The sequence below is a fragment of the Hypanus sabinus genome, chromosome 1 (genome assembly GCF_030144855.1).
Source record: "Hypanus sabinus isolate sHypSab1 chromosome 1, sHypSab1.hap1, whole genome shotgun sequence".
NCBI classification, from domain to species: Eukaryota; Metazoa; Chordata; class Chondrichthyes; order Myliobatiformes; family Dasyatidae; genus Hypanus; species Hypanus sabinus.
In genome coordinates this window covers 22,557,076-22,628,747 of record NC_082706.1, presented here as the reverse complement: position 1 = coordinate 22,628,747, position 71,672 = coordinate 22,557,076, and the positions used below count along the sequence as shown (strand labels likewise).

Below are 71,672 nucleotides of genomic sequence, written 5' to 3'. Positions count from 1 at the left end.
GCTCTGAGTCAAGAGTCAGGTTACCGTTCAATGCTGTCCAAGCCTTGTGTTCATTTACTCGCAGCCGGATTCCGACAGCAGTGCAGCGAGCAGCAGCAGAGCGATGACAGAGTGAAAGGTTCATGACTGAAATACATCTGGGTCACCGGCGAAACATTCCCGTGTGTATTTCTTGTCGTTGGAGTATGCAAACTTCAGTCCCGGTTGGCAAATGGAGAATCGCATACCTTTATTCAGTAATGTGCAACAAATTTTTTTCTTGTTCACATTCGTACTTTGTTTGGAAGCATTACCCTGCTCCCATCAGTCAGATTGTTCACATAGATTGTGACGTTCTGGAACTCAACCATACTTCCCCGTGGGATCCCACGAATCACAAGTCGATCCATGTATTCCTATTGATTGCTTTGTACTGGTAAAGCAAGCAGGCTTGAGGGAATAGATAGAAAGATTGTCGGAATTTTGGACAGGGTTGCTGCGAGGGGTGGGGTGGAATTGGCCTTTAAGCACAGAGCTCAACATATCTGCCTGACAGAATATTACATTGGCTATTCGTACAGTTAGGGGAAGCAATGGTAATCCCAAACACAGGTAGGTTAATGTGAAGTTGTGTCGTGTTTCCTTCGCCTACCCCTCTAAAAGAAAAATTAACCTTATGACTAGCTCACACCTAACTTCGATACACCCCATCAGTAATCTGATCAAAAATTGACGAGTTACCGACTCAATATATCCTCCAGATATAGAGTCACGAAACACTGCAGCACAGAAGGCGGCCCTTTCGTTCAGCCAAACCGCCCAGAACTGTTATTCTGTCCCATCGACCCGCTTCCGGACCATAACTCTCCATAACTCACCCATCCATATAACCATATAACAAGTACAACACGGAAACAGGCCATCTCGGCCCTTCTAGTCTGTGCCGAACGCTTACTCTCACCTAGTCCCTCTGACTTGCACTCAGCCCATAACCCTCCATTCCTTTCCTGTCCATATACCTATTCAATTTTTTTTAATTACAAAATTGAACCTGCCCCTACCACTTCTACTGGAAGCTCATTCCACACAGCTACCACTCTCCAAATAAAGAAGATCCCCCTAGTGTAACCCCTTAAACTTTTGCCACTTAACTCTCAACTCATGTCCTCTTGTTTGAATCTCCCCTACTCTCAATGGAAAAGGCCTATCCACATCAACTCTATCTATCCCCCTCATAATTTGAAATACTTCTAACAAGTCCCCCCTCACCAACCTTCTATGCTCCAAAGAATAAAGACCCAACTTGTTCAACCTTTCTCTGTAACTTAGGTGCTGAAACCCAGGTAACATTCTAGTAAATTTCCTCTGTCCTCTCTCTATTTTATTGACATCTTTCCTATAATTCGGTGACCAGAACTGTATACAATACTCCAAATTTCGCCTGACCAATGTCTTGTACAATTTTAACATTACATCCCAACTACTATACTCAATGCTCTGATTTATAAAGACAAGCATACCAAAAACTTTCATCACAACCCTATCCACATGTGATTCCACCTTCAGGCAACTATGCACCATTATTCCTAGATCACTCTGTTCTTCTGCATTTCTCAGTGCCCTACCATTTACCATGTATGTCCTACTTTGATTAGTCCTCCCAAAATGTAGCACCTCACGCTTATCAGCATTAAACTCCATCTGCCATTTTTCAGCCCACTCTTCTAACTAACTTGGCTCTCGGCAAGCTTTGAAAACCTACTGCATTGTCCACAATGCCACCTATCTTAGTATCATCTGCATATTTACTAATCCAATTTACCAACCCATCCTCCAGATCAATAACGTATATAACAAATATCATTGGACCCAGTACACATCCCTGAGGCACATCACTAGTCACCAGCCTCCGAACTGACAAACTGTTATCCACCACTACTCTCTTACATTTCCCATCCAGCCACTGTTGAATCCATTTCACTACTTCAATATTAAGACCTAACGATTCAACGTTCCACACTAACCTCCGTGCGGTATCTTGTCAAAGGCCTTACTGAACTCCATTTGTATTCTTACTGAAGTCCATTTATATTCTTCAAATACTCCAGTACTTCCTCACTTTATTCATCATAGTTTCCATAAATACCCTACTTGTTTCCCTTACCTTAAACAATTCGATATCCTTCTCCTTAGTAAATACCGAAGCAAAGAATTTGTTCAAAATCTCCCTCATCTCTTTTGGCTCAACACTTAGCTGTCCACTTTGATTCTGTAAGGGACCAATTTTATCCCTCACTATCCCTTTGCTATTAATATAACTGAAGAAACCCTTTGGGTTTATTTTCAACTTACTTGCCAAAGCAACCTCATATCTTCTTTTAGCTTTTCTAATTTAAGATTCTTTTTACATTCTTTATATTCCTTGAGCATCTCACTTGCTCCATGCTGCCTATATTTATTGTAGATCTCTCTCTTCTTCCGAACCAAGTTTCCAATATCCCTTGAAAACCATGGCTCTCTCAAACTTTTAACCGTTCCTTTCAACCTAACAGGAACATAAAGATTCTGTACCCTCAAAATTTCACCTTTAAATGACATCCATTTCTCTATTACATCCTTCCCATAAAACAAATTTTCCCAATCCACTCCTTCTAAATCTTTTCACATCTCCTCAAAGTTAGCCCTTCTCCTATCAAAAATCTCAACCCTGGGTCCATAGAACCATAGAACACTACAGCACAGTACAGGCCCTTTAGTCCTCCATGTTGTGCCGACCCATATAATCCTTTAAAAAAAAGTACTAAACCCACACTTCCCCATAACCCTCTATTTTGTTTTCATCCATGAGCCTGTCCAAAAATCTCTTAAATACCCCTAATGTTTTAGCCTCCACCAGCATCCCTGGCAAGTCATTCCAGGCACTCACAACCCTCTGGTAAAAAACTTAACCCTAATGTCTCCCCTAAACTTCCCTCCCTTAATTTTGTATGTATGCCCTCTGGTGTTTGCTATTGGTGCCTTGGGAAACAGGTACTGACTATCCACCCTATCTATGGCTCTCATAATCTTGTAGACCTCTATCAAGTCCCATCTCATTCTTCTATGATCCAAAGAGAAAAGTCCCAGCTCTGCTAAACTTGCTTCATATGACTTCTTCTCCAAACCAGGCAACATCCTGGTAAATCTCCTTTGCACCCTCTCCATACCTTCCACATCCTTCCTACAAAGTATAATGTGACCAGAATTGAATACAATACTCTAAGTGCAGTCTCACCAGAGATTTGTAGAGTTGCAATATGACCTCTCTACTCTTGAACTCAATCCCTCTGTTAATGAAGCCTATCATCACACAGGCCTTCTTAACTACCCTATCAGCCTGCGCAGCGACCTTGAGGGATGTATGGATTTGAACCCTAAGGTCCCTTTGTTCATCCACACTCTTAAGGAACTGACCATTAATCCTGTATTCAGTCTTCTGGTTTGTCCTTCCACAATGTATCACCTCACAGTTGTCAGGATTGAAATCCATCTGCCATTTTTCTGCCCAACTCTGCAGCCTGCCTATATCCTCTTGTAACCTTCGACAACCTGCAGCTCAATCCACAACTCCTCCAATCTTCGTGTCATCCGCAAACATATTCACGCAGCCTTCCATCTCTACATCAGGCCATTTATAAAAATCACAAATAGCAGGGGTCCCAGGACAGATCCCTGTGGCATTCCACTAGTCACTGCCCTCCAGGCAGAATACTTTCCTTCCACAACTACCGTCTGCTTTCCTTTAAGCCAATTTTTTTATCCAAACAGCCAAGTTTCCACTTATCCCATGCCTCATGACTTTCTGGATGAGTCTCTCATGAGGGACCTTGTCAAATGCTTTGCTAAAGTCCATGTAGACCACTTCCACAGCCCTACCCTCATCAACTTCTTTTGTAACCTCTTCAAAAAGCTCAATCAGGCTCGTGTGGCATGATCTTCCCTTCACAAAGCCATGTTGACTATCCAAGAGTAGGCTGTACTTCTCCAAATGCTTGTAGATCCTATCCTTAAGAATCCTTTGCAGTCGTTTGCATACCACCAACATAACACTCACCGGTCTGTAATTCCCAGGTTTCTCCCTATTACCTTTTATAAATAAGGGAACAACATTTCCATTCTCCAGCACTCCAGCACTTCCCCAGCAGCCAAAGAAGATTCAAAGATCATAGCTAATGCTCCTGCGATCTCTTCTCTCAGTTTCCACAACAACCTGGGGTGTACCATATCCGGCCCTGGGGATTTCTCAATCTTAATGTTTTTAAGAAGATCCAGCACTCCTTCTTCCTTAATCTCCACATTTTCCAGCACACAGGCCCACTCTACTTCGACCTCATTCTGATCAAGATCCTTTTCACTTGTGAGTATTGAAGCAAAGTATTCATTTAGGGCCTCCCCAACCTCCTCCACCTCCAGACACATATTGCCCTCTTTATCCTTTAGCGGTCCCACCTTTGTTCTCGTCATCCATCTGTTCTTCACTTATGCAGAGAACGCCTTGGGGTTCTCATTAATCCTACATGCCAAAGCCTTCTCATGCCCCCTTCAAGCTCTACTAAGTCCTTTCTTTACCTACTTCCTGGCTACCCTATATTTCTCATAAGCCCCTCCTACTTCCTGTTTCTTCTATCTAACATATGCTTCCTTTTTCCTCTTGACGAGTTGCCTCACGTGCTTCGTCAGCCACGGTTCCCATTTCCTTTCATTTTTTCCTTCCCGCAGTGGTACAAACCTATCCTGAACCCAGCTCAAGTGGTCCCTAAACTTCGCCCACATTACTTCTCTGTTTTCCCCTTTGAACATTTGTTTGCAATTTACTCTTACTTTACTCTTCCTGCCTCATCCCTTCAAAGTTAGCCCTTCCCCAGTTAAGCACTTTACTATTTCGTCTGATTTAATCCCTTTCCATAGCTATGCAGAAGCTAAGGGAGTTGCGGTCACTCTCACCAAAATGCTCCTTCACCAAGAGGTCTGTTACCTGACCAGGTTCATTACCCAGAACTTGATCCAGTACGGCCTTTTCTCTCGTTGGCCAGTCCACTTACTGTGTCAGGAATCTTTCTTGAACACACCTGACAAATTCAGCCCCATCTATCCCCCTTACCCGCAGGAGGTGCTAGTCAATATGAGGGAAGTTGAAATCACCCATAACTACTACCCTGTATTTCCTGCACCATTCTAATATCTGCCTGTTTATCTGCTCCTCAGTGTCCCAAGGGCTATTTGGGGGCCTATAGACTACTCCCAGCACAATGATTGATCCCTTCCTACTTCTTACTTCCACCCAGACAGACTCCGTGGAAACGCCTTCTGCAGTGTCCTCCCCTTCTGTAGCCGTGATACCACTCGCCCCCTTTTCTACCTTCCATCCTATTCCTTTTAAAACACCTGAACCCCAGGACCTGCATCATCCAATCCTGCCCTTCCTCCAACCAAGTTTCAGTAACGGCCACAACATCATAGTTCCACGTAATTATCCATGTTCTAAGTTCATCCTCCTTGTTCCTAATACTCACAGCATTCAACCCCTTTAACTGTTAAATTATGTTCTGTCCCCTGCCTGTCCTTCCTCATCAACTCAGAACTCTTAGCATCATGACCTTGTCCTTCTACCTTAATCCCTGCACTCACATTCTAATTCCCACCCCCAAGCCAAACTAGTTTAAACCCTCCCCAATAGCTCAATCAAACCTGCCCGCCAGGATATTGGTCCCCCTGGGATTCAAGTGCAACCTGTCCTTTTTCTACAGGTCACACCACCCCAAAAGAGATCCCAATGACCCAGAAATCTGAATCCCTGCCCCCTGCTCCAATTCCTCATTCACACATTTATCCTCCACCTCATTCTATTCCTATTCTCAAACTTGTGTGGCACTGGCAGTAATCACGAGATTACTACCTTTAAAGTCCTGCTTTTCAACTTCCTTCCTAACTCCCTGTCATCTTCTTTCAGGACCTCCTCCCTTTTCCTACTTATGTCACTGGTACCAATATGTACCACGACCTCTGGCTGTTCTCCCTCCCACTGCAGGATACCGTGGACATGATCAGAAACATCCCCGACCCTGTCACCTGGAGGCAAACTACCATCCAAGTTTCTTTCCTGTGTTCACCGAATCGCCTGTCTGAACTCCTGACTATTGAGTCCCCTATTACTACTGCCTTTCTCTTCCTTTCCCTAAGCTCTGTGCCAGAGGCACGGCCACGGTCGCTTCTCCCAGGTAGGCTGTTTCACTCCTGCCCCCAACAGTACTCAAACAGGAGTACTTATTATCAAAGGGCACAGCCACAGGGGTACTGTTTAGTACCTGACACTTCCCCTTCTCTCTCCTGACTATGACCCATTTCTCTGTCCCCCGTGGCCCCAGAGTGACCAGCTGTCTGTAACTCCTCTCTATCACCTCCTCACTCTTCCTGACCAGACGAAGGTCATCGAGCTGCAGTTCCAATTCCCTAACATGGTGCCTTAGGAGTTACATCTCAATGCACCGGGTGCAGATGTGGCCATCCGGGATGCCGGGAGACTCCAGGACCTCCCACATCTGACACCAACCACAGAAAACTGACCTCACACACATACTACCTCCTTTTGCAATCAACAACTGCCTCACCTCATCCAGTTACCGCCGAAGCCAGTTGAGCCAAAGCCCTTTCACTCTGCTGCCCGCTGCCAACGCTGCCCACTGCAGATGACTGCCTTCTTTTTAAACTGTGTGCGCTCAACAGTCAGACGTCGTGCACCTGCACATCTGGACTCTCTCTTCCCCCGAGAACTCAAAAAGTCTTCCCGCTGGAAATCCTTAGGTGCTCTCCCACTGCCTTCTTGTTCCGAATCCAGTCCTATCCTTCTCCATAATTATAGTCAAATTAATGGTATTGTGATCACTGCAACGGAAGTGCTCCCCAACATGTACCTCCGTCACCTGACCTATCTCATTCCCTAAAAGCAGATTCAACCCTGCCCCTTCTCCAGTTGGTACCTCTATGTATTGCTGCAAAACACTATCCTGCACACATTTTACAAACTCCAAACCATCCGGCCTTTTTACAGAATGCGCTTCCCCGTCTATTAGTGGAAAATTAAAATCTCCCACAATCACAACCCTGTTTTTATTACAAATATTTGCTATCTCCTTACAAATTTGCTCCTCCAACTCTCACTCCCCTTTAGGTGGTCTATAATACACCCCTATAAGTGTTACTACACCTTTCCTATTCCTCAATTCCACCCAAATAGGCTCCCTGTCTACGCTGTCTACGTGCATTTCATCTCACTTCCTTTCTCGTGTCTACCACAGAGACACGAGGAAGGAACACCATCTCTCAAGGAACACCATCCATATAACCATATAACACCATTCAAGCCCTGGTAAATGCATATACCTGCACCCCGTAATTAACACTCACACCTCTGCTGATGAACACATTCTTAGATCCGTTACTTTCACTCATTCCAATCAAAGGCTTCTCACACATTTAACTTGTCAAATCCGTCAGACACTTTCTCAGACTCTTCACTCTCTCAGCCATTTGCTAATAAATGATAGACAAGATATTGATTGGAAATTAATGGATGAATATATTTATCATGAAGCAGACATGATATCCTTTATCAAATTGATGATTTCGTCTCGACTGGAAGGGAGCTGACTGAGCACTCCAGCTCATTTTCCAACAGCTCCGCTGAATTCACATTCAATAGCCGGGTTGTCCTTCCGGTAGACTCGATACCGACACTCTCGGCAATTGAACTTTGCCTCACAATCTTCGGAGTAGCCAACTGGTCTGACGTACCTGGAGAACAGATCAACAATCCAATCATCAATATATCAGATCTTCAGAATCACAGGATGGATAGATAGGGAAGGAGGGTATGTTGCCGTGCAAACATAAATTTATGATCCCGAACAAACTAATGGAATCAGTTGGAGGATTCATCAGCATCTATGAGTGTAAAGGGATCGTCCTTGTTACGGTAAGACATCCTGCAATGGACATTGGGTCGAAAGATCATCCAACCCTCCCCATATCACATAAAAATGACCTTTGTACCTGGAATCATTCTCAGTAGTATCGGCCAGTAAGTATTTACGTCTGTTTCACATGGGAAATCTTCAGTCAGGAACTCATGATTCAGGTGATCGGAAAGGCTGCTCAGTCATTGAAAACCGAAAGTTACAGACATATTTACGGGATGAGGAGATATCAGGAAAGGACAGGTGTTGCGGTACAGGATCAGCTGAGGTGCGATTTTATCGTGTAATTGCTTCATCCCACTCTCACAATACCTAAGTGTGTAGTTGGAGAATGATAGCAATGGGCCAGAGAAGGGCACAACGCGTCGGAGGTTCTTACAGCAGTCCTTCTCGGGGGTTGTTCCTTCACAGGCATCGGGAGCCACCCACCGGAACTCCGTGACCTAGACCACTTGTCGGGGTCGGTCTATGTGTGCTGACCAGCGCAGGACTACTTACGTCGTACAGCATTCAATAGTATTAACACCGCAGGTGCATCTCATGCAACCGGCGTCTATCCATGTTTCTCCTACTGGGTACGACGCCCCGTCGAGTGGGTCAATGCAGGGCTGCTCCGATAAACTCGACCCTGTAGGTGATAAAGATAGGTTTAGCATTCTTAGGCTCTGGGGTTAACTCAATGTCCATTCAACATAAAACGATCCATTTTGCTCTCTGGAGAGGGCCGGTTTCCACACCCCGGTTGCTGACCTGCACGCGGGACGTGAGATCAACCGTTCAGTCACACCCGCTACTTGTCTACATCGCCGGACTCAACACCCAGCCCCAATCAGCTCCCAGCACCAACTGAGAGCGGATGTTAGCCGTTCACTCCCGGCTTGCCACCACTCGCTGGGGGTCTAAGCATAAACCGATAACCAATGTTTTTACCGTGACCACCTGGGCCAGCTTCAAGCCCAGATCTCATCCAAGCTGCAGGTGCTGGAAGGGGTCATTGAACTGACGGGTGTGGGGTGTGGGGGGTGGGGGAGATGCTAGTTGATGAATTTGGTGAAAAAGCCCACTGTACATTGAACCTTTGTTGCTGTCGAAGATGAAAGTGGGATAACGCCAGGCAATTCAGCTGCCACCTATGGCAACTTAACAAAACTACACGTTCGCCCCACAGCCGAAACTTTGCCCATACAGTCATTGCGATTTTAAGTGTTGACAGTGTTCATAATTGAAGCGACGCCGTCACCTGACTGACACCCGGGGTCCGTTACCGACTTGGCTCAGGTTTGCTCATGTCAGGAACGTGGTCAGTCAACTTAGAAATAAAGAATCTGAACTCACGATGGGAATGTACTGTGTACTGTGGTTTCCGGGACAGGGGAATTTAACCAGGAGTTGGTGGTTGGGGTGGGGAGAGCGCGTCCAAAAGGTGACGGGGCAAATAACCTAATCTCAGACTTGATTTAATTGCCGGTCAGCAAACAACTTGGGAAATGTCCTCGTTCTGGCAGGGGGAGAATGGCTTCCGATAAGTGCACAGAACGAACCCATACAAACAAATCGTCGTCAATAGTCAATTTGACGTCTCAGTACCAGTTCAGGGTTCAGGATTTGACTTCTCAGTTCAGGGTTACATATTGGTTAGGAGCAGGAGCGGACGCACTTAAATATAATGAGTGCACATGTGGACACCGAGTAGTGTCGCAGCCGAAAGGCGGCAGAGTAGCCCACCACAAGCTAAGGACTGGTCAAAGGGTACAATCTCCAACACCCTCAGGCTAACCTGACGGGGGAACAGGCGGGGAGCCAACCCCAGCGAGCGTTAGCGCTGAGCCAAGAGTATAATTACCATCCAGTGGTGTCCGTTGATTCAAAGCGCAAAAGGATTCCGACAGCTGAGCAGCGAGCAGCAGCAGAGCGATACACAGTAGGAGTTTCTGCAGAGGAGGCAAGAGACAGACAGAGCTCAGAACGATATAGGTAAGCTACTAACACTATGTCCTGGTTTGTTTAACCTCGGAACAGTCAAATGGGGCAACTCAAAGTTTGCCATACAGTTTACCCAAGACGAGGTAAGTAGTCGCATGCACACAACTACTTCATGCATACCATGATCGTCCCAAGTCTGGTTCTCCACAGTGACAGAGCGACTATCACCTGTCTCTCGGGAGTCAAGCGCAGCTTTTATTCTGCAGTTCCACTGCCACGCGGGTCGTTCAACTTTGGCTTATATCGCCTGTGTAGGTTCTTAACAGGGGACTGATGACAGAGTGAAAGATTCATGGCTGAATAACATCGGGGTCACCGGCGAGACATCCCGTGTGTATTTCTTGTCGTTGGAGTAGGCAAGCTTCAGTCTCGGTTGGCAAATGGTGAATCACATTCCTTTGTTCAGTGCTGTGGAACAATTTCTTTTGTTCTTCACATTCCTACGTAGTTTGGAAATATTACCCTGTTCCCATCAGTCAGGTTGTTCACATAGATTGGGTCGTTCTGGAACTCGACCATACTTCCCCGTGGGACCACACGAATTACAAGCCGATCCATGTTTTACTATTGATTGCTTTCTACTAGTAAAGCAAGCGGGGTGGAGGGACTGGATAGAAAGATTGTGGGAATTTTGGACAGGGGTGGGCGGGGATTGCGGGGGGGGTGTAGTGGAATGGCCTTTCAGCACAGAGCTCAACATTTAGGCTTTACAGAATATTGTATTGGCTATTCGTACAGTTAGGGGAAGCAATGGTAATCCCAATCTCAAATCGGTTGATGTGAACTCGCGTCGTGTTTCTTTCGCCTAGCGCTCTAAAAGAAAAATAAACCTGATGACTAGAATAGCTGTAACTTCGATATACCCCATTCGTAGTCGGGTCAAGAATTGACGCGTTACCGACTCAATATATCCTCCAGATACAGAGTTACGAAACACTGCAGCAGAGAAGGCGGCCCTTTGGTTCAGCCAAACCGCCCAGAACAGTTATTCTGTCCCATCGACCGGCTTCCGCACCATAACTCTCCATAACTCTCCCATCCATCCGTATACCCATCCATACTTTGGTTGAGTGTTGCAACCGGATCCGCCTCCACCATTTCGTCGGGCCGTGCGTTCCACTCTCGCACCAACCTCGGAATGAAGAAGATCCCCCGCAGTTCTCCTCCAGCATTTCGCCTTTCACACCTAATCTGTGACCCCTGGTTCAAGTTTTAAGGAAGCTCAGCAGCAATGGCCTGTTGATTCACTCTATTCAGACCCCTCAAAATTTTCCATGGTTCGATCAAATATTCCCTCATGACTTAAGGTCCAGGAAATAAAGTCTAATCAACCTTTACAGCGACTCATGGAAGTAAGTCCCGGCAACATCCCCGGAAATTTTTAGTGTGCTTCAATGTCATTATAATCTTTCCAATAGGTAGGTCCTAGCTGTCACGCTGCGTTCTCGGAGGACTGGGCCCAAGTGCGGAGGAACGGCAGGATTCCCAGAAAGAGACGGAAACCATAAGTTAGATATTGAAACATGGACAGAGCCTCGGCGGAGCGACTGTGCGACACCACGAACAACTCATTCACACCGACACCATACACCCACCAAGGCACTGGTTTATATAAGCTTGGAATGCGGGTCCCAGCGACAATTAACTTGACGAGAGGAAACCAAAAAGACAAGGGTTTAAAGACTCTAATTAAGACATTGATTAGCATGTACAAGTGTTCAAAAACCCGAGAAACTCAACGCTCTACGGCAAGCCCCAGGGTTCATGAGCTGCACGGAATAATCTATATTTCGCATCCCTAGCGACTTATACAACTTTAATATATCTTCTCAGTTCCTGTCTCCGTACTCTAACTTATGAAGGCCAATGTTGCAAAAAGGCCCTTTACCATTTTATCAAAATGAGAAGCCACTTGCAACCAATTATGTATTGTGAATTATGAATCCTGAAAATGACATTCTTCCAACAATGTATCTACGTCTGATTTGATTCTTTTACCACGACTGTTCATTCCATTTGTGTGGAGGGTTTGGTAGTAGGTGACGCACACAAAGTGGTGGAAGAACTCAGCCAGCCAGGTAGCATCTGTGGAAAGGAATGAACAGTTGACATTTTGGGAAGGAACCCTTCTTCCGGACAGCCAATGACTGATTTCGTCAGCAGGTGGCAGAGACCGCTGAAGACAAATGGGGTGTGACACGTCGCAATTTAGAAGACGGATGACTCTTGATGTCACTCTGATGTCTGAACATTGTGCTAAACTGGCTCCAGAAATGTCCCAGGATAGAAAAAAAATCTGTTCCAAAGCCGAATTCCTCAGTTCCCACTGCAGATAAATTAATGGGAACTGTTTGCCAAGGTCAAATACCTTTAGGGTGCAGGGAATATTTCCCGGCAGTTATGCCGTAGGAAATAATTAAACCGATAGTGTTTCAGTTGCCAGCTGTGCTGAGGGCAGTGGTGGTTGCAACCAATTGTATACGCCGAGCTCGTCCAGGTCGGTGTCATTGGAATCACGAGTTTTCGGGAACTCACGGGGCACTCTGCCCAGTCTCCTGTGTAATGGATTTGCGGCCAACCAAGAGCAGGTTAGCTGTCTTCATAATTACGGGGAATCATGTCTCCCAAATCGAGCAGATGATTATCCCACAATTGCCGAGGTTCGTTTATTTCACCTTCGTTCAACGTTCCTACTCTCCACTCTCACATGGTCCTCACTGCCATCCTACCTCCCTTATTGTCTTTGCCTATCACCTGCTATCCTTCGTCTCCACGCTTCCTCTTTCCTCTCACAAATTGCAGCTGCACATAGCCGAGTGATTGTCAGCAGACGTTGTGTTCCATATATTTCACATGAGCTCCGGTTCATGCTCATAGAACTGTGGGCTGTTACCCGTTTGCCTGCAGAGATGCTGCTCGACCTGCTGAGTGCACCAATAAGACAGGTCTTGTTCTGGATTGCAGTATCTGCCGTCTTTCGTTTCTCCTTTCTATTCGCAGCACTGGGTGATAAAGTGATGTTCTCAGGGCCGAATAACAATTTCCTAGGGGTGCATTCCCTGGGGTAGAAGGTGGACTCGCCTCAGGCTCGGCTGGGAACTGCAGCTCCAACTCTACTCCCTCTGAGCAGTGCAGGCGGAAATGGAAGAGTTGAAATCAGGCCCAACTCTCTCAGTAACCGAAATCCCAACTTTCGGGTGGTTGTGATGGTATTAAGTTAAAGATGCCGGGGATGTAAATAATATTTCATATTTCTCTGGAGTTGTGTTGTTTCCCGTGTGAGTTTGGCCACAGGATAACAGCGTTTTTCTGCACCGTGAGGAGCAACGTGGCCAAATTTGAAAAGCGGCCACTTGGATAAAGTACCTTACATTTGATCTCAAAACGACAGAATCTGCAGATGCTGGAAATAAATAAAAACATCAAATGCTGGCAGAACTCAGCAGGACAGACAGCATCTATGGGAGGAGGTAGTGATGATGTTTCAGTCCGAAAACCCTTCATCAGGAAGGTGATTGTATCTCTCTCATTTTCAATTGACTGCTTAATTACATAAGTGGTTTCAAATGGTTCTCAGAGAATACCGTCCAGCCTGGTTTACGGTGCTAAGCAAGAGTGAAGGATGGGCTGGAGAGAGTAAAGCTGCTGCCTCACAGCTGCTGAAATCCTTGTTGAATCCTAATTCTGGTTTTGTTTGTGTAGACTTTTCACATTTTTATAGAGACGATTGAAATCTACAGCACACTACAGGACCCTCAGCCCACAGTCTTGGCCGGCCATGTTACCTTCTGCAGAAACTGCCCAGAATGGAGCTCAGAAAAATACAGGGCTTCGCAGTAGGGAAATTCTGGGCAGTTTCTACAGTAGGTTACACGGTCGGCACAACATTGTAGGCCAAAGGGCCTGTAATGAGCTGTAGATTTCTATGTCCTATTTTCTAATTCCCCTACCACATAGCCCTCAAGCTTCATGTACCAATCTAGGCATCTCTTTAAAGACACTATTGTATCCGTCTCTACCACTGTCCCTGGCAGTGAATTCCACGCAACCTCCACTCTCTGTGTAAAAAGCTTACCTCTGACATCCCTCTTGTACCTACTTCCCAGCACCTTAAAACTATGCACAATGGTGTTAGCCATTGCAGCCCTGGGAAAAAGCTGCTGACTATCCACATAGTCAATGCCTCTTATTATCTTATACACCTCTATCAGGTCACCTCTCATCCTCCGTCGCCCCAGGAGAGAAGGCCAAGTTTACTTAACCTTTTCTCATAAGGCATGCTATCCAATCCAGGCAAAATCCTTGTGATTCTGCTCTGCACTCTCTCTCTATAGTAATCACATTCTTCCTGTAGTCAGGCGACCGGAACTGAACACAATACTGCAGGTGGGGTGTAACTAAGATCTTACATAGCTTTAACATTACCTCACGGCTCTTGAACTCAATCCCACTGTTGATGAAGGGCATCACACCAAAGGCCTTCTTAACAACACTGTGAATCTGCGCAGCAGCTTTGAGTGTCCTACAGACACGGTCCCCATGATCTCGCTGCTCCTCCACACTGCCAAAAGTCTTAGCATTAACATTATATTCTGTCTTCAAATGTCACCTACCAAAATGAAACACTTCACACTTATCTGGGTTGAATTCAATCTGCTGCTTCTCAGCATGTTCCTGCATCCTATCCATGTCATGCTCTCACCTCTGACAGCCTTCCAGACTATCTACTACACCCCAACTTCAGAGTCATCAGCAGTTACTAACCCACCTTTCTACTTCTTCATCCCAGTTATTTATAAAAAACGCAAAGAAGAGGGATCCCAAAACAGATCCCTGTGGAACACCACTGGTCACTGTTCCCATGCAAAATATGAACTATCTACAACTACACTTTGCTTTCTGTGGGCAAGGCACGTCAACATCGACAAAGCAAGGTCTCCTTGGATCCCATGCCTCATGTTACAAACCATGTGGGTATCTTGCAACTGTCTTATGACCATAATGTAATTGAGTAAGTTTTGAGCATGATGTAATTGTCTTTTGATGTTGGGGTGATGTAATTTTCTTGCCAGTGTGAGGTCACATGATCACCCTATCCACATGAGATTCCACCTTCAGGCAACTATGCACCATTATTCCTAGATCACTCTGTTCTTCTGCATTCCTCAGTGCCCTACCATTTACCATGTATGTCCTATTTTGATTAGTCCTCCCAAAATGTAGCACCTCACGCTTATCAGCATTAAACTCCATCTGCCATTTTTCAGCCCACTCTTCTAACTAACATGGCTCTCGGCAAGCTTTGAAAACCTACTGCATTGTCCACAATGCCACCTATCTTAGTATCATCTGCATACTTACTAATCCAATTTACCACCCCATCCTCCAGATCAATAACGTATATAACAAATATCATTGGACCCAGTACACATCCCTGAGGCACATCACTAGTCACCAGCCTCCAAACTGACAAACTGTTATCCACCACTACTCTCTGGCATCCCCCACCCAGCCACTGTTGAATCCATTTCATGACTTCAATATTAATACCTAACGATTCAAACTTCCTAACTAACCTCCATATGGTACCTTGTCAAATGCCTTACTGAACTCCATTTATATTCTTACTGAAGTCCATTTATATTCTTCAAATGCTCCAGTACTTCCTCTTCTTTAATCATCATAGTTTCCATATCTATCCTACTTGTTTCCCTTACCTTACACAATTCAATATCTTTCTCCTTAGTGAATACCGAAGCAAAGAAATTGTTCAAAATCTCCCACATCTCTTTTGGCTCCACACTTCGCTGTCCACTCTGACTCTCTAAATGACCAATTTTATCCCTCACTATCCTTTTGCTATTAATATAACTGCAGAAACCCTTTGGGTTTATTTTCAACTTACTTGCCAAAGCAACCTCATATCTTCTTTTAGCTTTTCTAATTTAAGATTCTTTTTACATTCTTTATATTCCTTGAGCATCTCACTTACTCCATGCTGCCAATATTTATCGTAGATCTCTCTCTTTTTCCGAACCAAGTTTCCAATATCCCTTGAAAACCATGGCTCTCTCAAACTTTTAACCTTTCATTTCAACCTAACAGGAACATAAAGAATCTGTACCCTCAAAATTTCACCTTTAAATGACATCCATTTCTCTATTACATCCTTCCCATAAAACAAATTGTCCCAATCCACTCCTTCTAAATCTTTTCACTTCTCCTCAAAGTTAGCCCTTCTCCTATCAAAAATCTCAACCCTGGGTCCATAGAACAATAGAACACTACAGCACAGTACAGGCCCTTCAGCCCTCCATGTTGTGCCGACCCATATAATCCTTAAAAAAAAGTACTAAACCCACACTACCCCATAACCCTCTTTTTTGTTTTCATCCATGAGCCTGTCCAAAAATCTCTTAAATACCCCTAATGTTTTAGCCTCCACCAGCATCCCTGGCAAGTCATTCCAGGCACTCACAACCCTCTGGTAAAAAACTTAACACTAATGTCTCCCCTAAACTTCCCTCCCTTAATTTTGTACATATGCCCTCTGGTGTTTGCTATTGGTGCCTTGGGAAACAGGTACTGACTATCCACCCTATCTATGGCTCTCATAATCTTGTAGACCTCTATCAAGTCCCATCTCATTCTTCTATGATCCAAAGAGAAAAGTCCCAGCTCTGCTAAACTTGCTTCATATGACTTCTTCTCCAAACCAGACAACATCCTGGTAAATCTCCTCTGCACCCTCACCCTCTTCCACATCCTTCCTACAAAGTATAATGTGTCCAGAATTGAATACAATACTCTAAGTGCAGTCTCACCAGAGATTTGTAGAGTTGCAATATGACCTCTCTACTCTTGAACTCAATCCCTCTGTTAATGAAGCCTATCATCACACAGGCCTTCTTAACTACCCTATCAGCCTGCGCAGCGACCTTGAGGGATGTATGGATTTGAACCCTAAGGTCCCTTTGTTCATCCACACTCTTAAGGAACTGACCATTAATCCTGTATTCAGTCTTCTGGTTTGTCCTTCCACAATGTATCACCTCACAGTTGTCAGGATTGAAATCCATCTGCCATTTTTCTGCCCAACTCTGCAGCCTGCCTATATCCTCTATGTAACCTTCGACAACCTGCAGCTCCATCCACAAATCCTCCAATCTTCGTGTCATCCGCAAACATGTTCATGCAGCCTTCCATCTCTACATCAGGCCATTTATAAAAATCACAAATAGCAGGGGTCCCAGGACAGATCCCTGTGGCATTCCACTAGTCACTGCCCTCCAGGCAGAATACTTTCCTTCCACAACTACCGTCTGCTTTCTTCCTTTAAGCCAATTTTTTTATCCAAACAGCCAAGTTTCCACTTATCCCATGCCTCATGACTTTCTGGATGAGTCTCTCATGAGGGACCTTGTCAAATGCTTTGCTAAAGTCCATGTAGACCACTTCCACAGCCCTACCCTCATCAACTTCTTTTGTAACCTCTTCAAAAAGCTCAATCAGGCTCGTGTGGCATGATCTTCCCTTCACAAAGCCATGTTGACTATCCACGAGTAGGCTGTACTTCTCCAAATGCTCGTAGATCCTATCCTTAAGAATCCTTTGCAGTCGTTTGCATACCACCAACATAACACTCACCGGTCTGTAATTCCCAGGTTTCTCCCTATTACCTTTTATAAATAAGGGAACAACATTTCCATTCTCCAGCACTCCAGCACTTCCCCAGCAGCCAAAGAAGATTCAAAGATCATAGCTAATGCTCCTGCGATCTCTTCTCTCAGTTTCCACAACAACCTGGGGTGTACCATATCCGGCCCTGGGGATTTCTCAATCTTAATGTTTTTAAGAAGATCCAGCACTCCTTCTTCCTTAATCTCCACATTTTCCAGCACACAGGCCCACTCTACTTCGACCTCATTCTGATCAAGATCCTTTTCACTTGTGAGTATTGAAGCAAAGTATTCATTTAGGGCCTCCCCAACCTCCTCCACCTCCAGACACATATTGCCCTCTTTATCCTTTAGCGGTCCCACCTTTGTTCTCGTCATCCATCTGTTCTTCACTTATGCAGAGAACGCCTTGGGGTTCTCATTAATCCTACATGCCAAAGCCTTCTCATGCCCCCTTCAAGCTCTACTAAGTCCTTTCTTTACCTACTTCCTGGCTACCCTATATTTCTCATAAGCCCCTCCTACTTCCTGTTTCTTCTATCTAACATATGCTTCCTTTTTCCTCTTGACGAGTTGCCTCACGTGCTTCATCAGCCACGGTTCCCATTTCCTTTCATTTTTTCCTTCCCGCAATGGTACAAATCTATCCTGAACCCAGCTCAAGTGGTCCCTAAACTTCGCCCACATTACTTCTCTGTTTTCCCCTTTGAACATCTGTTTGCAATTTACTCTTGCTGGTTCCTGCCTCATCCCTTCAAAGTTAGCCCTTCCCCAGTTAAGCACTTTACTATTTCGTCTGATTTAATCCCTTTCCATAGCTATGCAGAAGCTAAGGGAGTTGCGGTCACTCTCACCAAAATGCTCCTTCACCAAGAGGTCTGTTACCTGACCAGGTTCATTACCCAGAACTTGATCCAGTACGGCCTTTTCTCTCGTTGGCCAGTCCACTTACTGTGTCAGGAATCTTTCTTGAACACACCTGACAAATTCAGTCCCATCTATCCCCCTTACCCGCAGGAGGTGCTAGTCAATATGAGGGAAGTTGAAATCACCCATAACTACTACCCTGTATTTCCTGCACCATTCTAATATCTGCCTGTTTATCTGCTCCTCAGTGTCCCAAGGGCTATTTGGGGGCCTATAGACTACTCCCAGCACAATGATTGATCCCTTCCTACTTCTTACTTCCACCCAGACAGACTCCGTGGAAACGCCTTCTGCAGTGTCCTCCCCTTCTGTAGCCGTGATACCACTCGCCCCCTTTTCTACCTTCCATCCTATTCCTTTTAAAACACCTGAACCCCAGGACCTGCATCATCCAATCCTGCCCTTCCTCCAACCAAGTTTCAGTAACGGCCACAACATCATAGTTCCACATAATTATCCATGTTCTAAGTTCATCCTCCTTGTTCCTAATACTCACAGCATTCAACCCCTTTAACTGTTAAATTATGTTCTGTCCCCTGCCTGTCCTTCCTCATCAACACAGAACTCTTAGCATCATGACCTTGTCCTTCTACCTTAATCCCTGCACTCACATTCTAATTCCCACCCCCAAGCCAAACTAGTTTAAACCCTCCCCAATAGCTCAATCAAACCTGCCCGCCAGGATATTGGTCCCCCTGGGATTCAAGTGCAACCTGTCCTTTTTCTACAGGTCACACCACCCCAAAAGAGATCCCAATGACCCAGAAATCTGAATCCCTGCCCCCTGCTCCAATTCCTCATTCACACATTTATCCTCCACCTCATTCTATTCCTATTCTCAAACTTGTGTGGCACTGGCAGTAATCACGAGATTACTACCTTTAAAGTCCTGCTTTTCAACTTCCTTCCTAACTCCCTGTCATCTTCTTTCAGGACCTCCTCCCTTTTCCTACTTATGTCACTGGTACCAATATGTACCACGACCTCTGGCTGTTCTCCCTCCCACTGCAGGATACCGTGGACATGATCAGAAACATCCCCGACCCTGTCACCTGGAGGCAAACTACCATCCGAGTTTCTTTCCTGTGTTCACCGAATCGCCTGTCTGAACTCCTGACTATTGAGTCCCCTATTACTACTGCCTTTCTCTTCCTTTCCCTAAGCTCTGTGCCAGAGGCACGGCCACGGTCGCTTCTCCCAGGTAGGCTGTTTCACTCCTGCCCCCAACAGTACTCAAACAGGAGTACTTATTATCAAAGGGCACAGCCACAGGGGTACTCTTTAGTACCTGACACTTCCCCTTCTCTCTCCTGACTATGACCCATTTCTCTGTCCCCCGTGGCCCCAGAGTGACCAGCTGTCTGTAACTCCTCTCTATCACCTCCTCACTCTTCCTGACCAGACGAAGGTCATCGAGCTGCAGTTCCAGTTCCCTAACATGGTGCCTTAGGAGTTACATCTCAATGCACCGGGTGCAGATGTGGCCATCCGGGATGCCGGGAGACTCCAGGACCTCCCACATCTGACACCAACCACAGAAAACTGACCTCACACACATACTACCTCCTTTTGCAATCAACAACTGCCTCACCTCATCCAGTTACCGCCGAAGCCAGTTGAGCCAAAGCCCTTTCACTCTGCTGCCCGCTGCCAACGCTGCCCACTGCAGATGACTGCCTTCTTTTTAAACTGTTTGCGCTCAACAGTCAGACGTCATGCACCTGCACATCTGGACTCTCTCTTCCCCCGAGAACTCAAAAAGTCTTCCCGCTGGAAATCCTTAGGTGCTCTCCCACTGCCTTCTTGTTCCGAATCCAGTCCTATCCTTCTCCATAATTATAGTCAAATTAATGGTATTGTGATCACTGCAACGGAAGTGCTCCCCAACATGTACCTCCGTCACCTGACCTATCTCATTCCCTAAAAGCAGATTCAACCCTGCCCCTTCTCCAGTTGGTACCTCTATGTGTTGCTGCAAAACACTATCCTGCACACATTTTACAAACTCCAAACCATCCGGCCTTTTTACAGAATGCACTTCCCAGTCTATTAGTGGAAAATTAAAATCTCCCACAATCACAACCCTGTTTTTATTACAAATATTTGCTATCTCCTTACAAATTTGCTCCTCCAACTCTCGCTCCCCTTTAGGTGGTCTATAATACACCCCTATAAGTGCTACTACACCTTTCCTATTCCTCAATTCCACCCAAATAGGCTCCCTGTCTACGCTGTCTACGTGCATTTCATCTCACTTCCTTTCTCGTGTCTACCACAGAGACACGAGGAAGGAACACCATCTCTCAAGGAACACCATCCATATAACCATATAACACCATTCAAGCCCTGGTAAATGCATATACCTGCACCCCGTAATTAACACTCACACCTCTGCTGATGAACACATTCTTAGATCCGTTACTTTCACTCATTCCAATCAAAGGCTTCTCACACATTTAACTTGTCAAATCCGTCGGACACTTTCTCAGACTCTTCACTCTCTCAGCCATTTGCTAATAAATGATAGACAAGATATTGATTGGAAATTAATGGATGAATATATTTATCATGAAGCAGACATGATATCCTTTATCAAATTGATGATTTCGTCTCGACTGGAAGGGAGCTGACTGAGCACTCCAGCTCATTTTCCAACAGCTCCGCTGAATTCACATTCAATAGCCGGGTTGTCCTTCCGGTAGACTCGATACCGACACTCTCGGCAATTGAACTTTGCCTCACAATCTTCGGAGTAGCCAACTGGTCTGACGTACCTGGAGAACAGATCAACAATCCAATCATCAATATATCAGATCTTCAGAATCACAGGAGGGAAGGAGGGTATGTTGCCGTGCAAACATAAATTTGTGATCCCGAACAAACTAATGGAATCAGTTGGAGGATTCATCAACATCTATGAGTGTAAAGGGATCGTCCTTGTTACGGTAAGACATCCTGCAATGGACATTGGGTCGAAAGATCATCCAACCCTCCCCATATCACATAAAAATGACCTTTGTACCTGGAATCATTCTCAGTAGTATCGGCCAGTAAGTATTTACGTCTGTTTCACATGGGAAATCTTCAGTCAGGAACTCATGATTCAGGTGATCGGAAAGGCTGCTCAGTCATTGAAAACCGAAAGTTACAGACATATTTACGGGATGAGGAGATATCAGGAAAGGACAGGTGTTGCGGTACAGGATCAGCTGAGGTGCGATTTTATCGTGTAATTGCTTCATCCCACTCTCACAACACCTAAGTGTGTAGTTGGAGAATGATAGCAATGGGCCAGAGAAGGGCACAACGCGTCGGAGGTTCTTACAGCAGTCCTTCTCGGGGGTTGTTCCTTCACAGGCATCGGGAGCCGCCCACCAGAACTCAGTGATCTAGACCACTTGTCGGGGTCGGTCTATGTGTGCTGACCAGCGCAGGACTACTTACGTCGTACAGCATTCAGTAGTATTAACACCGCAGGAGCATCTCATGCAGTCGGCGTCTATCCATGTTTCTCCTACTGGGTACGACGCCCCGTCGAGTGGGTCAATGCAGGGCTGCTCCGATAAACTCGACCCTGTAGGTGATAAAGATAGGTTTAGCATTCTTAGGTTCTGGGGTTAACTCAATGTGCATTCAACATAAAACGATCCATTTTGCTCTCTGGAGAGGGCCGGTTTCCACACCCCGGTTGCTGAACTGCACGCGGGACATGAGATCAACAGTTCAGTCACACCCGCTACTTGTCTACATCGCCGGACTCAACACCCAGCTCCAATCAGCTCCCAGCACCAACTGAGAGCGGGTGTTAGCCGTTCACTCCCGGCTTGCCACCACTCGCTGGGGGTCTAAGCATAAACCGATAACCAATGGTTTCACCGTGACCACCTGGGCCAGCTTCAAGCCCAGATCTCATCCAAGCTGCAGGTGCTGGAAGGGGTCATTGAACTGACGGGTGTGGGGTGGGGTGGGGGGGGGGGGGGAGATGCTAGTTGATGAATTTGGTGAAAAAGCCCACTGTACATTGAACCTTTGTTGTTGTCGAAGATGAAAGGTGGGATAACGCCAGGCAATTCAGCTGCCACCTATGGCAACTTAACAAAACTACACGTTCGCCCCACAGCCGAAACTTTGCGATTTTAAGTGTTGACTGTGCTCATAATTGAAGTGACGCCGTCTCCTGGCTGACACCCGGGGTCCGTTACCGACTTGGCTCAGGTTTGCTCATGTCAGGAACGTGGTCAGTCAACTTAGAAATAAAGAATCTGAACTCACGATGGGAATGTACTTTGTACTGGGGTTTCCGGGACAGGGGAATTTAACCAGGAGTTGGTGGTTGGGGTGGGGAGAGCGCGTCCAAAAGGTGACGGGGCAAATAACCTAATCTCAGACTTGATTTAATTGCCGGCCAGCAAACAGCTTGGGAAATGTCCTCGTTCTGGCAGGGGAAGAATGGCATCCGATATGTGAACAGAACGATCCCATACAAGCAAATCGTCGTCAATAGTCGATTTGACTTCTCAGTACCAGTTCAGGGTTACATATTGGTTAGGAGCAGGAGCGGACGCACTTAAATATAATGAGTGCACATGTGGACACCGTGTAGTGTCGCAGCCGAAAGGCGGCAAAGTAGCCCGCCACAAGCTAAGGGACTGGTGAAAGACGACATCCTCCAACACCCTCAGGCTAACCTGACGGGGGAACAGACGGGGAGCCAACCCCAGCGAGCGTTAGCGCTGAGCCAAGAGTATAATTACCATCCCGTGGTGTCCGTTGAATCAAAGTGCAAAAGGATTCCGACTGCTGAGCAGCGAGCAGCAGCAGAGCGAAACACAGTAGGAGTTTCTGCAGAGACAGAGACAAGAGACAGACAGAGCTCAGAAGTATGCAGGTAAGCTACTAACACTATGTCCTGGTTTGTTTAACCTCGGAACAGTCAAATGGGGCAACTCAAAGTCTGCCATACAGTTTACCCAAGACGAGGTAAGTAGTCGCATGCACACAACTACTTCATGCATACCATGATCGTCCCAAGTCTGGTTCTCCACAGTGACAGAGCGACTATCACCTGTCTCTCGGGAGTCAAGCGCAGCTTTTATTCTGCAGTTCCACTGCCACGCGGTCGTTCAACTTTGGTTTATATCGCCTGTGTAGGTTCTTAACAGGGGACTGATGACAGAGTGAAAGATTCATGGCTGAATAACATCGGGGTCACCGGCGAGACATCCCGTGTGTATTTCTTGTCGTTGGAGTAGGCAAGCTTCAGTCTCGGTTGGCAAATGGTGAATCACATTCCTTTGTTCAGTGCTGTGCAACAACTTCTTTTGTTCTTCACATTCCTACTTAGTTTGGAAATATTACCCTGTTCCCATCAGTCAGGTTGTTCACATAGATTGGGTCGTTCTGGAACTCGACCATACTTCCCCGTGGGACCCCACGAATTACAAGCCGATCCATGTTTTACTATTGATTGCTTTCTACTAGTAAAGCAAGCGGGGTGGAGGGACTGGATAGAAAGATTGTGGGAATTTTGGACAGGGGTGGGCGGGGATTGCGGGGGGGTGTGTGTAGTGGAATGGCCTTTCAGCACAGAGCTCAACATTTAGGCTTTACAGAATATTGTATTGGCTATTCGTACAGTTAGGGGAAGCAATGGTAATCCCAATCTCAAATCGGTTGATGTGAAGTCGCGTCGTGTTTCTTTCGCCTAGCGCTCTAAAAGAAAAATAAACCTGATGACTAGAATAGCTGTAACTTCGATATACCCCATTCGTAGTCGGGTCAAGAATTGACGCGTTACCGACTCAATATATCCTCCAGATACAGAGTTACGAAACACTGCAGCAGAGAAGGCGGCCCTTTGGTTCAGCCAAACCGCCCAGAACAGTTATTCTGTCCCATCGACCGGCTTCCGCACCATAACTCTCCATAACTCTCCCATCCATCCGTATACCCATCCATACTTTGGTTGAGTGTTGCAACCGGATCCGCCTCCACCATTTCGTCGGGCCGCGCGTTCCACTCTCGCACCAACCTCGGAATGAAGAAGATCCCCCGCAGTTCTCCTCCAGCATTTCGCCTTTCACACCTAATCTGTGACCCCTGGTTCAAGTTTTAAGGAAGCTCAGCAGCAATGGCCTGTTTGATTCACTCTATTCAGACCCCTCAAAATTTTCCATGGTTCGATCAAATATTCCCTCATGACTTAAGGTCCAGGAAATAAAGTCTAATCAACCTTTACAGCGACTCATGGAAGTAAGTCCCGGCAACATCCCCGGAAATTTTTAGTGTGCTTCAATGTCATTATAATCTTTCCAATAGGTAGGTCCTAGCTGTCACGCTGCGTTCTCGGAGGACTGGGCCCAAGTGCGGAGGAACGGCAGGATTCCCAGAAAGAGACGGAAACCATAAGTTAGATATTGAAACATGGACAGAGCCTCGGCGGAGCGACTGTGCGACACCACGAACAACTCATTCACACCGACATCATACACCCACCAAGGCACTGGTTTATATAAGCTTGGAATGCGACAATTAACTTGACGAGAGGAAACCAAAAAGACAAGGGTTTAAAGACTCTAATTAAGACATTGATTAGCATGCACAAGTGTTCAAAAACCCGAGAAACTCAACGCTCTACGGCAAGCCCCAGGGTTCATGAGCTGCACGGAATAATCTATATTTCGCATCCCTAGCGACTTATACAACTTTAATATATCTTCTCAGTTCCTGTCTCCGTACTCTAACTTATGAAGGCCAATGTTGCAAAAAGGCCCTTTACCACCCTATCAAAATGAGAAGCCACTTGCAACCAATTATGTATTGTGAATTATGAATCCTGAAAATTACATTCTTCCAACAATGTATCTACGTCTGATTTGATTCTTTTACCACGACTGTTCATTCCATTTGTGTGGAGGGTTTGGTAGTAGGTGACGCACACAAAGTGGTGGAAGAACTGAGCTAGCCAGGTAGCATCTGTGGAAAGGAATAAACAGTTGACATTTTGGGAAGGAACCCTTCTTCCGGACAGCCAATGACTGATTTCGTCAGCAGGTGGCAGAGACCGCTGAAGACAAATGGGGTGTGACACGTCGCAATTTAGAAGACGGATGACTCTTGATGTCACTCTGATGTCTGAACATTGTGCTAAACTGGCTCCAGAAATGTCCCAGGATAGAAAAAAAATCTGTTCCAAAGCCGAATTCCTCAGTTCCCACTGCAGATAAATTAATGGGAACTGTTTGCCAAGGTCAAATACCTCTAGGGTGCAGGGAATATTTCCCGGCAGTTATGCCGTAGGAAATAATTAAACCGATAGTGTTTCAGTTGCCAGCTGTGCTGAGGGCGGTGGTGGTTGCAACCAATTGTATACGCCGAGCTCGTCCAGGTCGATGTCATCGGAATCACGAGTTTTCGGGAACTCACGGGGCACTCTGCCCACTCTCCTGTGTAATGGACTTGCGGCCAATCAAGAGCAGGTTAGCTGTCTTCATAATTACGGGGAATCATGTCTCTCAAATCGAGCAGATGATTATCCCACAACTGCCGAGTTTGGTTATTTCACCTTCGTTCAACGTTCCTACTCTCCACTCTCACATGGTCCGCTCTGCCATCCTACCTCCCTTATTGTCTTTGCCTATCACCTGCTATCCTTCGTCTCCACGCTTCCTCTTTCCTCTCACAAATTGCAGCTGCACATAGCCGAGTGATTGTCAGCAGACGTTGTGTTCCATATATTTCACATGAGCTCCGGTTCATGCTCATAGAACTGTGGGCTGTTACCCGTTTGCCTGTAGAGATGCTGCTCGACCTGCTGAGTGCACCAATAAGACAGGTCTTGTTCCGGATTGCAGTATCTGCCGTCTTTCGTTTCTCCTTTCTATTCGCAGCGCTGGGTGATAAAGTGATGTGCTCAGGGCTGAGTAACAATTTCCTAGGGGTGTATTCCCTGGGGTGATAGATGGACTCGCCTCAGGCTCGGCTGGGAACTGCAGCTCCAACTCTACTCCCTCTGGTGGCGCAGGCTGAGATGGAAGAGTTGAAATCAGGCCCATCTCTCTCAGCAACCAAAATCCCAACGTTCGGGTGATTGTGATTGTGGGAGAAGGTAGTGGGGTCCAACTAATACGTATATTTAACATTACCTCACAGCTTTTGAACTCAATACCACTGTTTATGAAGGGCATCACACCAAAGGCTTTCTTAACAATGGTGTCATCCTGTTCAGCAGCTTTGAGTTTCCTATGGACACAGACCCCAATATCTCGCTGATCCTCCACACTACCAAAATTCTTACCATTTACATTATATTCTGTCTTCAAATTTGTCTTTCCAAAATGAACCACTTCACACTTAACTGGGTTGAACTCCATCTGCTACTTCTTAGCCCATTCCTGCATCCTATCGATGTCCCACTCTAAACTCTGACAACCTTCCAGACTCTCTACTAACACACCTCCATCAGGCTGTTAGTTTGTCATCAGCAGACTTATTAACCTATCCTTCTACTTCCTCATCCTGTCACTGTCTGGTCCATTTACTCCTCATTTCTGTTGGATTCCTTTTCCCCGTATTTTACGTGGCTCCTTGATAAAGGCACCTGATTTTCATCTGAACCGGCAGCATAAAAATTCCAGCTTACATCTACTCAGGGCTGGACCATCACCTCAGCCAGTGCAGCAATGCACATTCCGGGCCACCGAGAATAGTGGACACTAAGTTACTTCGGTGCCTGCGGTTACGTTGAAAATTCCGTCATTTTCGTGTCCAGCTGAGTTTTGCCGGATGTTTGCTGCTACTCCAAGGCAAGATATGAATTCTGAGATTAGCTAGCCATTTGCCGCTCCGTGGCCGAGCTCCGAGTCCCAGCTCTGTGTCCAAGTTCCGAGTCCCTGCTCTGTGTCCAAGTTCGTGTCCCTGCTCTGTGTCCAAGTTCCGTGTCCCGGCTCTGTGTCCAAGTTCCGAGTCCTTGCTCAGTGTCCAAGTTCAAGTCCCGGCTCTGTGTCCAAGTTCCGAGTCCCTGCTCTGTGTCCAAGTTCTGAGTCCCTGCTCAGTGTCCAAGTTCAAGTCCCTGCTCTGTGTCCAAGTTCCGAGTCCTGGCTCTGTGTCCAAGTTCCGAGTCCCTGCTCTGTGTCCAAGTTCCAAGTCCTGGCTCTGTGTCCAAGTTCTGAGTCCTGGCCCGAGTCACAGTTCTGAGTCCCTGCTCTGTGTCCAAGTTCTGAGTCCTGGTCTGAGTCTGAGTCCAGGCTCCATGTCCGAGTCCGAGTCCAGTCTCTGTGTCTAAGTCCCAGGTCCAGGCTTCTTGACAAGGTTCCTCCTGTTTGTCATCCAACGTTCACATCTGCGTAAGCATCCAACCCAAAATCCGTGTCGGTGTCCCGCACCTGGGTTCGCACCAGCCACCCATTGCAACAGAACAGTCCAGCCAAATACTGTCGTACAAACTCTCGCTAACCAGAGTCCCCTACTGGAATCCCGTCCAGAGAGCAATTTGTAGGTTTGAAGATTGACTCAGAGATCCCAGGTATCAAATGATAAAATCATGCAAATACAACGACAATTAGGAAAAGCCAATGTGTCGTTACGAATTGAATTATATTTCTGAGCCACGATCAAGGGACTGTTGACAAATTGAGCAAGAAAAGTTTTCACTGACTCCCACAAAAGAGGGACCTGTGTCTGTCAGCCTTTGTGCTCCCCTGCCAAACCCCCTCCATCCGCCCGGGTCATTGACAATCCAGGCAAGCCTTTTGGATCACATGGAGGCTCCCATTGAGGAGTCCGTACTGTCACAGTTTGGTCCATTTACTACTCATTTCTGTTAATTTCCTTTTCCCCATGTTTTACCTGGCTCCTTGATGTAGGCACCTGATTTTCATCTCAACCAGCAACAGAAAAACTCTAGCTTACATCTACTCAGGGCAGGACCATCAATGTGCAGCAATGCATGTTCCAGGCCTGCAAGAATAATGGACTCTAAGTTGCTTTGGTGCCTGCGGTTGCTTTTGGAATTCCATTGTTTTTGCGTCCAGCTGAGTTTTGCCGGACGTTTACTACTACTCCGAGGCAAGATACAAATTCTGTCATTTTCCTGTCCATCTGAGATTTGCTGGCCATTTGCTGCCTCTGTGTCCAAGCTCCGAGTCCAAGTCCAAGTCCAGGCCCTGTGTCTAAGTCCCAGGTCCAGGCTTCGTGTCAAGGTTCCTCCTGTTTGTCGTCCAATGTTCACGTCTGCGTAAGAATCCAACCTGATCCTGTGTCCTGCACTTGGGTCCACACTAGCCGCCTATTGCAACACATCCAGGTCATTTATAAAAAATCACAAAGAGGGGGCCCAGAGCAGATCCCTGCAAATCACCACTGGTCACTGTCCTCCATGCAAAATACGGACCGTCTACAACCACCCTTTGCCTTCTGTAGGCAAGCCAATTCTACTTCCACAACACAAGGTCTTCTTGGATCCCATGCCTCCTTACTTTCTAAATGAGCCTTGGCTGGGGAACCTTATCAAATGCCCTACTGAAATCATGTGACTGGCCACTAGTACAGATTTTACTCTTGTCTCCAACATGAAGAGGCTGGGCAGATGATGTGAGTGTATGAGAATAAAATAGGATTAAAGTAGGATTAAAATTGTCCCTTTATCTTTGACACAGATGTGGAGGTCCTGTTCCTCTGCTGTCCCTCAATAACAGTACTCCATATGTGTCTGAGTTCGTATCCAGGATCTGATGCACCATCAATAACTCACTCTGAGACATAAAGACGAGATATCGGCTTTTATTGACTGGAAGAAGGAACCAGCAGTGAGTGACCATCATACTACATCCTGGAGACTGAGAGGCCGGGCCCAGGCTCTGATCGCCTTTATACAGGGGTCTGTGGGAGGAGCCACAGGGGCAGTCAGTAGGGGGCGTGTCCGGACAGGCACACGTAGTTCACCACAGGATCAAAACGGCCTGCAATGGAGGCCAATTTACCATTCTTTGTCATAATTGCCTGGATGCTCGCTTTCAGTCGGCTGCGTCAGAGTCAGAATAAGATCATAAGACCAGAAGACACACGAGTAGAATTAACCTGTTGATTCATGGATGGGACCTGGAGCGATAGAGCAGTGAAAGAAGTGCATGGAGTAAAGCCAGATCTAACATATAGAGGTGAAAGAAATGAAAGGGCTGACTATTTTGTAAATGTATAGAAAATTCAAAATTATAAGGTGGAAACAGAAACGGGAGTCCTTGTGCAGGATTCCCTAAAGGTTAGTTTGCAGGTTGAGTTGTTGTTGAGGAAGACAAATGCTAGACAAACGTTTAAGATTCATTTCAAAAGGACTAGAATATAAAAGCAAAGATGTAATGTTGAGGCTTTACAAGACACTCGTCAGGCCTCACTTGGGGTATCGTGAGCATTTCTGGGCCCCTTATCTGAGAAAGGATGTGCTGGCATTGGAGGGGGTTCAAAGGAGGTTCACTAAAAATAATTCCAGGATTGAAAGTCTTTTCGTATGAGGAGTGTTTGATGGCTCTGGGTCTGTACTCACTGGAATTCAGAAGAATGAGGCAGTATCTCATTGAAATCTGTCAAATGTTCAAAGTCCTTGATAGGGTGGATGTGGAGGGCATGTTTCCTATGGTGGGGGAGTCTAAGACCTGAAGGCACAGCCTCAAAATAGAGGGACTTCCTTTTAGAATGGAGATGAGGAGGAATTTCTTTAGCCGGTGGGTGGTAAGTCTGTGGAATTCACTTTTACAGGCGGCTGTGGAGGCCAGTCAATCAGAATATTTAATACAGAGGTTGATGAGTTCTTGATTAATTGGGGCATGAAGAGATACAGGCAGAAGGCAGGAAATAGGGGCTGAGAGGGAAAATGGATCAGGCATGATGAAATGGTGGAGCAGACTTGATGGGCCAAATGCCTAATTCTGCTCCTGTATTTTATGGTCTTGTGGTCTCATTGACTAATATGAAAGCAAGGATGCAATGCCGAGGCTTTATAAGGCTTTGGTCAGAGAGCACTTGGAGTATCGTGAGCTGTTTTGGGCCCCTTATCTAAGAAAAGTTGTGCTAGCATTTGAGAATGTCCAAGGAGGGTCACGAGGATGATCCAAGGAATGAAAGGATTAACATACTGTAAAACCCTGGGAAAGGGTTCACTGCCAACATAATGGACTTTCTGTAGAAGCAGTGTTTGGGTTATGGCTAGAGATAACGAGTGCTTTGGAATGTGAGCTGGGCCTTTGTTAGCAGGAGATGAAGAGGAAAAATGATGGAGAGGACCAGTCATAGGTTTCGTCACAGTGGGGGTCCATGATTTGATGGAGCAAGGTGCTACAATAGACTGAGGATTGAGGAAGATTACTTTTGGAAGAGTTGAGCTCCAATTTGTGCACATTTGACTGTTTAATTATAATGGGCCCTTTTTGGGTTTTTTTCTTTCTTTACTAACCCTTTAGTTAAGTTTCATAAATATAATTCCTTTAGTCGTATGTAGGGCGCTGTCTGGTATTTCTTGGCAGTGAGTTGTAACAGAGTTGCACAAGTTGCACAGCATCCACATAAACCAGAGTTTGGGCTGGGAGAGCCGTCTTAATCTCAAGGGTTTGGCAGGACCAGAGTGTGTATTGAATAGACTTACGCAGCCAAGAAAACCAGTGGGGTTTCAATGTGAAATGCATTTGATGGCTCTGGGCTTGTACCCACTGGAGTTTAGAAGAATGATGCCAAACCCTTTGTAACCTATCGAATATTGAAAGGCCTGGTAGAACGTGAAGAGGATGATAAAGGATCTAGTGTGTAGCATGGCCTCGTGGACTCCAGGCACTCCAACAGTTCAACATCCCAATATTCAATTTATGATGGAGATGGAGGAGAATGGTTGCCCCCATTCCTGGGCACTCCAATATGACGGAAGCTGAATGGTAACATCGGGAATGGTGTCTATCAGAAAACCACTCACATAGATATATAACTCAACAATAATAATCACCAACATGCCTCCAAATGTAGAGCAGCTCGTTCTACTTTGATTAACCATGCAAAAACTATTTCGGACAAGGAGAGTCTCCATGAAGAAATAAGACAATTATGCATGAAGTTCCTACACAATGGCTACAAGGCGAAGGAAATCATTCAGGATCTTAAAAGGGCCGACGGGAAAGCCAGGAAACCTAACAATGAGGATGAACCTGTCACTACTGACTGTCTTCCTTATTTTCCATGGTTTTGGGAAGGATCACCAGGATTCTGAAGAAGTACCGGATTGTACCTCCAGCAAACCCAGAAGGAAGCTCAGATCCCAGCTTATGTGGGTCAAGGATGACCTGGGACTCAGGTCGGCTGACGTTTAAAGGATTCCCTGTGAATACAGAGCAGTGTATATCGGCTAGACAGGGCACACAGTGGAAGCCTGTATCAAGGAGCATAGAAGGTGTATCCGTGTGGGAAATTGATGGTAGCAGAACATTCACAATGGCCATAGGGTTTACTTAGGTGGCACAAAACTACTGGGCCACACCAGTGGCTTTCAGGACTGCCTGGTGAAGGAAACCATTGAAATAAAACTAGAGAAAAAGAATTAAGAACTGGTATTTGATCCTAAACAAGGTGGGACAGCAGAAACCTGATTGGTTGAGGACTAATCTGGAAGGCAGCTGGATCAGATTGAATACCTGGCTGTGTGCTCAGAGACCATGCAAAGCAGTTGGCTGAGGTTTTCATGGACATTTTCAGTCTGTCCCTGGCCCAGACAGTTGTCCCCACAAGCTTCAAGGTCGCCACCATCATGCCAGTGCCGAAGCATTCCACTGACACTGGCCTGAATGACTTCTGCCCAGTTGCACTCACCCCCATCATTGCAAAGTACTTTGAGAGACTGGTTCTATCACATCTGAAATCCTGTCTGCCCACTACCCTCGACCCCCATCAATTTGCCCATTGCACCAACAGGTCAACAGAGGATGCCATCTCCACAGCACTTCATTCTGCCCTGACCCACCTGGACAGCCACAACTCTTACTTCAGAATACTGTTCATTGACTTTAGTTCGGCATTCAATACTGTGATCCCCTTCCAAGCTGATCGCCAAACTTTGTCAGCTTGGTATCAGCTCATCCCTCTAGAAATGGACCTTGGACTTTCTGACTAAGAGACCCCGATCTGTTAAGTTAGACAACCTCTCCTCCTCCACTCTCACCCTGAACACAGGCGTGCCTCAAGGCTGTGTGCAGAGCCCTCTCCTGTACTCCCTTTTCACCTATGACTGCGTTCCTGTACATGGTTCCAACTCCATAATCAAGTTCACAGACAACACCACGGTGGTTGGCCTGACCGGAGGAGATGACAAGACGGCCTACAGGGACGAGGTCCAGCACCTGGCCGCGTGGTGTACCAACAACAACCTGGTCCTTAACACCCAGAAGACCAAGGAGATCGTTGTGGACTTCAGGCATGGTAGGAGCCACACTCATGTCCCAATCTACATCAACAGAACTGTAGTGGAGCATGTATCAAGTTTCAAATTCCTTGGTGTCCACATTTCCGAGGATCTCACCTGGTCCCTGAACTCTTCTGTCCTGATCAAAAAGGCACAACTGCGCCTTTACTTCCTGCGGAGCATCAAGAAAGCTCACCTCTGTCCCAGGATACTGATGGACTTTAACCGCTGTACCATTGAGAGCATACTCACCAACTGCATCTCAGTGTGGTATGGCAATTGTCCCGTATCGGACCCAAAGCACTCCAACATGTGGTGAAAACTGCCCAGCAGATTATCGGCACCCAATTGCCCACTATTGAGAACATCTACCATAAACGCTGCCTCGCCAGGGCAAAAAGCATTATCAAGGTTGCATCTCACCCTAACCGTGGACTTTTTACTCTCCTCCCATCTGGTAGGCGCTACAGGAGCCTCCGCTCCCGCACCAGCAGGCACAGGAAGAGCTTCTTCCCTGAGGTTGCGACCCTGCCACAGCGCCAAGCAGTATTGCACCCATATTGTACTGTCTCAGTACTTTTATATTTGTGTGCGGTAGCATTTACTTTTTATTTGCAGTTATTTTGTAAATAACACTATTCTTTGCATTTCTGGTTAGATGCTAACTGCATCTCATTGGCTTTGTATCTGTACTCGGCACAATGACAATAAAGTTGAATCTAATCTAATCTAGTCCAAGGAGGAAAGGGTGACTAGGCTATATGTACCACCAGACTAGACATGCCTAGGAATTATCCCTGATAAAGATAGCAGATTTGTCATTGAAACATCTGTTAAAATTAATACCTGGACCCAGCTGGAAGCCCGAGGAGAATTTATTCATGTGGGAAGTATGTTTCCAAAAGTGGGGGAGTCTAGGACCAGACAGCATGGCCTCAGAATAGAGGGACATCTATTTAGAACAGATATGAGGAAGTTCTTTAGCCAGAGTGTGGTGAATCTGTGAAATATTGCCATAGATGACTGTGGAGGCCAAGTCACTGGGTATATTTTAAATGGAAGTTGATAGGTTCTTGATTAGTCAGGACATCAAAGGTTACCAGGAGAAAGCTAGAAGAATGGGGTTGAGAGGAATAATCTATCAACCATGATGGAATGGCAGAGCAGACCTGATGGGCTTAATTGCCTAATTCTGCTCCTGTTCTTATGGTCATTTGGTCTTATTTAGCAGCCAAGTCTTGCTTTGCTTCTTGTGGATTGACTAATAGTGCGAGGCAGGCCAGTTCCCTTCCATTATGTCTGCCTGATAAAAGAAAACATTTTCCAAATCAATGAGCAAATATGCTATCACATCAACAGGAACAGTCAGTATGTACACACTGAGATAGCACACATCTGTCAACAAGTTAAGTAGCTACAAATGAGTGAGGTGGCAAAGTACACTCTGTCATGATTACACAAACAATGTGTATCAGCTTCTTTGCCCTGCTTCTTTGGAGCCAGATCTGCAATCAGGCCATGGATTAATAGATTCATATTACACAGAAATAGACCCATCAGTCCACACTGATCCCTGGGTTGCTGATATGTGAGCAGGAAAAACGGTGTCATCTGGGTCCATGTGGAGAGGATCCAAGGAGAGGATCCATGTGGAGAGGATCCAAGGACCCTATCAAGCAGATGTGATTCTATCAGGACTAGTGACCATATCCATGTGCAGAGACAGTAAAAGGGAACAATGGTGATGAGGGACATGGCATCTGCTCTAGATGGTCTCTTGTAATGTACACAGAGAGCTCCCAGCACACAATGTACAGTATAAGAGCAAAAGGATGTTTGCTGTTCTAACAAATAATCATTGCTGACTTGATCATAATGTACTGAACTATAATTGGAGTTATAAAGTTACAAAGTGCCTGCTGACGGCCTTGGCTGGATCCCTAAGAAGTTCCTTAGCACATCCTTAAAGAACAACAAAATATAAAAGACTTTCCCTCATTTTCACTCCCTTGTCTCTCTAATATGAGAAGCAGGTACAGATTTTCCTTTGTATTTGCTGTGAAGGAGAAAACAAAGATGATTTTGAAAAATAAACAACCAGTAAACTTTGTTTCTCATGAATCCCATCCCACCCCTGCACCCCCCCCCCCCCCCACATCCACTGAGCTTGGCTTAATGGAAGTGCTCAGACAGAACATGTCACGTTGTGCGCTGGCAATATCAAAACCCAAGTGGGGAGGAAGACAGACTCCAATGTAGAGACAGTGATGAAAGTTTATTCATAATTCCAAAAGAACATCAATGGTGGGGCTGAGCAACACTATGAGGAGTTAACATTCTCAAAACTAAGACCCTGTGATTAGCGCAAATCAGGCAACCACTTCAATAATACAGGTAACACGGAACCTCTGAGCCTGTCAAAGTAAACTTAACAAGCTTAAGCAGAAAGCACCAAGAGACTGAATTGCAAAGACAGAGTCACTCAAGAAAAAAACACAAAGAACTCTAAACGATTAATGATTCTTGATTAAAACAACATTTAACCAATTCTGATGCTCTAATAACCTCAGAGCCCAATGGTCTCCAGTGCCCCACACAGTCCTGAAGAACTCATTATAGAACGAGGCTGGTACAGTGTTGTTAGACACACTATCTCTCAGAAGAGTCACTAAATGAAGGATCTATCCATCTCAGGGGGTTCTTGAGAAAAAGTAGAGGTGTTCTTCCTAGTGCTGCGGCCTATTCCTCTGTCAACCATAAATCTAGTCATCTTCACCTTGTTGTGAGTACTAGCTACATTGCAGCAGAGTCTGAAGTTCTGAGCCATTTGGGCTTTCCGATCACTATGAACGCTGCTATAAAATCATGTCTCTTTCTTTCTCCAATACAAGTAGACCCAACATCATCACGGACACAGTCCCAGTCTGCGAAAAAGCTTCATCCAGCTGCTGTCACTGAAGAGTAACATTCTGCAATTAGTAACCAGCCTTTGTACATCTCCATCCAACATCAAGAAGGTCTTAAAGCCCTCTGCTTCTTACTGAAAGATTGTCTCCCATCAAGAACCCTATGCATTCTAAACTAGGTTCCTTCTGACTGGGGAGCCCTTATAAAAGACAATGTTCCCAAATTAGGGCTCAAAAATGCATCACTCACCTGTTGCAAGCAACTCTGGCTTCATAAAGTAATGTCTTGAAGAGGATCAGAACATCTTATGAGATGATCTTATATTTTCTTGCAGAGATCTCACCTTTAATTGCCTAACTTCTCTCAAGGCCCAGCAGACTGGAAGGCAGCAGATCCATAAGGCCACACCAAGGGAGATGCAAAACAGGGAATACTTAATTCAACATTTATCACCAGCCAGTTCTTGCTTCACCCCTCCCTCCAGCTAATTATTCTGACTTTCTCCCCTCTGTCTTTCAGTCCAGATAGGACCATAATACATAGGAGCATAATTAAGCCATTTAGCCCATTGAGTCTGCACTGCATTCCATTTTGGCTGGTATGTTATCCGATTCTCCTGCCTTTTCCCTGTAACCTTTGACATCTTGATTAGTCAGGAACTTATCAACCTCCATTTTAAATAGACCCAATAACTTGGCCTCCACAGCTATCTGTGGCAATGAGTTCTACAGATTCACCATCCTCTGGCTAAAGAAGTTCCTCCACATCTCTGTCCTAAGGGATGTCTTTCTATTCTGAGCCCTAGACTCCTCCACTGCTGAAAACATCCTATTTATATCCACTCCATCTACACCTTTCTATATTCAATGGGATGCCCCTCAGACTTCTAAACCCCAGCAAGAACGGGCCAAGAGTCATCAAATGCAACTCATGCATTAACCTTTTCACTCCTGGAATTATTCATGTGATCTTCCTCTGGACACTCTCCAATGCTAGCACATTTTCTCTTAGATAATGGGACCAAAACTGCTCACGATACTCTCAAGTGCAGTCTGACCAATGCCCTATAAAGCCTCAGCATTACTCCTTTGCTTTTATATTCCAGTCCGCCTGAAATGTAAGTTAACATGGCACTTGCTTTCTTTATCACTGATTCAACCTGTAAGTTAACCTTTAAGGAATCCTACAAGAGGACTCTCAAGTCCCTTTGCAATTCTGATTTCTGAATTGTCTCTCAATTTAGAAAATAGTCTATGCCTTTATTCCTTCTGCCAAAGTGCATCACCTTACATTCCCCTACACTATATTCTATCTGCTACTTCTTTGCCCGTTATTCTCAGCTGCCCTGTCCTTCTGCAGACTCTCTGCCTCTTCAGATGAAAGGACTTGACCTGAAACCTTAAACTTACATTTCCTTCCACTGATACTGCCTGACCCGCTGAGTTCCTCCAGCTTTTTGTGTGTTGCTCAGGGTGAAACACCATCCCTTTTGCCCAGAATGCAGGCTGATCCTCCCAAGAGGTTGTAAGAGAGTGCTACTGTCTTATAAATGCAGTGTCAAATGCAGCCCAATGTTTTCACGAGAGAATGTGATAGATCCCAAGGCCAATGCTTCTCTGGAGACTTGGAGGACGCTTGTGCAAGACATCCTTGAACCAACAGCACGTGACAGAGTTGTTAATTCCCCATCATTTTGGGGTGGGCGACTGCACCGTGTGCAAACCATCTCAGCATTTGCCAGAATTATAACAGTGAGCTCAAGTAAGAAGCATTTCATTGGCTGATCTGTACCTTGGAATGTATCAAAGGGTGATATAAAGTGCATGTTTTTTTTCTCTTCCAGTGTTTGAGGAATGTAACCAAGAGCTGCCTCTGTCTCTGTCCTTTTCTGTAGATACCAAGAACTTTTTTCTGAATACACACATGTTGCATCTAGTGTGTTCCAGGTTCTGATGAAGAGGACTTCCCCTGTTGCTCTGTTAGGTTGAAAGAAGCACAGCCAAGCTTGCTCCTGGACAACTTGCCATCCATGCAGGTTGGCTGAGACACCGATCCAGCACTGACATTAGCACAGCCAGCTGTGATCACACTGCCTCACCGAAGACTCCAGAGCACCAATAATGGCCCAGGTCAGTCTGTATTTCCACCTAATTCTTAATGTGTATTCACTGTCGGGAGATTTGAAGGGCTGCTTGAATGCTCCTATCCAGATCGGTGAGACCAGATCAATGACAATATTCTCACTATTTAGGATTAAAGCACTTCAGTGCTTACTGCAAAGGGTGAGATGAGCGAAGTTCTCTCCCACAAGGATCAGAAAGTTCCAGCTCAGTTCATCATTTTGGGAGAATTTGATAGCTAGATACTTTATTGATCTCAAAGGAAATTGCAGTGTCACAGTAGCATTACAAGTGGACAGATGTACAAATATTAGAAGAGAAGTAAGAAAGAATAGAAAGTTTTACCTCAGACAGTCTAGCAGCAGGGCGCCATCACATCTCCAGCTATAGGTTGTCACATTATAGAGCCCAATGGCCAAGGGTAAGAATGACCTCATATAGTGCACTTTGGAGCAACGCAGTTACCTGTTACTAAAAGTAATAGTCATATCCTGGCATATTAACAGGTTTGGAACCAAGACAACTGGAAGGAGTTCAGATGAAATTCTGCCATGAGTAATAGAACAGGTTTGAGGGACCATCTGGCCTCCTTTTGAGGTTAGCTTCCAAGATCTGTGGGTCTCGGAGGTAAGAGCAAGGTGACTGGGAGCACTCTCAGAGAGTTAGAATGGACAAAAGGGGCCAAATGGTCTCCCTCAGTGTTGGGTGTAATTGCTCCCTGGTCCAGTGAGCTCACTTGCTGACGAGGGACCAAATCACCTGAAGCGGTGGAAGGAACTCAGCCACTTCAGCCACTGGAGCCTTGAACGTTGCCTCAGATCCCGGGACAGGAGGGAAAGAGGAGCAAAACATGCCTCATTAGAGTCAGCCCTTCAGCCCATCATGTCAATGCCAAGCATCCATTTTCCAGGTATACCAGCCCATTTACCAGCACTTTATCCGTAGCTACTCTACCTTGGTGATTGAAGTGCTAGTCTTAATACTTGCAAAATGCTGTGAGTATTGCTTCTCCACCAGCCACTCAGGTAGTCCCTTCCAGATTTCAGCATGGGAGATACATTCATCCACAGATCCCTTTTAAACCTCCCACCCCTTACCCGCAACCTATGTCCTATAGACTTAGACACTTGTGCGGTGACATGAGGTTTCTTCCTGTGATCCATATCTATGTCTCTTATTGTGTATATCTCTGTTAGGTTCCCCTTCAGCCTCATATGCTCCAAACAAAAAAAGCCCAGCCTGTCTGGCCTTTCCTCTTACACAAAATATTCTGCTCCAGGTTACATCCTGGAAAATCTCCTCTGTACCCTCTGCAGATCAACCAGATCCCCAGAATCAGGTTTATACCGCTGGCATATATCATGAAATGTGTTATGTTGTGGCAATGGTACATAATCATTTCAAAAAAATCTATAAACTGCAATAAGATGTATATATTAAAAAATTCAGTTAAACAAGTAGTGCAAAAATAGCTGAAAAAGTATTGGGATAGTGTTCATTGATTCATTACCCATTCAAAAATCTGATAGTGGAGGGGAGGAGGCCATTGCTGAAACACTGAATGTGTGTCTTCAGCTTCCTCCTTCTTGTTGGTAGCAATGAGAAGAAGGCATGTCCTGGGAGGTGGGGATCCTTCATGATGGATGATGCCTTTTTGAGAAATTGCCTTCTGAAGGTTTTGATGCTCGGAAGCTAATGCCCATGATGGAGCTTGCTGAGTTTACAACTTTCTGCAGCTGTTTCCAGTCCTGTGCAATTGGCCCTCCATTCCAGACAATGATACAACCTGTTAGAATCCTCTCCATGGTACATTTGTAGAAATATGTGATCCTTCCTGCTGGTTTACATATTCTTATCGTCTCTCAGAATCTGCACTGATTTTGGACTATGTCAGGGATGAACTCGTGACACAGCCTTTAGGGCAAGCTGCTGATGGTGATTTCATAGGCAGATTATGGGAGGTGACAGATAGTCTCATTTGGTCACACATTGAAACTTACATGTGTTCTTGCAGAGAGTTATTGTCTGTGTCGCACTGCTCCTGATGGCTTTTGATTTGTGCCACGGTGATTGCAAGTTTGTGATGAAAACTGAGAGTGGTAAGTCAAATTCTAAAATACCCAACCCCTTCAATGTCCTCTCCTCCGCCTATTCTCCAAAGAAAGGAAGACAGATCTTAAGTACAACAATCTGATTGTGTGTGTTTGTATGTGCACGCGTGTGTGTGTAAAATGGACGGAAACAAGAAAGGGAGAGAAAAAGCAAGGAAGTTAGAGAAAAAGAAGAAAGGGAAGAGAAAGGGAACAAAGGAAGAAAAAGAGACAAAAAGATAAAATGAGATATAGAGAAAGAAAAGGGGGAAAAAAGACAAAAAAGAGAAAAAATGTGAAAGTGAGAAGGGAAGAGAGAGAGAGAGAGAGAAAGCTGGTAGGCTATCACCAATATCAAACAACTGCACACCATTACCTTTACATTTATATCATGGTCTTTGGGTCTCCCAATGAGTTTTTTAACGAACAAGGTATCTCTCAGTTGTTGTCATTGTTGTAATAAAGGAAATAAGGCAGAGCAAACTTCAACAATCACTGTGATAATGAACAGATTCACTTCAGTCAGAAAAATGGTGTCAATTGAAGCATGAGGTCACCAGGTATCAGCAGCCAGTGCTTCTTTGATATACTGCTGTGAAACTTCTTGATGTTCACTTGGGAGGGCAACTAGTCCTCGGTTTCAGCTAAATGATGGCACTGCCCATGGCATTTCAGTGTCAGTGTCAGTATAGACCTCAGTAACCAGAGTGGGACTCGAGTCACTGACCCAGAATGCATAAAAGAGTTTTGAATCACTTCTGACTGACACAGTGCATGGTGCAGCAATCCTCATTACAGTACTGTCAGGTCAACAGAAACTTGAACACTATTTCTAGTATGGTACTCTCAGAATCTCAGAACTTGCCTTTTCCAAATGAGATCTTAAGACAGGACCTTGTTATCCCTCTCAAGTAGACACAAATGATCCCATCATCCTATTCTGAGGAGAGCGATGGGGTTTCACTCTGATATGTTAGCCGACATTTAATAAAGAACTGTGATTAGATAAATAACTGTTAGAGCTTGTTGTGCACATATGATATTAGTGCCAACTTTGCTCCTTCACCTCCTTATTCCACTTCCTTACAAACCTGATGAAGGGTTTAGGCCTGAAGCATTGACTGTTCATTCCACTCTCAGGGTTTTCTGTCCTTTTTAATGCCAAGGACCAATACCATTCAGCAATGGGTCCATGGACTTCAGGTTGGGAACCCCCTACTAGATGCTGCCTGACCTATTGAGTTCCTCCAACTTTCTGTGCATATTGCTCCAGATTTCCAGCATCTGCAGAATCTGCTATGCTGATGACTGCACAATTCCATCGCAGTGAAGGAAGTCTGACTAACATGCAGTCATGGGCAAATGTGGTAAGTTACAAAAATGCCAGGTGATGGCTATCTTCAACACGAGGTCTAGCCACCTCACCTTGCCACAAAACCATGGACATCCTGAAGAACAATACTGATAAGAAACTTAGCTGGAGTCCCCAATAAACAGGGCATGGAACAAGAACAGTCAGAGGCCATGTACACCGACAGGGCATGAATTAGGAGTGTGCCTGAGCACCCAACTCATCACTATAAGCTTATCTTCAGCAATATTCCAGAACTCAACACCATCCAAGATAAAGCAGAGATTTTTCACAAACACAAGGAAATCTGCAGATGCCGGAAATGCAAATCAACATACACAAAATGCTGGAGGATCTCAGCAGGCCAGGCACCATCTGCAGGGTGTCCTGATGAAGCGTCTCAGCCCGAAACATCAACTGTTTACTCTTTACCATAGATGGTGCCAGGCCTGCTGAGGTCCTTCAGCATTTTGGATTTGAAGAGGAGATTTTTGTTTTTTTTTTATCTCTATGTTGGTACAACCTGACGTCCTGGCGTGTCCAACACCCCTGCAATCAGCCACCTGTAATTCAGAAAACAAAACTGCCTCTATCTGCTACATTAAGTCATTTGGTTCCATCCTATCAAAAATATTTCCTTTGTCCTGTCATTTCCTCCCACCACCTTCTCTGCAACATAAAATTACATTTGCCACTTAGAAATTCAAGGACAGCTGGTGCAAGGGAAGTGAACCACCTCAAGTTGCACGTAACCTTGACTTGAAAATATACTATGCATCCTGCATCATTGTTCAGTGGAACTTCGTCACTTCCATTACCACTCAGATCTTAAAAAGTTGCATCATGACTCATTGGTAATGGGCAATGAATGCTGAAATTGCAGGAGATACCCACATCCCAATGGATGAAGAAACAGGACCCAACCAATCAGCATTCATATCATAGCTAATCATTTACCTCAGTGCCACTTTCCTACATTTGCTCTGAATCTCTTGATTACCTAAGTCCTGAAAAATATATCACTTTTTGTCTTCAGCACATTCTGTGAGCTTCTCCCTTATGCAGACAGTCTCAGAGACTCAGGGCTCTCTGGACTGAAGACATTTATTGGTTTTTCCCTCTTCATTCTGTGCTCCTGTTCAGCCACAGAAGACTCACCTTCACTATCAGGTCCAGTTACCTGATGGTGCTGAAATTTGCATCGTGAATTGGATGGAGAAGATAGCTAACATGAAACAGAAACTGAAGCTGTGGGGGACGGGGCTGTTCCCTCTTGATAATCATTGAGTGCAAGGAGCTCCAACAGTTTGAAGTTTGAAGTCCAAAGTAAATTTATTATTGAAGTATGTATCTGTCACCATGTACTACCCTGAGACTCATTTTGATCTTGCTCTGACCAAAACCCTGCTCGTAGACCGAGGCAATGACTCCAGCTGACGTTTGGTTCATCTGGAGATCTGGGATCAAGTCTGTGGGGATAAAATTTTCAAAGTACCGGAGAAGGGGCAGGAGGGAGTGGGGAGGGTAATAGAGCAGATGCACCCTTCGTCCTGAATTCCACCTTCTTATATGTTTGCATCTGTCGATCCTGTGTGTGGATGACATACTGAGCCCCTTTCTGTGAAGGATAGACCCTGCCTCGTGATATCAGAATGTGCCACTCATCCTGTCTGTGTCTTTGTGGAAAAATACCCTTTGGGCACATCCACTAAGCATTGAAATTCCTGGAGGCATAGTGGGATAAGGACACAATGGATCTTGTGGGATGGTTCCCTCATCTACTATCAAGCCACAGGGGCAAAATACCTCACTGCCAGGAATTTCAAATAAGCACTAAGACTTTACTTGGATGTTGGACAGAATACACATTCCTGGATAGATCCTTAATGCCCATCCAGTCTCAGTCACACTAGATGCTGCTTCGGGGGGCTGCAGTGCAGTCAAGACTATCACCCACTTTCTCCAAGTATGCAAGTTCCATTCTGTTGCTCAGTGAGCCCTTGGACTCGGGTGCAGTGGCTACCTCCCTGCTCACCGTTGGTTTATCGAGCCTCTTCCAGGCTGCTCACACCTAGGAGTACAGATCAAAAAGGAAACAAGCAAAGGCTGGAAATCTGAAGGGAAATGGAAATTACAGGAAGCACTCGGTTGTGGCAAATTAAACCTTTCTGATGCTAAGCATCATTTCTCACTCCTGTTACGTACCCCGTAACTGGGTTGTCAAACCAGCAGAAATGGAACACTCGTTGGAGTCTGTACTTACTAGAAACTAATAAAGTTTATTAGCAAATTAAGTAATACAGTACTCTAAAAGCAAGGATATAAATGTAACAGGTTAGCATTGATAATATACACATATACACAGAAATATGGGAATAGGAATCAGCCAAGCTCTATCAAAGTCTAGGGATAAATGATCAGTCTTCAAGTGAAGCAGAATTCAGTTCAGTTTATAGTTTGAGGCAGTTGTTGTAGTACCGTTGGAGAGAGAGAGTGAGAGATACAGCTGAAATTTCAGGCAAAACTTCTGTTGTCTTCTTGTCCCGTTGTGGTCACCGACTGTGACCCCTCTGTTCCAGATGCGACTGTTCTTCCGTGGTGAACCCGTCACCCAGCCAAGGGTGGACGCACAACAGGACCCCACCGGCTGTACCTTTACACCCTGTGAGCCTCTGGCCGAGTCCCGTGAATCGGTCCTCCAAACTCCCACCAACTTGTGGGGGCACAATGCTGTCTTCAGGGTCTCGTGGCGTGTCTCCTGTGTCTTAGTAAACCCACTATTTTATTCCCCCCCCCCCCCCGATGGGGTATCACCTGTCCATCAAACTTCACCACTTCCTGTTCTCTCAGCAGGAGTGTTAACGAACAGTTCAGGATCAAAGCAAATGTCCATGGCAGTATCAGTGCAGACACCAAAATACTGAATTATGCATCTCTCGCTCTCATTAGCAGCATCCATTCTGCAGCTCTGCTTGGCTTCACACATAACACTCCGATGGACAGTCTGAGTGCAGGTGGACACAAGGGATTCTACAGATGGCTGGAAATTTTGAACAACATACACAAACTGCTGGAGGAAATCAGCAGCTCAGGTAGCATCAATGGAGGGGAATAAATGGCTGAGATACTTGGTGTTGATTCTGAGCCCAGGGTAATACTCAGTCAAGGCACTAGAGTGCAGCAGCATCTCAGCAGCAACTTCGTCTTCTACTGCTGTTACACTTAAAGGTTCGATGTGTTGGGTGTGCAGAGATGCTCTTCTGCACACCGCTGTTGTAACACGTGGTTGTTTGAGTTACGGTGGCCTTCTTGTCAGCTTGAACCACTGGCCATTCTCCTCTGACTTCTCTCAATATCAGGGCTTTTTCGCCCACAGACTGCCCCTCACTGGATGTTTTTCTTTAGATTTAGCACCTTTCTCTGTAAACTATAGAGATTGTAGTGCATGAAAATCCCAGGAGATCAGCAGTTGCTGAGATAGTCAAATCACCCACCACAACCATTCCACTGTCAAAATCACTTAGACCACATTTCTACCCCAGTCTGATGTTTGTTCTGAACAACAATTGAACCTCTTGACTATGTCTGCATGATTTTATGCATTGAGTTGCTGCCATATGTTTTGCTGATTAACTATTTCCATTAAAAAGCCATTGTACTCGTGTCCCATAATAAAGAGGCTGCTGTATGCAAGTTATTTGAAGTACAGGGTATTTATTCTTATTGTGCTTTTGTTATTGTCTTCTTCACACTTATTATGTTTTTTATGGAGTGTCAGAACCAGAGTAACAATCATTTTACGTTTCTTCACACTAACGTAGAATGACAATAAGCAATTTTGAATCTTGAAGTTGGCAGACATAGACAAGTGGAAGAATCTGAGGGAGAGAAGAAAATAGGGTTTCTTTTATGATTAGTGTAAATGGGTGCCTGTGGGATAACATGAACTTAGTGAGCTGAAGATCAACACACACAAAATTCTGAAGAAACTTAGCAGCTCAGGCAACATCTATAGAGGGGAATAAATAGTCGACTTGGAGATGCCAGACCTTTCATCGGGATTTGGTCTGAGTTGTTGACTGCTTATTCCCTTCCATAGATGCTGCCTGTATTAGTTGTTGGTTTATTATTGTCACATGTAGCAAGATACAGTGAAACGCTTGTCTTACATGTGGCTTATACAGATCAAATCATTGATCCAGAATAAGGTAACACTACAACAGTGCAGAAAGAAGTGTAAACCTACCAATAAAGGGCAGAACACGTAAATAATAAAGAACAAGACCATAACAAGACAGATTGTGAGGTCAAGAATCCAACATTTCATACAAGAGGTATACTTAAGAGTCTGATAACAGTGATTATAGAAGCTGGTGATCTCTGAGCCAGGTGGTTCTTGCTTAATAGCTGCATTGATAAGATGCGTTGTTTGTGATCCTTCAAGAATCATTTGATACTGGCATAGTTCCAGAGGACTGGAAAATTGCTAATAAGAAGGGAAGAAGGCAAAAGAAAGGAAATTTTCCTCAACCATTGACCTCAATGGTTGGGAAAGTGTTGAAGTCCATTATTAAGGATAAGGTTTCAGGGTACTTGGAGACTAGTGATAAAATATGTCAGAGTCAGCATAGTTCCTGTAAAGGGAAATCTTGCCTGACAAATCAGAGTTCTTTGAAGAAGTAACAAGCAGGGTGGACAAAGGAGAGGCAGTGGATGTCATTTACTTGGATTTTAGAAGGCAGTTGAAAGGTGCCACTCTTGAGGCTGCTTAACAAGATAAAATCCCATGGCTTTACAGGAATGATGCTGGCATGGACAGAGGAAAGGCCGACAGGCAGGAGGCAGCGTGTGGGAATAAAGGGGGCCTTTTCTGGTTGGCTGCCAGTGTCTAGTGGTATTCCTCAGGAGTCAATATTGGGACCACTACTTTTCACATTGTTTGCCAGTGATTTAGATGATGGACTTGATGGCTCTGTGGCAAGGTTTGCGGATGATACAGAGATGAGTGGACGGGTACATAGTGCTGAAGAAGCAACACAGTTGCAGAAGGACTTAGACAAATTGGAAGAATTGGCAAAACAGGGGCAGATGGTCTACAGTGTTGGGAAATGTATGATACTGCATTTTGGTAAAAGGAACAGAAGTGCAGACTATTGTCCAAGTGGGGAGAAAATTCAAACATCATAGGTGCAAACGAACTCAGGAGTCCTTGTGCAAGACTCCCAGATGCTTAATTCACAGGTTAAGTCTGTGGTAAAGAAGGAAAATGGCATTCATTTGAAGGGGAATAGAATATAAAAACAAGGAGCTAATGCTGAGGTTTTAAAAGACACTATTATTGGAGCATTGTCAACAATTTGGGGCCCCATATCTCAGAAAGGATGTGGTGTCCTTGGAGATGGTCCAGAGGAGGTTCACAGGGATGATTCCGGGAATGAAGGGGTTAACGTATGAGGAGTGCTTGGCAGCTTTGGGCCTGTACTCTCTGCAGAATGCAGGGGGATCTCATTGAAACCTACCAAATGTTGAAAGGACCGGATTAGGTGGATGTGGAGAGGCTGTTTCCTATGGCGGGGGTGTCCAGAACTAGAAGGCACAGCCTCAAAATTGAGGGGCAACCATTTAGAACAGAGGTAGCGAGGAGTTTTTTTTGGCCAGAGCGTAGTGAATCTGTAGAATGTTCTGCCACAGACAGCTGTGGAGGCTGAGACCAAGGGTATATTTAAAGTGAAAATTGATAGTTTCCTGATTGGCCAGGGCATCAAAGGTTATGGCGACACACAGGTATACTGTATAGGTTGAGTGGATTCCAGAATCAGCCATGATGAAATGGCGGAGCTTACTCAATGGGCTGACTGGCTTAATTCTGCTCCTATATCTTATGGTCCTAAAGGAATTTGTATCTTCAGTTTATTTAATTTCTCGGTAATATAGTAAATTGATTGTTTGATTAAGCATTCTCCTTTGGGCTACATGTGAAAAACACATGAATGACAAAAGTTTGCACCCACGACCCACTAAGCAAGCAATAGCAAAGCCCCCAAAGAGAGACCATGATCTGCAGTACATCAAAAACTGCAGTCCATAACCCAGCACGTTGATATGCCACATGCTCTCTCGCTCACTAACAAGGGATGGAGTGGTGTCCTCTTTCCACAGCAAGAGAGAGACCAACAGATTGATGCTTTGATGTTATAATCTGAAGCAAAGATTATTCGAGTTCACCAGACTCCAGAAAGCAATCCCCTGAGTGCAGAGGCCTCAGACTGCTGCACCTGCTGTCTTGATGTTATGATCTCCACAATGTTCCAGTTGGCAAGGAAATGAATCATCCACAGAGGCCGCCCAAGGCAGCATCACGAAGGCCCCATAGGTACATGTCTTCCAGGCCATTCCTGGAGAGACTGAAGAATGCTAAGACACTTGGCAAGCTCTGGAAGCAGAAACTAACTGCCGTATTGACCCGCAGTTTGAGCGCAGCTATAGATCACGGACTCCGACAGTACCTCAGCCACCTTGAAAAGGAAAAAAAAAGAGACATTAACGAGAAGAATTGAAGCTGCCTTGCAGATGATCTCAAAGAAGTCGACCTCTGGCACCATCCTTTGCTCCGCTGGTCTCACTATTGCCGCACAAGCATTACACAAGTGAGCTGAGAAAATTCAAGCAATGGTGGATGCCTGAAAGTCAAAGGATGCGTGGTCCTTTTTTAGGTTTTGTCAATAACTCTAACAGTTAATGCCAAAGCTTGCTACTGCACTCCACCCCTTGAATGCATTAATACAGATTGGGAAGAAATGGCAGGGCACAAAGAAGTGTGAATTGAATTGAAGTGTGAAAAGAAATAGTGATGCCAGACACTGTACTCACACATTGTGATCCACATCATCCTGTTTTTGCCTCCCCTAATGGTACGGGTGCAGTCATGTCACATTATGAGTGATGGAAGCGAACACGCCATAGCCTTTGCATTATGCTCTCTTACCGGTGCAGAGAAAAGATACACACAGATTGACAGATAGACCTTGAGTCTGGTTTGGGGTGTAAAATGTTTTAACCAGTCCCTGTACAGGAGAGAGTTTATCCTTGTTTCTGATCATCAACCACTAGTGTTCATTTTCAATCCACAGAAAGATGTTTCACTAACAGCAGCACTAATGCAGGGATAGGCTCTGTTTCTTGGAGGGCACAATTACAGGATCAAATTCAAGAGGATAACTAAGTATTGGAAATGCTGATGGACTATCCTCTTTACCCTTGGAAAAGGATATACCTGAAAACCTGACAAAGGGAACACCCTTCTTGTCACATTCTCCTTAATGCAAATCAAATGTCTCCCTATTACAGTGGAGATGGTCCAAAGGGAAACCAGAAAAGACCCAACACTGTCTCAGGTCTGCATGGCCAGCCAAAGTGTGCAGAAAAATATCCGATTCCCCATTTTTACCAGCGTCGGGATGAATTTGCCCTTGACAGGGGTTGCTTTATGTGGGGATTGGCAGTTGTTGCACCATCCAAGCTGAGAGCTGAAGTGTTGGAAGAGCTGCACGCTGGTCATCTAGGCATGGTCAAGATGAAAGCGTTGGTTCAAAGCTTTGTCTGGTGGCCAGGGATAGATCAGCAGATTGAGCAGCTTGCTGTGCACAGTTCAGGTTGTCAGCACGAGCAGAAGTTGCCATCAGCTCACCATCCCTGGTAATGGCCTTAGGATTCATGCAGATTTTACCAGGCCATTCAAGGGCACAATAATAATAATAATAATAATAATAATAATTAATAAAAATAGGCATCCATTAGTGTCATGAGGCCATGGATTTGCGCCTTGGGAAGGTTTCCAGAGCGCAGGCCTGCATACGGTTGTATGGGAGACTGGCAAGCCTTCCCCTCTCCACGCCACCGATGTTGTCCAAGGGAAGGGCACCAGGACCCAATCAGCTTGGCACCGTTGTCATTGCAGAGCAATGTGTTGTTAAGAGCCTTGCTCAAGGACACAACACGCTGCCTCAGCTGAGGCTCGAACCAGTGACCTTCAGATCACTAGGCCTTATACACTAGGCCACGCGCCAACACTCAAGGGCACAAATTTCTTGGTAGTAGTGGATGCAGTTACAAACTGGGCAGAAGTGTTCCCAATGGCCTCCACTCCAGCCTTGCACACAGTTGATATGTTGAGAAGGCTGTTCTCAAGGACTGGTAATTCAGAACACTTAGTCAGTGACTTGGCAGAAAGGTTTGTCCAGAGTCTAAAGAACACACTGTGAGCAACGTTGGCAGAACACACTAACCTGACGCTGAATCAGAAGCTCGCCAATTCCCTCCTTCCATATTGCAATGCAGCACACTGCGCAGACAACAACTCTCCAGCTATGCTGTTCCTGGGTCACCCCTTATGCTTACACGTGGGGCTACTCAAACCCAATCTCAGGAGTATGCAGGACAAACAGCTGAGACAAATCGTGGGCTTCGCAAGCAAGGTAGTTTGATGTTTCACTCCTGGAGAAGCAGTCCTGGTGACGGACTGCAGAGGTGATCAAAAGTGGGTACTTGGAAAGACTAAGGGCAGAACTGGACTACTCTCATTGAGAGTACGGCTGATGGCATCTGGAGACAACACATCGATCAGTTGAGGAGAGCAGAATCAAATGTTGGAGAAGAAAGGTGCTCAAAGCTGTCAGAACCACTTCCTGCAGTCCCAGAGTCAACTCCTACAACCACCACAGAGGAGGCCCCAGTACCTGAGAATGTTTTATGACCACGTCTCATCGGCCAAGCAGAGTGATCCCCCTTGTCAGGAAGGACGTTATCCCACAAGAGTAAGAAAACCTCCACAGCAACTAAATCTTTAGCCCTTAATGGGACAATTTAAAATTTGCTATGCTGTGGATGTACAGTATATATAGTAGTTGTATTATATGGTAGACTGTGTATATAGATGACTAGAGAGAAACATATTGCATATTTGAGTTGAGCTGCATTCTATATAGAGTTGGAATTTATAGCTAAGCAGGGAGGAATGGGGCATATTTAATATTTCAGTAATATTTGAGGAATACTGTGAATATATTGTTTGACTGAGCTTTCTTTCTTTGCTTACATAGTTCATTATGGATTATGTGTAAGAAGCATGAGAATGGCACCAAGTCATATGTGAGCGCCTCACTAAAGAAACAAAAGGTTAAGACTGTACACAAGTTCCTGGGCTTTCTTTCAATTAGTTTCTGAAGTTACAAAACATAACAGTAGTTTCTGCCCAGTGGGAGAGAGAAGAGAGAACATCCAGGATTGGCTGAGTTTCTCCAGCACTTTGTGTGTGTTGCTCAATATGTCCAGCATCTTCAGAATCTTTAGTGTTTGTGCTGAGCCAAAGAGCCTGTTTCTAAGCTACTTAGCTTTATGATCCTACGACTGAATCTCGATCAACCACCCTGATCTGAGACAGGCTCTGATTTTGCCAGTGGTGTCTGACAGTGAAATTTCTTGTTTGCAGAGTGTTTGGAAAAGGGAATTTCGCATAGCGTTGGTTCTATGTGGAAGAGTGACGACTGCTACTCTTGCTACTGTGGGAAGGTCACTGCGATATGCTGCACAGAGTAAGTCACACACATTTGACTCCTAAGGACAAGAATGCAGGTCCTATTAGTTCGAAATTTCCATGTCCTTTAAAATCTGGAATTATTTTACATTTAATTGGCATTTTTATTTGCGTATGCTTGATACCTGTCAAGTTTAAAAGGCTTGTAACCCCTACACCCTAACCTCTACAATCACCCCCCCCCCCCACCGACACCAAACGTAAGTAATAACCCCATATTCATAACCATAAACCTTGTATAAGGAGGAGGAAGATCCCAATAAAGGCAAGTGTTGGACCTGGTTAACAGAGACGTGAGTCAGATTAAAGTGTCAGGGTCACATGACACAGAATCCCAAGCAACAAGAGGAAAATTTTCCCCACTGCCACATAAGTACAGCATAACCAGATAGTGACACGCATTTCATTATCTCATTTCATAAAACGCCAAAAAAAAGCCTAGATACCAAGAAGGCAAAAAAAACCAGAAAGTTAAACCCAAGCTGAGACCACGAAAAACAAATCTCTACTGAACTCAAAGTGACAGGATTGAGTGACACTGAATCTTCAGTAAACCCTACTAATTTAATCCTGGGGATCCCCACACACTCAGATACAAAATAAAGATCAATGCAAACTAAAAGTAGGGAAGTTACTTCTTACTTTGGGATGAAGCCCAATGACTAGGTCACATTAAAATCTACTGCCCAAATGATCGAAATAAAGTTGTTTACACGTTTTGGATTTCTATAGCCTATAAGGAAATCAGAGTCGTGCAACGGTTAGTTCTACTGTCTCACAAGACTTCAGCTAAGATTGGAGCATCCACCATGGTCACTGAAAGAGATCTTATGATGTAGTTTGGGGTAAACCCAGAATGTGATGCTAAACTCAAACCACTATAGTACCCACCCGACACCGGAAGTTTCGAACCTGGATCTTTTTGTCGAAGGAAACATGGAGAGATATGAGACAGCGCTGGAGTTGTGTGTGCAATTTTTTTTATCGATGTACTATAGAGAGCACCCTAGCTTGTTGTATAATAGGTTGGCATGGCAACTGTTCTGTACATGACCGCAAGAAACTGCAGAGAGTTATGGACACCACTAAGCACATCACGGAAGCTAACCTCCTCTCTATGGACTCTCTCTACACTTGTCACTGCCTGAGTACAACAGCCACAATAATCAAAGACCCCTCCCATCCCTGGGCATTTTCTCTTCTCCTCTCTCCTATCAGACAGAAGATACAAAAGAACCTGAAAAAACGTAACATTGGGTTCAAAGACAGCTTCTATCCCATTGATACCAGATTCTTGAATCAGAATCAGATTTAATATCACTGACATATGTTGTGAAATTAGTCAGTCTTTAACTGTGAATTACAGTAAGTATAAATATATATATATATAGATTTATATGACCACGTGATAACTACGTGTCTCACATGGACAACTTCAGGTCACTCCACGAAGAACTCTCTCAGGGCAAGAGAGATCATGGTGCCCCGCACAAGAGGTACAAAGACCAACTTAAGCAGCAGCTCTCTCAGGCAAATATGAATGGCAGCAGGTGGCTTGTGACAGAAACTGCTGGAGAATGCTGATTCATGGAGGAACCAAGAACTTTGAGGAATCCTGAAGAGCAAAAATAATATTTAAATTAAATGAGTAGTCCAAAAACAGAAATTCAAATGGAGCATCCTTGTGTTCAATGTCCATTCAGAAATCAGGTGGCCAAATGGACTTCTTGTACAGTAACCTATACTCATTCTATTTAGTGTTCTCCGTACTCCTGTCAACTCCTGCCAGGTTCCGCCACTCACCTAAACATTTGCTGTTGCTGGGTCTGAAGCATGGACTTCCACATCCAATGGCACAGTGGCAGAACCTTCACCAAAAGGGCTGCGCCAGGTCGTTCCATCTTCTTAAAGGCAATAAATTGTGACCTTGGATTAAGTATTGGTATTGGTTTATTATTGTCACAAATACTAAGATACTGTGAACAAATTGCCTTGCATATTGCTCATATAGATTATTGTGGTAGAACTAGGTAAACAATAACTACGTAGGATAAAGTGTAAAAGCTACCAGAGCCAGTGCAGTGTGCTAGACGATAAAATGCAAGATCATAGTGAGGTAGATCGTGAGGTCAAGAGTTCAACTTATTGTACAAGACGTCCATTCAAAAGTCAGATAACTGTAGAATAGAAGCTATCCTTGAGCCTGGTGGTATGTGCTTTCAGACATATGTATCTTCTGCCCAGTGGGAGAGAGGAGAAGAGAGAATATCCAGGGTGAGTAGGGTGCTACACTGAGCCAGTGAGAAGTGTAGATAGAGTCCATAGAAGGGAGATTGGTTGCTGTGAAGTGCTGAGCTGTGTCCAAAACACTTGCAGTTTCTTGCAATAACGTCCAGAGCAGTCGCCATACATGCATCCAGATAGAATGCTGTCTATGGTCATTGGTAAATATTGGTAAGGATCGACAGAGTGACACTCAGATCCAGAAAGTTAAATTGAAAGTAGAGATTATGCCTTTGTTTTGAATGGGAGCAGGGCAATTTATTCTGACTTTATTTCATAGAGCATAAGAGAAGGAAAGGAGATTTGATAGAGGAATAAAAAATTATGGGGATGTGTAAATGCAATTCGGCTTTTTCCACAAAGATTGAGTGAGACTTAAACTAGAGGTCATGCTGTGTCTTAAGTGTGCAAGGTGAAATATTTTAAGGGGAACCTGAGGCGGAACTTCTCCACTTAGAGAATGATGAGAGTGTGGAACAAGCTGCAAGTGGAAATGATCTACTTCGACATTGATGAGAAATTTGAGTAAGTACTTGGATAGGAGGGTTGTGGAGAGCTATGGTCCAGGTTTGGATCGATTGGACTAGGCAGAATAACTGCTTGACACTGACTATATGGGCCGAAGGTCCTGTTTCTGTGCTGTAGTGCTCTATGTTTTTCTATGCCTCTATAAATACTTGCAGCATTACAACACACATCAAAGGCTTTGGAGCATCCTGAAAGAGACACTGTGCTACAGAAAGTCAAATCTCTTCCTAGATTACTATGTAGATAAGTGGAATGTAACTTCAAGTGTGATCACTAACCCAGTATCTCCTTTCCTCTCCCTTTAGGTACATTCAACCTCCTGATGTCTCCAACAGCTGCGAAGTAATTTTTGACAAGAGACTTTGCAGATATAAGACCTATAGGAAAGACAACCCGAACATCTTGTGTGACTAGAAATTGGGAATGGAACAGTGAGATTCATGGGAGCAGCTTGACCCTTGTCCCCTATGCTGTCTCCGTACCCTTGGACTAACCAAAACACCCAGCCATCCTTCAATAGACCTTCAGTACAATGAGGAGTCTAAATGTCATGCTGTAACCTCATCCACTGCCTGTCAAAGCCTTTAAGTAATTAAATAAATCCTATCTGATCAGCTTCTGTTTAGAACATAAACTGAATGCACACTTACAGCCTTTTCCTGGAATTCCTTAAACGTGGAAATTTTCTCCAGTATTCCAGCGATTTTTATGCTCCTGACATTATTGCTCATCCCGAGAAGGTGGCGGTGAAGTGCCTTCTTGAAGCACTGCAGATCTTCTGGTGAAGGTACCTCCAACAGTGCTGTTTGACAGGGGTTTCCTGGAACTCAGACTAGAGCTAATAAATACAGGGTTTGAAACAGAGCATAGAACAGTACAGCACAGCACAGGACCTTCAACCCATGTTGTTCCAGACCTTTGATGTGCTCCAAAATCAATCTAACCCATCCCTCCCACATAGCCCTCCTTTTTTCATTCATTTATGTGCCTATCTGAGTCTCTTAAGTGACCCTAATTGATCTGCATCTACCTCTTTGCCTACTAGCACACTCCATGCCACTCTCTGTGTAAAAATCCTACCAGAGAGCTTTCCTCTGAATTCCTTAAAGTTATGCGCCCTTGTATTATCCATTTCTGCCCCGGGAAAAAGCCTTTGGCTGCTCACTCTATCTGTGCCTCTTATCATCTTATACACCTCTGTCTAGTCTCCTCTTACCCTCCTTCAATCCAATGAGAAAAGCCATAGCTTGCTCAACCTATCCTCATAAGACATGCTCTCTGATTCAGGCAGCAGTCTGGTAAATCACCTCTGCATCCTTTCTAATGCATCCACATCATTCCCATAACGAAGGTACCAGAACACTGACGTATTTCTAGGTCAAGAAGAGAATCTGTATGGGTTGCTCATGCACCGACTACCCTTGTCTCAATACATGGTAGAGATCACAGGTTAGGTAGATTTTCAGGGATTATCTTAAACAGGAATAGAGAGAAATGGAGGGAATTCCAAAGCTCTGAGCTTGGACCCTTAAGGCTTGGCCACCAACGCCTGATGCAATGCAAAGTGCCAGAAATGAAGGAGGCCAGAGATCTTCGAGGGTTTAGAACCCAACTGAAATACAGGAGAGCAAAGTGCACAAAGCATTGAAAATGGAAGAGATTTTTAAAATAGGGCTCCAATTCAGTTGATATTTTGGGGAAGAATTGTCAAATTGGAGACAAGCTATTTCAGACTCCTGGAGATTATATAGATTTTCTAAATCCACCTGCAGCACATGGAGCTCCAATAACGCTCTCCAAGTTTCCCCTTTGTAAGGAGCTCATGACATCAAGCAGGTTACAATGAAGCCTTGTCTTCTGCTGCAGCCTGAGGCTCCATGTTCCTTCTTCTTTTCAGGAAATCTCTCAAAATCAATGACAACTTGTTTTAACTCCCTAATGCATCTGCTTCTACAACCACACCTGGCAGCACATTCCATACACCCACCACTCTCCCTGTAAAAAAAAATTGCCTTTAAAATCCCCGCTATACTTTTCCCCAGTCACCATAAAATTATAACGTTCCATGTTAGGCATTAGCGCCCTGGGTAAAAAGCTTTGGTTGTCCACTCTACTTAGCCCAATCTGATCCTGGATCCTACTGAACCCCTTACACCTGCCTTCTCGCCATAACCTTTGATACCCTGACTAATCAGGAAGCTATCAATTTTTGCTTTAAGTATATCCACAGTCCTGGCCTTACTTCAGTCTGTGGCAGAGCACTCCACAGATTCACTTCTCTCTGGCTAAAAATATTCCTCCTTACTTTTGATCTAAACGGTTGCCCTAAAATTTCAAGGCTGTATCCTTTAGTTCTGGACACCCCCACCATAAGAAATATTCTCTCTACATCCACCTTATCTAGTCTTTTCAACATTCGATAGGTTTCAAGGTGACACCCCCACCCCCACCACATTCTTCTAAATTCCAGTGAGTACACACCTAAAGCTGCCAAATGTTCCTCATCTGTTAACTCCTTCATTCCCGGAATCATCCTCACAAAACTCTTATGGATTCCCTCTAATGACAGCACATCCTTTCCAAGATACGGGGCCCAAAACTGGTGACAATGCCACTGGCCTCAGCATTATCTCCTTGTTTTTATATTCTATTCCCCTTGAAATGAATGGCAACATTGCATTTGCCTTCTTTACCACAGACTCAACCTGGAAATTAACCTTCTGGGAGTCTTGGATGTTTGGACCTTCTCCCTACTTAGATAATAGTATGCACTATTTTTCCTTTTATCAAAATGCATTATCATACAATTCCCAACACTGTATTACATCTACTACTGTTCTGCCCATTCTTCCAGTTTGACGAAGTCCTACTGAAATTGCATTGATTCCTCAGCACTACCTACTGATGCACCATCAATAACTCACTCTGAGACGTAAAGGCGAGATATCGGCTTTTATTGACTGGAAGAAGGAACAAGCAGTGAGTGACCACCATACTACATCCTGGAGACTGAGAGGCCGGGCTCAGGCCTCAATCGCCTTTATACCGGGGTCTGTGGGAGGAGCCACAGGAGCAGTCGGGGGGGGGGGGGGCGTGTCCAGACAGGTATATGTAGTTCACCACACTTACCCTCCTCCTGTTTTCTTATCATCTGCAAACTTTGCCATAAAGCCATCAATTCCATTATTTAAATCATTGACAAACAATATGAAAAGTAGCAATCCCAGTACTGACTCCTGAGGAACACCACCAGTCACTGGCAGCCAAACAGAAACGACCCTTTTATTCCTACCAACTGCCTCCTGGCTGTAGGAAGCAGAAGGAGATGAGTTATTAACTTCAACCTTTCTGCATAATCACTCAAAGAGTTGACCTGCATGTGCATGTAACGAGAGCTGTATAACTCATCTCCTTCTACCTCAGGCCACTTACTTATCAATCATCCATCTGTGGACACTTTCTGGAGGTCCAAGATCCGTATGCTCCACGACCGCTGGACTAAGTGTGTCAATGTAAGAGGGGACTATGTTGAAAAGTAAATGTGCTAGGTTTTCCAAAATTGACTCCTTCTACCTTAAGCCACAAATTTATCAATCACCGCTCGTACTTGTCCCTCTCAAACTGCAGTATGAATTCAATCATATCACTATCACTGCCTTCTAAGGTTCCCTTTACATGAAACTCCCTAATAAAATCTGGGTTTTACACAACACCCACAAAGACAGCCTTTCTCTGAGTAGGGTCAACCACCAGCTGCTCTAAAAAGCCAGCTTGTAGGCTTTCAACAAATTCCCTCTCTTGCAATCTGACACCAACCTGATTTTCCCAATCCCCTTGAGTATGGAAGTCCCCCATTACAATTGTGACATTACTCTTATTACATTCTTCAGCCATGCATTTATCTGCAATCTTGCTCTATTCCTATCCTCACTGTTGCATGGTACAAGCAGCAATCCCAAGATTACTACCCTTGTCATTGCTTCTCAACTGCCTTACCATCTCCTTCTATTCTCTTCGTATTCTTATACATCCAATCAAGTCATCTCTCATCCTCCTTCGCTCCAAAGAGACATTTAAGAGACTCTTATAGGCATATGTAAGATAGAAAAATGAAGGACTGTTAGAGAATATTCTGGACTTCAGCCATCGATCTCATGATGTAACATGAACAAAGTCACCAGAGACCTATTTGGAGAAAGAGGCTTGTTCAACCCAATATTATTTGATATTTTATATGCTAAAGATCAAAGGACAATTCAATATTTACAATGCTTCCTTTGGATTACATATACCTTTCACACCTCCTTCTTCACACCCCAAAATGAATGTTAAATCAGCATTGTCTGGTTTCCCAATTAACTGCAGTTCACAGCTCTTAGGAACCTATTGTCCAGAGCACATCTAAAATTTAATCTACAGTCCATATTCTGATCTGAAGATAGGTCGTTGAAGTTAGTTGCTCTAAATGCAGAATATTCTAACAGGGCTGTGTGGGAGGAAAGGATTAGATTTATCTTGGATTAGGTTAAAAGGTCGGCACAGCTTCAGAATCAGAGTCATGTTTAATATTGCCAACATATGTCACAAAATTTGTTAACTTTGCAATAGCAGTTCAATACAATACATGAGAAATATAGAAAAAAACTGAAGTAAGTATACATATGTATATTAAATAGTTAAAATAAGTAGTGCAAAAATAGAAATTATATATATGTGCACATATACACTGTTACGTTCCCCGTAACTGGGTGTTTGACCAGCAGAGAAGAAGAATCCGTTGGAGTCTGGTGGTACCAAACTAAAGGTGTTTATTAGTAAACTACACAATACAATATCAAAAATGCAAATATACATATAAAACAAGTTAGCAGTAATAAACCTAAAAGTGTAGGAATAATAATAATGAATGATAAACAAGCTCTATCGATGTCTAGGGGTAAATGAACTGTTATTGGAAAGTATAGAGTTCAGTTTAGAAATGCTGAGGTAGTTATGGTTGTTGTGTTGAAATCGGAGAGAGAGAGAGAGAGAGAGAGAGAGCGAGCGAGATGTAACAGCAACAGCTGCGGCGGGCAAACCTTTTGTGGCTTTCTTAATCCGTCGTGTCATTATGGCCATTCAGTTATGACCCCTCTGGTTTTCAGCTAGACCATTCTTCTGTGGTGGACTCGTCACTCTGGCATGAGTGGACACACACACAAGTCCCCACTGGCCCTGCTGTAACACTGTGAGCTTTACTGACCGATCTCCTGGTTTGGTCTCCAAAGCCCCCACCTTTCTGTGGGTTCCCAACACTCAGTCAGTGTCCACTGGTGTGTCTGAAGGGTGTCTCTCCAGACCTGTCTTTTATCCCCACTCACGGGGTCTCAGCTGTCCATCAACTCTGAATGACCGTGTCCATCAAATCAGACCACTCCTGCTGTCTCCTGAGGAATGTTAACGAGCAAAGTAAAGTCCTTGTAGTGGAAGGTGAATAATCCGGAAGAGTCAAAATACAGAAAATCAACAGTCTCACTCCCCCTCTTTTCTGTAGCAGATGTTCTTGCCTGGGCTTTATCTCTCTCTCTCATGAGCAGCATAGCAACAGCAATAGTTCGTAGTTCTCAGGAGGAGGGTTGGGAATGGTTAACTCTGCACCCCATTGACCATCAGGTCTATTTAACACTCATAACAACACACACACATATATACATATAAGTTCTGTCCTGTAGACCGTTGGCAGGACACTTGAACTTTTCACCTTGAAACACTCAAGTGATTTCTCCAACTATGTATGTGTATCTTTGCTGAGGGGAGGCTCCCAAGATATGGACATTAATCTTTATATCTGCACACAGAGAGAGCCAGGCCACTGGCTTACTGAATGTGCCAGCCAACAGAAGGTCATTCAGCTCAAAGTTAGCTCTAGGAAACAAACTAACACCTCCTGTTCTGTAAAGGATTATTTCTTTTCAGAGCAAGGATCTGCAGTTCAGGATATTTCTGTAAATTGAAATATTCTGATAAACTGCAGTTCCATGGCTAAACCCATACAACTCCAGAGAGAATGAAAAGTCCAAAAATACCTTTCTTCCATGAAAATTTGACCCAGTTCCATTCTTCTGCGTGAGCTTAGTGTTGGCTTGGGGAAGAATTAAGCCAACCAAGAAGAGCAGATTGTATCACAATTCTCAAAAGCTGACTGCTTTTGAGCACTGCAAGGGAAAAAGTGTCAGAGTAAGGGAGAGACATGAAGAGTGAGAGAGAGAGTCAAGTCAATTGAATTTTATTTGTCATTTCGACCGTAACTGCTGGTACAGTACATAGTAAAAATAAGACAACGTTTTTCAGGACCATGGTATTACACATCACAGTACAAAAAAAACTAGACTCAACTACGTAATAAAAAAAAAACAACACAGAGAAAGCTACACTAGACTACAGACCTACACTGGACTGCATAAAGTGCACAGTAACAGTGCAGGCTTTACAATAAATAGTAAACAGGACAGTAGGGCAAGGTGTCAGTCCAGGCTTCGGGTATTGAGGAGTCTGATATCTTGGGGGAAGAAACTGTTACATAGTCTGGTCGTGAGAGCCCGAATGCTTCGGAGCCTTTTCCCAGACGGCAGGAGGGAGAAGAGATTGTATGAGGGGTGAATGGGGTCCTTCATAATTCTTTTTCCTTTGCGGATGCAGCGTGTAGTGTAAATGTCCGTGATGGCGGGAAGAGAGACCCCGATGATCTTCTCAGCTGACCTCACCATCAGCTGCAGGGTCTTGCGATCCGAGATGGTGATCTCACACAATATCACACAATCCTGTACTCGAGATCAGGATTGAACCTGGGTTACACTGAAGCTATGAGGCAGCCCCACTACTCGCTGTGCAATTGCATTACCTCCTAATGCTCTTATGGACATTTCCTCTGCCCCTCACCCTTTCAGAGTATCTCTGACCAAATTTCATCAAACCAATCGTCATACAAGAAGAAGAATTATGGTTTCAAATGCACAAAGCTAGCAATCAACATGAACATTCCTGAGTTCTCTGTCAGTGTTTGCCAAGTAATTCTTGATTATAACTTCCACATCCCATGTGGATGGCCATACCAAACCAAAAGGTGTGAATACTCACAACTTGACAGCCACCCAAACATCTTTCTCCTGTCTGGAAATATCTACATAGTCACCAGTTCCTCCCCTGCAAGCTTGGCCAAACTATGTTTAATCTTGCCAGAGGTTCTTCAATATTCCAGTCAGTTACACCCAAGGTTTTGCATCAACAGAAATATCCCATTTCTGGACATTCCAACTTGTTGTCCATTTGCCAATACATGAAAGTCTCCCTCCAAATCTGAATTGATGTAGCTTGGAGGTGTAAGACAATATTTTATGCTGTGCACAAAACTTCTCTAAGCTGTCTAGAATAGAACTATTGCCCATTATGAACACAAGAGATTCTATGGATGCTGAAAATGCAGAGTAACACTCACAAAATGCTGGAGGATATCATTGGATCAGGCAGCATCTGTGGAGAGAAATAAATCGTCAACATTTCAGGCTGAAAGACTTCATCAGGACCTAATAGATTATCTTAGCCCAAAAAGTCCACTATGTTCTGAGATACATGTAACAAATAAAGCTAATGTTTATCTTTAAAATGTATTTCTGGAAATGCTTCAATTTTTTCTATTCATGGAGTCCTGAGATTCTTGGTTTGCAGTTAACACTTCACCAGATATTTGTCTAGACCACACTGTAAACAAGAAGGGCTCCCAATTCCCATGTGGCCTGCAACACTGCAATGAATTAAATGCAGTGTAGTCTGATGGAACCAGCAAAGGGTTAATGGGCAAGTGACACTGCTAACAAATGCAGTTCTACAACAATGGGCAACTTTACTACTGCTGCCTCACTGCTCTACCAGTCTATGCTTGACTCTGATCTCAGTGTTGTCTGTGTGGACCTTCCACATTCTCCTTATGGATTTTTCTGACGCTCTGTTTATTTCTTGCATCTCACTGAAGCATTGAATAGCAGGCTACTAGAATTGCCATCAGTGTTGGTGAGTGGTAGATTGTGTAGGGGTGTTAATGAACAATTGAGAGCGCATAGGGTAAAGAGAAATAAGAAAGAGATGGGTTTGGCTATTGGAGCTGGCATAGAATTGATGGACCAAATGGCCTTCTTCATTTCCCAGAGTGGAAATGGCTAACGTGAAGGGGCATAATTTTAAGGAGATTGGAGAGAGGTATAGCAGGTGTCAGAGATAAGTTTTTTTTAACAGAGAATGGCAGGTGTGTGAAACATCCTGACCGGGATGGTGATAGAAGCAGGTACATTAGACATCTAAGAGACTCTTAGATAGATACATGGATGATGGAAAAATGGAGGGTTATGTAGGAAAGAAGGGTTAGATTGGTCTTGGAATAGGTTAAAAGTTTGGCACAACGTAGTGGCCCAAAGGGCCTGTACTGTGCAGTAATGTTCTATGTTTAATGTCATTTGAAATTATGAATAGTTTCTACTCTCTTCTTTGTCTGTCAAAATAAGAACCATGATTACTGCTAGTCTGCTGAATATCCTCAGCTATTTGTTTTCTTATTTCAGATCTAGTACCTACAGGTGTCTGCTTTTCTGTGCAACATACAACTACTGCAGATGGCAGCATGACACATTCAGGAGCAGTCAAACCATCAGAAGGCAGTGGCAAAGAAAATAAAGCAGATAGAAACTTATAATTGTTATTCTTCATCGCATTCATTTGTATTTTATTCCAGCGTTGCTTAAATTGGTCCTGGAAACGCAATCCTTCTGGTGGTCTGGTGACCCATTCAACCTGTCTCCTCTGAGTGTTTTTAGTAATTAACCAGAATAATGGTTCACGACAACTGCTGAAAGCTTTCATCAAGTCGGTGACGTTTGCAATGCTATTCGGGAATAGCAGAGAGTGCATAGTCCCCCCTCACCATTGCACACATTTACAAAGTGCACTGCCACAAGAAAGCAGCATCCACACAGATCTGGAAGTTGTATTTGGGTTAATTTTTTTGGTAGAGCTAGCTACTTGTTTTGGTAGCCGTCTAGTTTTGGGTTGTGTGGGTGGGGGTGGGTTTTCTAGTTCCAACATCACTCACTGTATATATTATATCTCTTTATTGCTCAGGACATGTATATGTGTTGATTTTACGAATCTATGTTTACATCTCTGCTCCCAGACTGCTATTGTACTGCTTGACTTTTTATATGCCTTCTACCTTTTATGCATTAGTAATTGATAATGGCTAGTGCACTTAAATTCGTGAGCTGGAATGTAAAGGGATTGAATCACCCTGTTAAAAGGAGGAAGATATTCTCACATATCAAACAACTCAAAGCTGACATTGCTTTCCTTCAAGAAACTCATATTCGTTGCTCTGAAAACTCCCGGCTTTTGTCAAGGTGGGCGGGTCAGCATTTTCATTCATCCTTTACCGCTAAAGCTAGGGGAGTCTCCATTCTTATTAACTCAAATATTCCTTTTGAACTCCATAATAAAATATCTGATATAAATGGCCATTTTATTATTGTTTCTGGCAAACTATATAACACTAAAGTTGCACTAGCAAACCTGTATGCCCCCAACTTTGATGATGTTAATTTTTTTGAACGGTTTTTTTCCTCACTACCAGACTTAAACTCATACTCTCTTATAATGGGTGGTGACTTTAATTGTTGGTTAGATCCCAATTTGGATCGATCGTCCTCTGTTACTAGACCACCTACTAAATCTGCCTTAGCTATCCAATCGTTTCTCTCTAATTATGGTATCTCTGATATATGGCGTTTCCTCCATCCTACGGAGAGAGATTATTCTTTTTTCTCACATGTTCACCATACCTTCACTAGAATTGATTATTTCTTACTTATTCCATTTGCCCACTCTTGTGACTATCAGAGTATACTGATACTCTGATACTCTCTCTCTGAATTTGCCTGGTCTCCCTCAGAGGAATAAACACTGGCGGTTTGATTCAACTTTACTATCGAATGATGATTTTTTAAAATTTATTAAGGATCAGATAACCTTTTATTTTAACACTAATACATCACCTGAAGTGCCATCCCAGATTGTCTGGGATGCCATGAAAGCATATCTGAGGGGGCAAATAATCTCTTACACAGCAAATCTCAACAGAAGATCCCGTGCAGATCGATTAGACCTCATTAACCAGATTAAAGAACTGGATCAAATATATGCCCAAACTAAGAACCCTGAATTATACAAGAAGCGTGTTGAACTCCAAACTAAATTTAACCTTCTGTCCACTCAACCTGTCAAACGCCAACTTCTCAAAAGCAAGAGTCGCTTTTACATTCATGGGGATAAGTCTGGTAAATTCCTAGCCAATCAGCTGAGGCGTTCCAAAGCCAAACAACATATTACAAAGATCCGGAAGGAGAATGGAGACTTTACATCAGATCATTTAGAAATTAATGACGCATTTAAAAACTTTTATTCTCGGCTTTATTCCTCTGACTCGCTGAATGACAATATCTGTTGATCAATTTTTACAGAATCTGAATATCCCCTCACTTTCATCTGATTTCAAAGCCAAACTCAATGCGCCTATGTCATTAGAAGAAATATCTACTGCAATTTCTGCACTGTCCTCAGGGAAATCTACTGGACCTGATGGGTTCCCTGTAGAATTTTATAAATCATTCTCTTCTCTTCTTTCTCCTCAGTTACTTTCAGTATTATCTGACTCGTTTAATTATGGCAAATTGCCACCCTCTTTCAGTGAGGCATTTATTATTCTTCTTTTAAAAAAGGGCAAAGACCCAAAAGAGTGTTCCTCATATAGGCCGATCTCTCTGCTCAATGTTGATGTAAAGATCTTAGCTAAAGTTTTGGCTCATAGATTAGAAACCATCATTCCCTCCATTATCTCTGATGACCAAACAGGCTTTATTAAAAACCGTTTCCCTTTTTTTAACATTCAGCGTTTATTTAGTATCTTATACTCACCTCCAACTGGGATTCCTGAATGTGTTATTTCCCTCGATGCGGAGAAAGCATTTGATCATATAAAGTGGAACTACCTTTTTGCAGTTTTAGAAAAATTTGACCTTGGCCAAAATCTCATCTCTTGGATCCAATTGCTGTACCTGTGTCCTACTGCCTCTGTTTTAACCAATTTTCAGAAATCCCAAGTATTTAATCTCAAACGTGGCACCTGCCAAGGATGCTCCTTAAGTCCCTTTCTCTTTGATTTGGCTATGGAACCTCTGGCGATAGCATTTCGAAACTGCCGTGAATTGACTGGGGTTTGGAGAGGGGGTGCTGAGCATAAAGTTTCTCTCTATGCTGACCTTATTACTCTTTCTCTCAAATCCATCTACATCCTTACCTCTAATGTTTTCACTTCTTGACCAGTTTAGCCAGATCTCTGACTATAAACTTAATTTACATAAGAGTGAACTTCTCCCAATTAATAAAGAAGCACAAGAACTAACATTTCATGATCTCCCTTTTAAAGTAGTCCATAGTCAATTTACTTATCTTGGAATTACAGTCACAAGGAAGTTTAAAGATCTCTTTCGTGAAAACTTTGCCAATCTTTCATATGCTATAAAACAGAGTCTGGTACAATGGTCACCTCTATCTATGTCTTTGGTAGGTCGTATTAATGTTGTTAAATGTATGTTCTCCCCAAATTTTTATACCTATTTCAATCTATCCCAATTTTTATTCCTAAATCTTTTTTGATTCCTTAGACTCTATTATTTTGTCATATCTGTGGCAGAATAAGCGCTCTAGAATTAATAAAATCCATCTCCAAAAATCTAAAAAAGAGGGTGGCATGGCTTTACCTAACTTTCATTTATATTATTGGGCAGCTAATATACGTTGTGCTACCTTCTGGTCTTTCTTCCATGGCCAACCCGAATGCCCTAACTGGGTGGCGATGGAGCTGAGCTCCACTAAAGAATTATCTATCTCTGCACTTCTTGGCTCTGCACTCCCTAGTAGCCTGCCCAGATCAATAGCTAATCCTTTTGTTAGACACACTTTGCGTATATGGGCTCAGATCAGGAAATGCTATGGTTTCCAGGGGTTTTCCGTTTCCAGCCCTATTGCTTATAATCACCTTTTTTTACCTACTACATACGATTCAGTATTCCAGGTTTGGTATAGGAAGGGCATTAGACATTTTGAAGATCTTTTCATTGATAATCGCTTCGCTTCTTTTCAGCAGCTCTCTGTTAAGTTCAATCTGCCCAATGTTCATTTTTTCAGATATCTCCAAATCTGACACTTTATTGCTCCTTTAATTCCTAACTTTCCTGAAATGCCTGCGAAAAATGCTATGGACCTATTTCTTTCCATGAATCCACTAGGTAAAGGCTTAATATCAATCATCCGAGATAAACTAGCAGCCTTACGACGGGCCCCCATGGATAAAATCAAAATGGCCTGGGAGCAGGATTTAAATATCTCCTTATCTGAGGAGAGCTGGGATTCAGTTCTCAAATCGGTTAACTCAACCTCTCTTTGTGCTCGCCACTGCCTTTTACAGTTTAAGATTGTTCATAGAGCCCATTTGTCTAAATCTAAACTATCTCGATTTTACCCGTTAGTCCGCTCTGTAATAAATGCAAGAGGAACAAGGCCTCTCTCATCCATATGTACTAGTTCTGTCCTAGCTTGGAGAAATTCTGGAAAGATGTCTTCACTACGTTATCGTGTATTCTGAATCAGCACCTAGAACCAAACCCTTTAATTGCTCTGTTCGGTTTTTGGGGCGAGACGGATTTATGTCTGGATCCGACCAAATGCCGAATATTATCCTTTGCCTCTCTCCTGGCTAGACGCTTGATCCTCCGCAGATGGAGAGATGTTGCCCCACCCACTCATGCTCAATGGCTTAACGACATCATGGCCTGTTTGGACCTCGAAAAAATTCATTATTCAGTTCTCAATTCGGATCTAAAGTTCCATAAGGTCTGGGGACCTTTTATCGAGTACTTTCATAACCTTCCTCTTGACTAGGGTTTTTTTTTCTTTTCGGTCCCTTGCTTTCAGCTCCTTTTTTTTTCTGGTAGAAGGCATTATTACCCTCTGTTGCTGAGTGTATTCACAGTCTGGGAGTTTGGCTGTCCTGACTTATACTCTCTATATTGTGTTGTGGTTGGTCTGGAGTTGCTGTTGTTTTTTCTTGTGTTGTGGGGCTTGGGGAGGACACTAAGCTTACTTGTCTTTAATTCAGGTGCTTTTTTTTTGCTAAATTCTCTTCCTTTGTAGCATATTGTTATTGTATGCTTAATTTTGCACTGTTTTAATGTTCCTCATTGGGATTTGGGGTTTCTAATTTGTAAAATGTTTTGAAAAACTAATAAAAAAAATTAAAAAAAAGAAAGCAGCATCCATCATCAAAGACCCACATCACTCAGGCCATTTACTCCTATTGCTACTACCACTTGGGCACAGAAACCTTATGTCCCAACCTTCCAGGTTCAGGAAAAGTTATTAACCTAGCACCATCAGGCTCCTGAACCAACGTAGATAATATGACTCACCACAACTCTAAAATGATTCTACAATCTCCAGACTCACTTTCAAGAATTCTACAAAACACGTTCTCAGTATTATCTTTTATTATTTTTATTTGTGTTTTACGTGTTCATCAGTCTTTGCTTATGTATGGCTTTATGTCAATTCTGTTGTATTTCTTCCTTTTCCTGTAAATGTCCTCAAGAAAATGAACCTCAAGGTAGAATATGGTGATGTATATGTATTTTGATAATAAATGTACTTTGACTTTGACTGACTTTCGAATTGTCCTAGACAAATCTCCAACATCCCCAAGGCATGTTGCAAAGCCACTTGTTTTCTGTTAGTTACCCCCTCAATTTAGATTAATGTCAAAATGTATCAAAGGAGAAGTGACAGGTATGACTGAGAGAGAAATCATATGCAGGCATACAAGGAAATAAGCAAGAGAGTTCTGGAGTTAAAGGGATTCATCTCTGGGAGAAAACCAAATGGCCTCTATCTGTGCCATTGCACAGAAATAGTCCCTTCGGCCCAACTCACCAATGCTGGCCAAGTTGCCCACCTGAGCTCATTGGCCCCTATCCCTCCCTACGTGGACTTGTGTAGTTGCTAGAAGACGGCCTTTTTTTTACAAAACTTAACCACAAGTGTAGGTTCATCCTATTTCTTGCATTTCTCATGAGCAACATTGCAGACATCACCATCCCTGCATTTCCACCGAGAGGTCTTCCTAACATCCTGGGCATACAGCACCTCCCTCCTGTTGCTTTAGACTCACAGTCCCTTATCTCAGGGCTGTTCATTATAAAATAAGCTCAATAAGCTTGGATGGGTATCTTATTCAGCATGAACCAGCTGGGCCAAAGGGCTGGATTCCATGCTATATGACTCTGTGACTGAGGGAAAACCGAAACAAGACAAGTCTTCCAGTCAAGATGGTGCCAGCGAACTATTCCTCGGGCGACACTTCCAGATAGTCAACCATTTCGTTTTTCTATGTCTTCCACTTGTTCTCTTTATCTTAATTTTGCTTTGGAAACTGTTGGAGCCCGTGACTTGCGGTCTGTATTTCAATCTGTTGACCCCGACAAAGCTCCAGGAGAAAAATGCAAGCACAGACCACCACGAGAAGAAGCTCAGAGACCCAGGTGAGGGGCTGTGATCAACCACATTTCTCGCCAATTAAAGAGTCGAGGAAGATTGGAACATTGAGGCAAATTCAGATGAGAGCGAGCGGCTCTTAGAGAGGCCACTGGTTCGAGCTGCTACCTTTAGAGCGGCTGCTGCTTCATGTCACATTCCTTCAAGGGGCTACTGGTTCATCTTGCTTCCCCTTGGATGCTGTCGGAGATGTTATCAAAATTCTGAGATTTATGGATTGGACTGTAGTTCATATTCACCTCTTTCAGTTCTGTGTTTTGTCCACGTTCTTACTCCTTCATTGCCTTGTTGCTGATTGGTGGGCTGGGGGGTTTGGCTGTTCTCTTAGTTTTTGTGCGAGGGAAGGGTAGGCAGGGGAGGGGGTTTGGGATTTGTGAGCTTTTGTTCCTTTTCTTACGGGGAGGGGATTGATGTCTTTCTTTCAACTACTTCTATGGTTTTCAATATTCTATGGCTATCTGGAGAAGGAAAATCTCAGGGTTGCGTTCTGCATGAATACTTTGATAATAAAAGGAACCCTTGAACACTGGGGTCCCAGTAGAATGAAAAGCTTGCTTGCAGCAGCAGCACAGAACACAAATTATACAAGACAACGAAGGAAGAAACTGCTAAGCAAAGCAACTCGCACAAAGTGTTGGAGGAACTCAACAGGTCGGGCAGCATCTATGGAGTGGAATGGAATATTTCAAGCCAAGGCCCGGCATCAGAACGGTCTCATTAATGTCAAACAAGCTTAGTGCACGAAACAATCAAAAACAAGTCCATGGTAGCACTATAAGATTCATCTTAGACATTGAGTTGCATTTCTGATTGGGGTTAGATTTTTTTGGAACAGAGAACATAGAAATCTACAGCACATTACAGGCCCTTTGGCCCACAATGTTGTGCCAACCATATAACCTACTGTAGAAACTGCCTAGAATTTCCCTACCACATAGTCCTCTATTTATCTATGCTCCGTGCACCTATCTAAGAGCCCCTTAAAAAACCCTGTTGTATCCGCCTCCACCATCGTCAATGGCAGTGCATTCCATGCACCCACTGCTCTCTGTGTGAAAAACTTATTTCTAACATTTCTGTTGTACCTACTTCCAAGCACCTTAAAACTGTGCCCTCTCGTGTTATCCTTTTCAGTTCTGGGAAAAAGCCTCTGACTATCTCCACGATCAATGCCTCCCATCATCTTATACACCTCTATCAGGTCACCTCTCATCCTCTGACACTCCAAGGAGAAAAGGCTAAGTTCACTCAACCTATTCTCATAAGGTATGCCCTCCAATCCAGGCAATATCCTTGTAAATCTCCTCTGCATCCGTAGTATCCACATCCTTCCTGTAGTGAGGCGGCCCGAACCGAACACAGTACGCCAAATGAGGTCTGACCAAGGTCCTATATAGCTGTAACATGACCTCACGCCTCTTGAACTCAAACTCACGGTTGATGAACGTCAACATACCATACGCCTTCTTAACACATTGCCAACCTGCGCAGCAGCTTTGAGCGTCCTATGGACGCAGACCCCAAGATTTAGGTCAGGTTAAACATCTCTGGGTGGCCACCCACTTCAATTTGACTTTCCATTTCTATTATGGTTTGTAACTCCAAAGCATAAAACAAATTGTAAGGAAACACAGAGCCGAGACTGATTGTCTTATTTTAGTTTTTACTTTATGCAAGATGCACACATATGATGGGGTGACAATGATGATGGATGGCAGTCACATACTTTTATATATAACCCTGAATGAATTATTTCAAAACAAAGAACGCTTAATCAAACAATATATTTGCAATATTACTCAAATATCTTTGAAATATTAAATACGCAGCAATTCCCGTTGTCCATGGCCTTTACTGTCATAACGAGGCCAAACTCAGGTTGGAGAAACAGCAGATCATATTTTGTCTGGGTATCCTTTAGCTAATGCCATGACCTCGATTTCTCCAACTTGCGGCAATTTCTGCCCTTTCCAGCTTCTCTCTTTTTCCATTCCCCATTCTGGGTACTCGCTCATCCCTTTGTTTTCTCCTGACCCATCCATCGCCTCCCTCTGGTTTCCTTGCTCCAGCATTTTGTATGTGTTGCTCAAACACCTAATGGCTGGTTTCTTATTTTATTGAAGGTCTTAAATTCCGCCGCATACCTGGGAGCTTTAGCTGAGCTGAAACTCCGACGCGATGCTGAGAGAGCACTGCACTGTCAACTTTCAATGAAGATCATGATATGCACTTTATGAAGTATGTTCTGGTACAAGTGTTATTGCTGGTTTCTATCATCTGTCTACCAGGGGGCAGCAGTTAGCTGCTTTCTTGGACCATGGCAGGCCAGTCATGCTCCACTTTGCAATGCACTGAGGTTGGCAGGTCTAAATTTTGGCATGGCAACAAGGAAAGAAAAATGACGTTTCTCTAAGGAATGCTGCCATGTGACCTGGAGAGGATGGCAATCTCATTGGCAAACTGCCCCTGACATTTGAGGAGGTGGAGATCACAGGTTTGGGAGGTGACGTTGAATACCGCTAAGCAAGTGGACTTTTCTCTCAGATGTTCTCCACCTGTCGCGAGGACAATACAGGAATTATGGAGTGAGTAGAGACTTATTTTTAAAGGAAAATAGAAAACAAATAACAGATCCCAGAAATCTGAAACAGAAAATGCTGTGGAAAAACTCAGCAAGCCAAACAGCATCTGTAGAAAGAGAAACAGTCAAAGTTCAAAGTTCAAAGTAAATTTTATTATCAGGGTACATACATGTCACCACATACAACCCTGAGATTCTTCTTCCTGCGGGCATACTTAGCAAATCTATAGAACAGTAACTGTAAATAGGATCAATAAACAACAAACTATACAAGTGCAGATACAAATAAACAGCAATAAGTAACTAGAGCATGAGATAACAAGAGTTATTAAAGCGAAACCATCAGTTGTGGGAACACCAGAAATAGAATGTGTGTAGCTATCCACTTTCATTCAAGTAACTGTTCTTGAACCTGGTGGTCTTGAACCTGGAGTGCCAAGGCACTTGCACCTTCTACCTGATGGCAGTAGCAAGAGAAAAGCATGGCCTGGGTGGTGACGATCTTCAGTGATTGGTGCTGCTTTTCT

The 71,672-nt window shown here is 44.2% G+C and overlaps 3 protein-coding genes and 1 long non-coding RNA gene across 10 annotated transcripts; 1 reads left to right on the top strand and 3 right to left on the bottom strand.

The window, feature by feature from the left end:
* Positions 1-7,570: 7,570 nt before the first annotated feature.
* LOC132391754 (beta-microseminoprotein-like) lies at positions 7,571-10,312 on the bottom strand. The gene is made up of 4 exons (XM_059965371.1): positions 10,095-10,312; positions 9,835-9,922; positions 8,490-8,619; positions 7,571-7,809 (listed from the first exon to the last, which is right to left on the bottom strand). Exons 1-4 carry the CDS (start codon positions 10,095-10,097, stop codon positions 7,680-7,682), a joined length of 351 nt encoding a protein of 116 aa, XP_059821354.1. The 5' UTR covers positions 10,098-10,312; the 3' UTR covers positions 7,571-7,679.
* Positions 10,313-21,115: 10,803 nt separating this feature from the next.
* Positions 21,116-26,661, bottom strand: LOC132391844 (beta-microseminoprotein-like). 3 transcript variants are annotated; one of them, XR_009511360.1, is made up of 4 exons: positions 26,363-26,661; positions 23,335-23,422; positions 22,025-22,154; positions 21,116-21,354 (listed from the first exon to the last, which is right to left on the bottom strand). XR_009511360.1 is itself a non-coding variant. In XM_059965527.1 (4 exons), exons 1-4 carry the CDS (start codon positions 24,649-24,651, stop codon positions 21,225-21,227), a joined length of 459 nt encoding a protein of 152 aa, XP_059821510.1. In that variant the 5' UTR covers positions 24,652-24,848; the 3' UTR covers positions 21,116-21,224. The 3 variants fall into 3 exon arrangements, 2 of the variants coding, with proteins under 2 accessions (XP_059821510.1, XP_059821520.1); XM_059965527.1 differs by lacking the exon at positions 26,363-26,661 and adding an exon at positions 24,541-24,848; XM_059965537.1 differs by lacking the exons at positions 23,335-23,422; positions 26,363-26,661 and adding an exon at positions 26,224-26,347.
* LOC132391854 (beta-microseminoprotein-like) lies at positions 23,335-54,509 on the top strand. 5 transcript variants are annotated; one of them, XM_059965573.1, is made up of 7 exons: positions 23,350-23,468; positions 24,899-26,058; positions 29,236-29,385; positions 37,813-38,047; positions 40,053-40,137; positions 50,967-51,069; positions 54,188-54,509. In XM_059965573.1, the coding sequence occupies exons 4-7, from the start codon at positions 38,039-38,041 to the stop codon at positions 54,294-54,296; spliced, it is 306 nt and encodes a 101-aa protein (XP_059821556.1). In that variant the 5' UTR covers positions 23,350-23,468; positions 24,899-26,058; positions 29,236-29,385; positions 37,813-38,038; the 3' UTR covers positions 54,297-54,509. The 5 variants fall into 5 exon arrangements, with proteins under 5 accessions (XP_059821546.1, XP_059821556.1, XP_059821569.1 ...); XM_059965586.1 differs by lacking the exon at positions 29,236-29,385 and having other exon boundaries at positions 37,855-38,047; XM_059965554.1 differs by lacking the exon at positions 29,236-29,385.
* Positions 43,745-56,488, bottom strand: LOC132391873 (uncharacterized). Its single transcript, XR_009511365.1, has 3 exons — positions 54,533-56,488; positions 52,875-52,997; positions 43,745-45,357 (listed from the first exon to the last, which is right to left on the bottom strand). It is a non-coding gene; the product is annotated as an uncharacterized LOC132391873 (long non-coding RNA).
* Between the last annotated feature and the right edge of the window lie 15,184 nt (positions 56,489-71,672).

Bases quoted from the DNA above. Each gene is read 5' to 3' on its own strand.
- LOC132391754 (XM_059965371.1), bottom strand. The intron at 8,620-9,834 runs GTAATTATACTC...TATCACCTACAG, and splicing joins TCAACGGACACCACTGGATG to GGTCGAGTTTATCGGAGCAG. The intron at 7,810-8,489 runs GTAAGTAGTCCT...TCTGTTCTCCAG, and splicing joins ACTATTGAATGCTGTACGAC to GTACGTCAGACCAGTTGGCT.
- LOC132391854 (XM_059965563.1), top strand. The intron at 40,138-50,966 runs GTAAGTCAAATT...TCTTGTTTGCAG, and splicing joins TGTGATGAAAACTGAGAGTG to AGTGTTTGGAAAAGGGAATT. The intron at 51,070-54,187 runs GTAAGTCACACA...CTCTCCCTTTAG, and splicing joins ACTGCGATATGCTGCACAGA to GTACATTCAACCTCCTGATG.
- LOC132391844 (XM_059965527.1), bottom strand. From the start codon at position 24,651: ATGCTGGAGGAGAACTGCGGGGGATCTTCTTCATTCCGAGGTTGGTGC. The intron at 22,155-23,334 runs GTAATTATACTC...TATCACCTACAG, and splicing joins TCAACGGACACCACGGGATG to GGTCGAGTTTATCGGAGCAG. The intron at 21,355-22,024 runs GTAAGTAGTCCT...TCTGTTCTCCAG, and splicing joins ACTACTGAATGCTGTACGAC to GTACGTCAGACCAGTTGGCT.